The 52,804-nt window shown below is 34.2% G+C and overlaps 4 protein-coding genes across 5 annotated transcripts; 3 read left to right on the top strand and 1 right to left on the bottom strand.

Moving 5' to 3' along the window:
- The first annotated feature begins 2,288 nt into the window (after window positions 1-2,288).
- On the top strand, window positions 2,289-9,330 carry LOC105320330 (meteorin-like protein). Its single transcript, XM_066066205.1, has 4 exons — window positions 2,289-2,575; window positions 4,849-5,261; window positions 8,030-8,086; window positions 8,419-9,330. Exons 1-4 carry the CDS (start codon window positions 2,466-2,468, stop codon window positions 8,733-8,735), a joined length of 897 nt encoding a protein of 298 aa, XP_065922277.1. The 5' UTR covers window positions 2,289-2,465; the 3' UTR covers window positions 8,736-9,330.
- Window positions 9,331-21,396: 12,066 nt separating this feature from the next.
- On the bottom strand, window positions 21,397-34,187 carry LOC105320328 (diacylglycerol kinase epsilon). Of its 2 annotated transcripts, none has more exons than XM_011418239.4 (10): window positions 33,925-34,187; window positions 32,174-32,848; window positions 31,785-31,928; window positions 30,811-30,959; window positions 30,557-30,608; window positions 29,941-30,051; window positions 26,445-26,516; window positions 26,165-26,298; window positions 23,812-23,923; window positions 21,397-23,408 (listed from the first exon to the last, which is right to left on the bottom strand). In XM_011418239.4, the coding sequence occupies exons 2-10, from the start codon at window positions 32,843-32,845 to the stop codon at window positions 23,289-23,291; spliced, it is 1,566 nt and encodes a 521-aa protein (XP_011416541.3). In that variant the 5' UTR covers window positions 32,846-32,848; window positions 33,925-34,187; the 3' UTR covers window positions 21,397-23,288. The 2 variants fall into 2 exon arrangements, with proteins under 2 accessions (XP_011416541.3, XP_065922267.1); XM_066066195.1 differs by lacking the exon at window positions 33,925-34,187 and adding an exon at window positions 33,873-33,897.
- A 6,047-nt stretch (window positions 34,188-40,234) lies between these two features.
- On the top strand, window positions 40,235-43,089 carry LOC105323656 (tRNA wybutosine-synthesizing protein 3 homolog). The gene is made up of 7 exons (XM_011422726.4): window positions 40,235-40,439; window positions 41,398-41,481; window positions 41,806-41,904; window positions 41,991-42,062; window positions 42,408-42,476; window positions 42,563-42,627; window positions 42,793-43,089. Exons 1-7 carry the CDS (start codon window positions 40,272-40,274, stop codon window positions 43,022-43,024), a joined length of 789 nt encoding a protein of 262 aa, XP_011421028.3. The 5' UTR covers window positions 40,235-40,271; the 3' UTR covers window positions 43,025-43,089.
- A 7,342-nt stretch (window positions 43,090-50,431) lies between these two features.
- LOC105320326 (glutathione peroxidase) lies at window positions 50,432-51,922 on the top strand. Its single transcript, XM_011418236.3, has 3 exons — window positions 50,432-50,803; window positions 50,964-51,107; window positions 51,364-51,922. The coding sequence occupies exons 1-3, from the start codon at window positions 50,492-50,494 to the stop codon at window positions 51,589-51,591; spliced, it is 684 nt and encodes a 227-aa protein (XP_011416538.4). The 5' UTR covers window positions 50,432-50,491; the 3' UTR covers window positions 51,592-51,922.
- Window positions 51,923-52,804: the final 882 nt, after the last annotated feature.

Below are 52,804 nucleotides of genomic sequence, written 5' to 3'. Positions count from 1 at the left end.
CACAGCTGACCCGATTTATTTATAAAGGAAATATACCGAACCCATTGAATTTTCAATTTTTCGTAGCATAAAATCGATAAAGAGGACTTGATCGGAACAATGATTTAAATCAAAGGCAAAATATGACCACTTGCATTCGTTTGCTGGACTTATTAGAGGGAAAACTTGTGTGTTATTGTTAACAACGCGTTTTACTTGCGGTTGACCAGAGTTTATTTTAAAATCAATCTCTCTCTCTCTCTCTCTCTCTCTCTCTCTCTCTCTCTCTCTCTCTCTCTCTCTCTCTCTCTCTCTCTCTCTCACACACACACACACACACAGAACCTTTTCACACTCTGTACATTATTTTATAATGCCATATGTTTAGAGACAATTTTAAATCGATGTTAATCCGATTTTCCGATTCACGGAAAAATAAAACAGACATTAATTTGGCATAAAATCTTTCTATTTCCCTATTCTTCCACGGTATGACGGAGAGAGATCATTAGGGGTTAAAAGCACCAAGTTCTGGCCAGTAGGTAATAGAGAAATCTCCGTGAGAAGAAATGATCGTATATAAAATGCCTGTGTTTCGTCTCGATTTTATTAAGCAGAAGATGGCCAGATTCAAAAGACTTATATTGACCATCTACCGAGACTTCACACGATATAATCACCTACCACATCTAGCTTGAGAAAATTGTCGAACTCATTTTTTTGGTCGTGTTTTGTCGGTGGCAATTATCGTCTGTTTCTTGTTCTTTGTGGAGTTTAGAATGTCGTACATTTTTTAGATAATATTTGGCGGGAAATGTTTTTTTGCGCGAAACTAAATAGTAAAGCAAACGTTTCTCGTCAAATCTCTCTCTCTCGTTCTCTCTGCGAACCTCAAAATTACATCAATAACACACGATTCATTAAGTCGAATAGGGAAATAGGGCAATTTATTTTTGTACAAATTTCATTTTAATTCCGATACATAAGATTGCTTGCTTTCTACCCAACCCCCCTTTTAATAGTACACCTTTATAATGGCCAAAAAATCACGTGCACTTTCCTCAGTTTACATGCAGAATATCATTTACTACGTGATCAGTGTATATAGAAGTATCTATCCGCAGATGTTACTAACATGTATTACCTACATATATATACAGAGTGTAGATAGTGAATAACGTATATATATATATATATAGAAGAAAAAAAATATGATACACTATTTCTTCCTCTTTTTGTAAAAGGAAACCAGCGGTATGGATCGACAAACTGCACGGTTATATAGGTATCAAATTCAGGGCGTAAAATCTGCGTTTAGGAAATTAACGACAGGTGCAAAATGTTTAGTGGTAAATGTATGATACAAAAAAAAAAAGAGAGAAAGAAATTAAAAAAAAAAAAAAAGAGGTGGAAAAAAGGAATGAAAACCATGTGATGTACAATGATCTTTAGAAATTTTGAAGGTCAAAATATATAGTCTCGCCAGTAAAAAATGGAGGACAAAACCACCAGATGGAGCAACCTGTATGTTGTAATAAGTAATTACAAATGGCATGGCAATATTAATTTTGTTTATTTTTTGTAGATATATACACAAGATCTTTATTTCCAGTCACGCCCTGCTGATTTGCGTTTAAGGAGGGAAGGTTTGGATGACATTAGGCGCGACGATTTAGAGAACACGCGAGCAATGGCGACTAAAGAATTATGTCATATGAACCGAAAATATCACAGTACAAAATACACAGAAACACCCATCCGCACGAAACGCACCCTAGCTTTTTAATTAAATTTTAACTTCGTCCACTGTAGATGAAAAACCACAGGTCCTCCGGAAAATAAAAAAAAAAAACACACCCGAAATTACCAAAAAGAAACGACAAACAACACTATGATGATGAATGTTTATATACGTAACGTATGTATTCTAGTTCTTGCTTTTTGCATAACATATTTAAAGAAATAATTCATTAGCCAGTGTATCACATTTATCATATATGAATTGATAGAAAAAATATGTGTAATAAATTAAATTTTTGTTTCGACAAAACTGCTGAAGCTCGTAATTTCTAAAGCGTTTTACACCTGCAGTTCTGTGTATTGCCCAAATTGTTTGTGTGAGTGATTACATTTTCTAATATTCTTGACAGGGAATAATATTATTCACTCAAAATGCCAAAGACATGTCACTCAGGTAAGTGCGCATCAGGTGAAGCGGGCGTATCTAAACTCGTTAACTCCGCCCACTTCAGTGATTGCGCGTGTCAAGCCGCGCTACGATTGGCTGTCATCACTATAGTAGTAAGTATTGAAAAACCACTTGTCGGATTTTAGGTAAATAAGCCTGAATGCGTACACCGTCTTTCACAGATCTGGATCTACACCAATATACAAGAGTACAAAATTGTTTTGTTTTCATGAAAATGTGCAGAATCTTCAGTGGATAATGGTGCCTTGTTAATAAAAAGTGTGATTTGGATTTCACGATGCGGTTGTTCTCGGTTTACGAGTTCCAACGTTACTTACTGTGTACAGTGATTGTATATCTTCACGGATGTCTTGCTAAAGTGTGTGACCTGTGTGACTGTTCTATCAGGTAATTCATCCCAATTTGACAAAATTCATTTTCACGCCTCTCATTACTTCTCATTTGCACGCTCGAATCCCGACCTTTTGGTTACTAGTAATTTGGGTAATTTTGTTGCCGCAATTTTTTTGCATACAACTTCCCTTTAATGTCATTATTGAATTAAAAAAAAATACATGTGGAAAAGGCAGTTCTCGAATGGAATGTACATATAAACCAAAATATGTTAATTTGTATGTAAATTAAGTAGGTAAATTACGAAAAAAAATTAAATTTTTCTTCGTTTGGTCTCGCTGACAATACGCTGGGCAGTTCGCCAAACTTCAGACAGGCGGGCACGCATGTAGAATACTTATTTGTTATTTCATTTTAATGGCGAGATGTATATTGGCAATTCTAATTAAATCCTCTCAGGTGCTTGCAAAGGGTTCGCGGCGCATGACGATCGTTAGAGCATTACATATTTATTTCGGTTTTAAATCTTGATCTGATTTACATAACGCATATTGCTAAAACACCAAGTCCTTTGATCCTTCAGATATTATTAATGTGTTGAGTCTACACAGTTATGACATTTAAAATATTCTATCAAAGTGCAGGACATAGAGCCAAATTTTGTAGAGTTTTAAGATAATTATAACCCATATATTTTAAATCAAATCATATAAGTCATCGTCATAATTTTACCTTAGTAGTTGTTTAATTATCTGCCACGAGCATTGACAATTGCAGGGAGAAATGCGAGCGGATTTTGCGATAACATTGTAATATTAAAATACCCTTACAACAGGTACTCCTAAGGTTCGGCGGAGAATTTATATCTTTCTTGCAAGAAAGGGAAATGAAATCGATTTCAGTCCAATGATTCACACACTAGATTTGAATCTTTTGAACGTCATATTGTAAATTGTGTAAGCTCCTCTGAGCAAACAATGAGTTCAAACTTGATAAATCATGAGCTTGTTGATAAAACAAGAGGCCTATAGAAACACAAATTGTAGCCGGACATATTAAACAACACGTCTTGATGGGAGTTCTGTTCTCATGTCAACACAAAACCCTATTGAAGTGACAGCCAATCTTAGGAAACCCTGGATATGAAGGCAACAAATTACTCTCCCAGATTCATGCACGTAACAACCCTAACATCTCGATATCACGGCAACCCTTCCTCCCTTATCCCCCTTATGCTATGTAGCATAATAGAATTTCAATTTTTCACATTTCAAATGAAAAGTTTCGAGTCCAAATCGCAAATCCTCTTGCGGCCCGCAAAGCCGGTGCCTTAGGTATGCATCGAGTCTTGTCAATAGGAGAGATTTGCAGTTTAATCGGCATTGCTGTGTGCTGATGATTTTATTGTCATTAATCTCTAGGGGACGGTATTATTAAGGTCTCTTATCACGGGAAGAGCCCCCCTTTCGTAATGTACCTACTTATCATCGGCAGCATTTGTGTGGTCGACCTTTTACATACGGGTACATCCAAATCCCGCCGCGCCTGGTAATCAGACATGGCAACTTAAGTGTTCTCTGCAATTTGAAAAGAAAGAATTTACCACCTTAATGAGGGAGTAAACCAATGTAACTCTCCCATCTAATTGAGTTTTATCTCGTTTTAACGTTTTCTAGAGGTAAGCATCAGGTTAGGATGACGAGAAAGAAAAACCCCGTGACAGACGGGACATTTCTGGGGGCCATATATAAATTCCTATTATCGGTACGTGTAGGAAGTCTAAGGAAGATGTGGCGATTACACAAAGAACATGCAAATTAGGCTAAATCAGGAACCCGTCAGACAAACCACAATATATCATATGGATTCAAAAAGTGAAAAGAGGAATGCGAGAAGTATATCATTATATATACCTTAGATGTATATATTCAAGATTTGACGGCCCAACGCACCTAGGGATATTGATGGTATATAGCACAAAGAAAAAGGAAGATGCGACACTGATTTCCATACGCCTTTTCATTTTTTGATGCATCGTCTACAATTTCAAACGTCAGAATATCTAGTCACATTCTGTCTGCAAAACATAAACACCTAAAAACCTGGGTTTTTTTTTTCAAAAGAACAAAACTCGGGTTCAGCGTGCATGAATTTTGTATAGATATTAAGCATTCGTTTCGTTACCAAATCATGTTTTTGTACATTTACATTTGATTTGTAACCGTTATATAAAATGTTGTGCATTATAGATTTTCTAAATATAATTCTATTGAATATATGTTAGATGTAAAGAATAGATCTAAACATTCCTTTTCTTTCTTTTTCAGTGACTTGGATACAGAAGTACCAGGAGTGCGGAATATCAACACTCTGTGCAACGCAGGGAGCATCGAATGGATCAGCCCTTATGGAGCTTTACGTGTTGAACTAAGTTATACGACTGGCGGACTATATGAAGCCTGCTTCAAAATACAGACAGAAAATGTGAAAATTAAAGTGTCTCAAGAGTCGTGGAAGAACACTAAATCTCATTTTGCAGGCAGTCTGCCTCAGTCATCATTGCTCAAGCCATTATTTAGTGTCAATGGCAGGACTAACGAGCATTGCATGTATTCGAACACTCCCGTCCTGCTATATTTAGAACCAGAGAGAACACATGACATGTCTGGATTTCCTAGAATGAAGTTAGAGTATGTGTTAGAGAGAAAGACTCCGCAGCATTTACAAAATAGCTTGGAAGGTAAGGATTACTTTTAGATGTATCTCAAAGGATCACTATTGTAAATTCGGTGTCAAATGTGGAATTCTTTGACCCCGTGAGTCATCATCATAATCCTGGCCCTAAAACTCAATTCCGGGTAACTTGAATACATCCAGTCTCGTATTTACAAGTATCCTAGTATCGGCGTTTCTTTTATTAGCAAACAAAAAGATAAAAACCTAGCATACCGTTCGTTACAAAGTTTGATAAAGTGGATTACAGTAGACAGTCTAATCAGTAGGACTTCTATAAAGCATCAGTAGAGGGGGTCCAGACCCGTGTGACGCGATAAATATAACCTAGGGACGAGTACCTGTGTCTCTCTCCTCTCTAGCTCGGGCCTTGACTTGTTGCTGTATAGGTAAAAAGGAAGGGAGCGAGGTCTTATTGATCATTTGTTGACAAAAAGATGAATAGGGATAGAAAAATCGACCCTTTTCTTTGTATATTATGAAAAGTGTTTCAGGTCTTGACACGCAAGTAGGGGGAAGAGATACCCAGTGGTCCACTTTATTGTCCGACTTCCTCCGCGCTCAGGTGTATAAGCAACCTTGTAAGAAACACAAATCAAGAAGTTATCAGCGCGAGAGGTGCGACCTGCCATACGCAGCCGTGTATAGGACAATACAAAGGTTTACTCTGATGGACAATAAATCGACCTGCGCCCAGTCAGATTAGATTTCCTCTATGGACCTTTCTTCATACAAATGACCAATTTTGTGTTTGGAAAGTCGACACCTTATTCACTTTTGCCGGTTTTTTACCATTGCTAAAGTCGATCATTTTAGCACAGAATTTGGCTCATTTCGAGCAAAAGCGAAGATACTCAAACAGAATCAAATTTCATCCAATTTTCTGATTGTGTGTACATTTTTCAATAGAATTTGCGGCGAATTAATCGAGTAAAAGAAACATTATGCCATTATACAGAAAATTGTGAAACCTTTGGCGTAACAACCTATGCTAATGGGATAAGCATGTAACAAAGTCAATACATTAGCAAATCATTCTTTTGGGATGAAGGGGATCTTGTTTCGGCTTTGCTAGAGCTAATCTTACATGAGTATTTAATCAGCAATTGTGAATCTGTGCTCTGGGGGGCTACGTATTGCGAACTTTGTCAAGTCAGTGTGCAAATATTGTCACACGGCGATCAAACAGACAACAAAAACAGTGTCAGGGGCTGCAATAGAAAATCATCAAACAAGCAAGCGGATTTTTGGGGGGAGTTGAATTTAAAATTCATGATACTGATAGTCCTTAAGCTGAAAGGAAACACTCTGGGAGATTCAAAAGTACCAATATTTATTTTTTGCAGAGTGATTTCTTTGGCTGTATTACACAGTTCCGTTATGAAGAATTTCTTGTTGCCACACGTCTTTAGGTACCGTCTAAAAGAGCTTTTGGGCTGTGCAACATTAAACAAACACCGTTGCATTTGGTAACCTTGATAACTCCAGCTTATTTTTATGTCTTCTTTGGCACAACCATACTGGCTATTTGATACCTTTTTAATGATGGAGAGAATTCGTTTATCGAAAAGGCGTCTTTGTGTGTAAGGACCAACAACACACAGTTTTTGCGCTTGAGCAGTTTTAACGAGACTAGATAGATCTTTTTTAATTACGTAATTTTCCCCTATCTGGTAACACTTGTAGTTCAGGCATATGTTTCGTCCAACACAAGATAGCTAATAATTGATATGTACCTTGGTTGAGCAATATGGCCGCTTAAACCTTTAACCCGGGTGATATCCACTTTAAAAAGAAAATGGAAAAAGTACAGAAATCATTATCTTCTTTCGCGCAAAAAACTTATGAAGACGGGTATAGCCCCAGACATGGAATGCAAATTATGTTAAGTGATACACGGCTTTTAAACAACTTAACAAAGCAAAGTATCAATTCGCAGACAGAAGTAAAACTGGGTGTCCGAAAATCTCTTGTGAGCTGAAAAGGAGTTTTCATAATTAATGCATAAGTTGAACCAGAAAACTCAGTAAAATGATACTTGTTTTGAGTAAAAAAAAAAAAACTGATAGCAACGAGACAGGAACGTAAACAAATAGAGGCACGAAAACAACTTCATTGTGGGTAGAAAATTGTTATGTGTCCTCATCTGATAATTAAAGCAAAACATGACACATGACAGCGAAAGAAAAAGTGATTTCCCCCTTGGCTTCTGTTTGTTTGAACTCGACAAGCCTCCAACTGTGCTTTGTGGAAAGTCCAGGAGAACAAAACAGACCTCTTATCGCCTAAAACAAATCAAATTGGGTTTTTTTCTGTTTCTTTTTTGTTCAACAACATTTGACGACTTTCTGACGGTGCTTGCACGTAATCCCAAGCTAGTGAAGCAGGACAAGGGGAAATCAAGAAAAAAGGACTTTGAAAACAAAACCGAGATTATAAAGCGATGTCCCCGCTGATAAGCCCTTCTGCCCTCTTATCCGTCTAATCTCGAACACCTTTCAATATAACAGTGAATAAGAAAGTTTGTAACGAACGGCCTTGGTTTGTTTAAGTACCTTCAAATCTTTAAAAAGGATCTTTAAAAAACGAGATTTTGTTCCTATGCTAGTCAAACACACCCGCTTGTCCAGATCTCAATAAGTTTGCTCAATTTTGCAGACAAAGATAACGTTCCACAATACTTACAATCACGGGGTCATCTTTGAACCAGACCCTTCTATCATGTTTTCCGCCTGTTAAACTCTTTCATAATTCGACTTTTTTTTTCTTTCACAGACTGTAGACCATGTGATACTGAAGAGCTAATCAGGTCCTACTGCACCAGTGATTTTGGTAAGCGCATATATCCAGTTTTGAAAACTATTACATTAAAATTTTCATTTGAGTTTACATTTCATGAAATACTATAAACAAATACGTACAATATGATACTAGCAAACAGTTCATATAGAAACACTGTCATTTTCACATGTTTGCAAGATTTAATCACCCTGAATATCATCTAACCATCAAAGTTCTGAAATTGTACAATTATTTATAAATTCACTCGCATCAAGCGGAACTACATATGTAATATACACAGTTTAATTCCATTCTACTTGAGTTGATTTGTTTTTGTATAAAATACATCTTTCATATAATAATGGATTCTTTATTAATTGTAGTCTTCATTGGTGAAATGGGACAAGTCAGAAACAGAGACGAGGATGAAAAATCGGAAGTAGAATTTAAGGTGACACGCGTTGTCCGGAAGTTGGGCGCACTACACTTCCGGACCAATACTGACATTCAGCAGCAATATGGCAAAATAGTAGTCCCGAAGAAGTGTCAAGTGAGAAATGGACGAGGAATTTTCCTCATTACCGGCAGTGTCAGGTTTGGCGAACTGGCTAAGACCTGTTCTCCATATTTATCAGATTGGGAAAATATCGCAAATATTGCTCTTCGCGAAGGCAGAATGGAATGCCCGCTAGTCCTGTGACGTTGTCATATGGACTCCATACATACATTATGCTATAATGATCTCAGACAATACAAATGGCATTGTGCAATGCATAGGAGTGAAATATAGTTCAAAAAGACATTCGTGAAGAATGCAAAGTCAAAATATACAAGGCAAAAAGGGACCACATTTTGATTCATACCATATAAGGCTTCTGACTGTGATACTGCGTATTGGTGCAATGGACCAACTACAACCTGTTTACTGCTTAATGTAAACATGTACATGACTTAACAAAGAGAAAAGAAAAACCGACTTGGAACCGTCTAAGAGACAACTGAAAAAATCCCAATTTCACTTCACAAAATGACGATCTCTTTTTTTTTTTGTAATGTGTTCAAATCATTGTCTATAAATGCTTAATTCATCCATAAAACAGTGGCTTCTCGTTCAAATATGAAAATTACACGTATGGACTGAGAATTCAGTGTTGTTTGCTTATGACATTTTCAGTATTATACATGAACTTTGAAAAAAAGGTTAATTGTTTACATTCCACATTGTGCTGATATCTATTGTTAAAATTTTGTTATATTGTTTAAAAGGTGAAATAAAATCATTAAAAATATCATAATGTTTGTGATCATTAAACATTGTAATTTTCTTTCTTTGTCATTTGAAAAAAAAAACATTTGCAGATCTATGATAATTTTATACTGATGATATTGAGATATAAAGTTCCACATTTGTAAGGAGCAAAATATGCATTCTTGAAAGTTAATGACAAAGAAAAAAAAACCCACCAACGGTTGAAAGTATTAAACCGTTATGAATTTTAATGTATCCAAAAGATTCAATGATTTGGGACACAACCACTGGGATTCTTTAGGCATTGAATACAAAGCAAGGCAAACAACGTGCAAGAAATGACCAAGTGATATTAAATAAATAATCCTTTTTTTTTTTAATTTTGTTACAATAATAGTTGATTGTAAATAGTATGTTGACAATCCTTTCAGTTCATAGATATAAAGGGCTTACAGTGTTTTTGGTTGTCCGTGAAACTGGCAATAATAAACAAACACCGATCAGTTCTAAAGAACTATTCTACTAGTTTTGCACTCTAACCAAAACAGAAATGTTTGTAAAAACAGATATCAAAATATACATGCATTGCCGCAGGGAATTCATTTGTACGCGCAGAACCACGTGAACTTTCGTGTGTGCGTTTGTCTGGTTGAAACAGGGATTTTTTTAAACGCCCCGGGACTTTACACACGTATTATTAAAGAACAGTAAAATTTTCATTGGCGTATTATAGAGAGCCGAGTGAAAAAATAAAGGTTTATAAATCTACATATTAATATAGATCTTCTACCGGTTTAAATTCTATCTATATATAAGCAATTCTTTTCATCTGGAGAATAAATACTAATTCAATACGAAATAGGTAACTAAAAAAGAGGGAAAAATCAAATCTAGCGAGAAATATATGCCTTTTATTCGTAAAATTGAGTATTTTTCAAGTGATTATAAAATGAAATTCTAAGGAATATATGGTTGAGGTATATGTAGAGAAAAGCAGCTGACACATTTCGCTGACCCTTCAATATAGTTTCCGATGAAACGATAGTCACCCGAGTGAAAAATGAAGTCAGGGTGAATGAAAGTCAAACGAGCCATACGTATTCTCGGTCCACATGAAGAAACGAATATAAATGTAGATAGAATTTTATATCTTGTCTCTAATAACATTGAAGGCGTCCAACTAGAAAGCTTAAGATTCATAACGAATTCCTCCTCATCCAGTAAAAACCAAAATCAAGGTAGGAGTCTCTTCAGAAAAGTGATCTTTATTTGACAATAAAAACATTTCATAGATACACAATCTCTCCACTTCAAGAAACAAGAGTTTAGCCGTCGAATTTTATTAAAAACACATGCAAATGGCGTTTTCATTATTGTTCTCTATATTTTTCAAGTGCAGAACTCTTCAGCCTGGAGGAAAGTGATACGATACCGAATTTTTGCCGCATTATTTTAATTTGCCTAGCTCTTGAGTCCGTCTCATCGCCGTAGTTTTAGTGCTGACAAAACGCAAAATTCTGCCAGAACCGGGGCGAATTTACATCCGAACCGATCGAAAGGTTAGAAACCCATAGGGATGGCAAAGCCCTTTTTGTCATGTTTTGAAAACATGAATACCAAAAGACAGTAAAAAGACACCCTAGCAGTGCAAGTTTTGAAAAGTTCATGCATAGAGAAGAAATATCCTTTTCGCCACTTTATTTTTTGAATTAATTTTCGAGATTTCAAAATGAAAAAAACCCCAGAACAAATGTTACGGGATATTAATCATTGTCATGTTTGTTGACATCAAAAACTCAGATAGACTTGAAATTCAACGTGTAAAATAAACATCAGAAGCCCTTCAATGTCAATAACCAAATCTTCAGAAATCTCCTCGAAACCTCGCTGTCAAGAGAATCATAGAAAGGGTTTTTTGTGTGCATGATATCCAGATTTCCTTTAATCTTGCTTGTACAAACACTAGGCGCATTCATTCCCGACACTTTCAGAGATTTCAGTTCGCCGAGTAATCTATGTCTTTTCAATTCTCTGTATTGACATTTTATGTCTGAAATTAGAATGCTTTTTAAATCTTGCCCGAGTTAAGAGAGAAAAGGAAAAGAATTGGAAAATCGATAATTTCACTCAAGAAAATGACCCGTAATTGGGTTACTACAAAATTACAGAGTATCTACTTTTATTTTTCCGTGACTCATTTGTGTCAGATCAGCACAAACAATCTATGTATCGAATTCCCTTCGTGTTTGGTATAATTTCGATCTTACTATTTGAATCTTTCTAATTGAAAATAAACACGAGTTATTAAGACTGACTCATAAAGAGGCCGTGTTCCGCATAGCAATTCCACATTTTACGATTACATTTACAAGTAATTCGAAGAAATTGTGAAACCTTTATTCTTGGCAGTTCCAATTTTCAATTACGAATTCGCGCATTATCTCGTATTTTTGAACCGAAATGCAATGACGATGACGTAACGTTTCATATCTATGTTCAGATTGCTCATTATGTATTGCATGCTATTTACATCTGTTTGACCTTGAGAGATGTTGAATTGGATCTGGAGGTATCTGAAAGTTGATACCTTCAAATTCTTCCCCAAGTGTTTGCTTTTTTGTTGTTGCCAGTGACACCCATAGAAGCATATTAAGAATAAGTTGCTAGTACAAGTTTTATAAAATAGTCAATGATCGGTATTCGCAAAGCAAAATAAAGGACATGAAATAGTTATTAAAAGAGGGAAATAAAAACTAGCATCATAAACAACAAAAAGCCGGGTACTGATTGGTCGAGTATGGTATCAAGTAGCTCATTGAATTATGAAACAGTCGAATCTTGACCTCTTTCTTAAAAACTGGGGGACATTATGCTCCTACAAGTGAGAGCATCGGTTACCGACTCTAGACTCCTTTGGACCTCGGAAAATTTTAACAATGGATGCTATAGTTTGCGCGGCGCCAAGTCAAAAGTATTTCGCGCTGAGTCTCAAGCATGCTAAAGAAGGGAACATTATAGACATGCACACTATAAATTGTTGCTTTCCAGTGAAATTTTAATCGATGCATATAGTATAGTCAAATAGAGAAGAAGTGACAGTACTCATGATGTAAGAGTACTGAATTCAACAAGGGAGACAGTAAAGAGAGAGTGGGGAGGTGTATGCCACGTTTTTTGAGACGCCAAACGGACGGACACAGGAAACTCGACTCCAGAGGGGTAATGAAAGTCTTGCTGTATCCTGGAATAAAAAGGTTACTTAGACGTCCAACGTTCCTTTTACCTATATGTTAACAAAACAAGTCAACCACGGCGAATTCATTCTCCAGAGCAAAATATAAAATTTAGAAGGAAAGTTAAAGTTAACACGCCACACGACAATGCTCGCGGGAAAACGATCTTCTGACAAGATAGTTCCAGTGACTTCATCTCACATCAAGATGATACGATTCTCGTCCGACCCGATTCGAACTATTTCCTTTTCCACCCTCCTGACGATGTCACCAATTACTGGGGCCACTGTACGGTTCAGAGCTCCAGCCATCCTTATCTTATCATGGCGTTGTCGGATACCAGCATGGCCGTCTGATGAATTGACTTGTTAGGGTAGTAATTAGCTGAAGGCTTCACCTTTGATATCTGTAAAAAGTCGTTTCGTAAAGCCTTTATATTTGTTTTTGAAGAGCTCTGTATGATGATAACAAGATAGCAGAGAAGTAATCTAGGTCTGTTTGTACACACTTACACGTATATACCGATATATCTGTGGCCACCGTATTGTCTAAACAAATTATGTGGGTTTTCAGAGGGTAAACCTTGACCAAATATTGTTTTTGTGATTTGGACGAGGGTCTAACAAACTTGTCAAAAGTTCATGTTTGTTTTCTTTTAACTAATCTAACTTGCTTAGAGCCCCGGCTTATGTTCTACTATCATTGCATACCTATCTGCAATACAAAAACGAAAAAAAATTGTCCTTTTATTTCAGAAAATTGTTTCAAATTTGTGCAATTATTGCCATTTAATGATAATTGTAACAAAAATGACTGCACATCAAATACGTAACATTTTCAAAGCAATTTCAAAATTGTGTTTGAATTTGTCAAAATGTTAGTATATGGTTTGAAGGTAGCGTTTCTAGTTATTGTTGTGTAGAAAAATAATCTGTTATCAGAGAAGCTAATAAATTATATTGCTTTTAAAATGATATAAAATTAAATTTTCCTCAGCCAGAGAAGATTAAACACGCCAAAGGTGTAATTGCATGCCTGTTTTAATAGCTTGAACGATTTGTAATTCGCCGTTTCAGTTTAAGAATCTTTTTGATATTATGCGGATTATATATAAAGATATGGATCTTTATATTTCCTGGGATGTTTTAGAAGTACAATGTATCGACTTAAAATTTCTTTTTTTATTAATCAAGAAATCGTTTTTCTTTTCTTTTTTTTTTTTGCTTTTGAAATAATCAAAGGTTTTTCAACAAATACCATCGATTTAGTTTCTTTTAAACTCTCTGTAGTACCTCTTTTAAAAATAATTTCTGTAAAATACAAACTTTAAAATTCAGAGAGAGAGAGAGAGAGAGAGAGAGAGAGAGAGAGAGAGAGAGAGAGAGAGAGAGAGAGAGAGAGAGAGAAAGATGGGTGGAATAATTTATCAATTATTCTGAATTCCGGTTTCAAGTTTCCATACAATTTTGTAAATTTTGCCTACATAAATTTCTTCTCGTATTCTTATCCAAAGTACTACTCGGTCACCTTCAGAAGTCCCCCAGCCACAGTCATTAAGGGACGCTCGCTGGTGTGATAATATGTACAATGCACCTAGCTAGATAGTACTATGAACAGTTACTCCAGTGTTAGTTTTCGTAAGGTTATCACAAGTTTGAGTGAGGTAGGATCGACAAGATCAGGCTCTATTTCTGAAATTAGCCTTATGTTTCAAATCCCCAAAAAAGTTACATGAACCATGAAAGTTGGTCAGGAAAGCAATTTTCCCAACTTTCAAACCTGCATTTTACTACTAAAAAACTTACACCTCCCCTATGGTATCAAGATAATCGAGATCAAACTCTGTATCTGAAGCTACCTCTAATCATACATTCATAGTTATATCAACTGTCAAATTTATGGTGTTTTTCTTTAATTTTTTTTTTTTAAATTTACATAAATTTTGAAATTGTACTTGCATGTGTAGCACAAGCACAGTTTAAATGTATATGTACATGTATATGCAAGTAATAGGATGATTGGCGTCAATTTAGTCTCATTTCACACTGTGGTCATTACAACGTACATGTACCTACTATTGATTGTTTTCATTTAATTTTAAACAACGTGAGTGCAAGTTCTGTGATACCACTTCATAAAATTATGACAATGAACTTTATTATTATAACTGAAATTACAGTGTAGAGAATTGAAAATACTTATTTACAGTATGTACAAACTACAGTACAATAGATGAAAATCCTGGGTACATTGTCATAAAATTATGATGTACATATGAATGTACAGTTTAATAATCTAATCAAATGAAATTCGGTAAAATGTCTCTTCATTGAACAGGCAAGTGGAGATATTTTGATGGTTCTTTTGCAAGCAAGGTACCCCCCTCTCTGCAGGCTCAACAAAAACCTTCAACGACAGCAAATGAAATGTCATAACAACGGACTTGGGTAGACCAAAAACAAGAGGCCCAGGGGCCACATCGCTCACCTGAGCAACAATTGCCTTAACTCTGATCAAATTAGCATTACAGTATCAAAATATCTTGACAACTAAGTACAGTAGATCTTGCTAAAAAAAAATTGAAAATCTGCCAATTTTTATCCACCTCTTTCTTTTGGTAAATACCAAGCCCCTTTTGTTGTTGTACCTGTAAGAAGATTTTTCTCTATTCCTATATACCCCCACCGCCCCATTTTGTGGCCCCACTTTTCTCTAGGGTATCATGGTTACATCAAACTCAGATTTGGGCTTTCCTGGCCTAATAGTTTTGAGAAGAAGATTTTTTAGAGATTTTCTCTATGTATAAAAATGTATCCCCCATTGTGGCCCCGCCCTACCCCCAGGGACCATGATTTGAACAAACTTGAATCAACACTACCTGAGGATGCTTCCATTTTAATTTGATCTTTTCTGGCCAAATTGTTTTTGAGAAGAAGATTTTTATAGATTTTCTCTATATATTCCGATGTAAAACTTGATCCCCCCATTTTGGCCCCACCCTACCCCCGGGGACCATGATTTGAACGAGCTTGAATCTACACTACCTGAAGATGATTCCATTATAATTTGAGCTTTTTCTGGTTTAATAGTTTTTGAGAAGAAGATTTTTTAAGATTTTCTCTATATATTCCTATGTAAAAATTCATCCCCCTATTGTGGCCCCACCCTACCCCCGGGCACCATGATTTGCACGAACTTGAATTAACACTATCTGAGGATGCTTCCACTCAAATTTGAGCTTTCCTGGCCTAATAGTTTTTGAGGAGAAGATTTTTAAAAATTTTCTCTATATATTCCTATGTAAAACTTGATCCCCCAATTGTGGCCCCACCCTACCCCGGGGACCATGATTTGAACAAATTTGAATCTACACTACGTGTGGATGCTCCCATTTTAATTTGAGCTTTTTTGGTCCAATAGTTTTTGAGAAGAAGATTTTTAAAGATTTTCTCTATATATTCCTATGTAAAACTTGATTCCCCAATTGTGGCCCCACCCTACCCCCGGGGACCATGATTTGAACAAATTTAAATCTACACTACCTGTGGATGCTCCCATTTTAATTTGAGCTTTTCTGGCCCAATAGTTTTTGAGAAAAAGATTTTTAAATATTTTCTCTATATATTCCTATGTAAAACTTGATCCCCCAATTGTGGCCCCTCCCTACCCTCGGGGACCATGATTTGAATAAACTTGAATCTACACTACCTGAGGATGCCTCCACACAAGTTTTAGCTTTTCAGGCCAAATAGTTTTTGAGAAGAAGATTTTTGAAAAATACCAACAAATTTTCAATAATTCTCAATTATCTCCCCTTTAAAGAGGGGGGGACCTTCATTTGAACAAACTTGAATCCCCTTTACCTAGTGGTGCTTTGTGCCAAATTTGGTTGAAATCTGCCCAGTGGTTCTTGAGAAGAAGATGAAAATGTGAAAAGTTAACAACGACAACGACGACAACGACAACGACGACAACGACAGACAACGGACAAATTGTGATCAGAAAAGCTCACTTGAGCCTTTGGCTCAGGTGAGCTAAAAAACAAACCAAACAACAACCCAGCATCCAAATTTTCTCTCTGAAAATTTAGATTTTATCTTCTTTCAATAAAAAAGTTCAACAGAATTTTCAGCAAGGTAAGGGAACGGAATGTTATGATAAGGCAGTGGCCGAGAAAATCATATAATAACCCAGAAGTCGATTATGGTTAAACCCCCTAGCAAATATAAGCAGCTCACGGGTAGATACAAGTACACTTACGATGGTAATGTACCTAAATATTAAAAGGAAAAATAATAACTTGATCATATCAAAACACGCTAACACCTTCTCAGGGCTTTTGTCACAAAATAAAAAAACTATTGAACAGCATCGAACAGTTCAAAATGGAGCAATATCATATTTCACGGCCCTCTATTGATACGAGCCGACGAGTAACTAACAAATTAGACACATTAACATTTGTGACATTTTCCCCCATTAAGACACGTTTTAAAAGTGATCTAAGGAACGTTAAATGGTTTCTCAAAATTAATTCCACCTGAACGAATTCTTATTTCTTAAAAGTATTTCTTTTTAAGCCTATGATTTATATGTATTTTTGACATGAGAAAGAAAAATTAATCATAGAAATTTGAGGGCAAGACCAATTTTTAAAAAACATTGAGAAGGATTTGGGAATTTATCGGGTTGTTGAAATTACGTGTGAAATAAGTACGGGTATTAGTTTATGTAAAAAAAAAAAAAAGTGGCATATTATACTTATAAAATGGTACGATGTCAGCGAAGAAAAGCATGCAAACAAAAATTAGTTGCATAATACAAGCATATATTTACAATGTTGGCATGCACAGATAGATATATGGTTAGCGTTTATAGGATATGATGAAAATTTGAACAAAAATATTAGGACAGAAGAATCGTATACAGAAGTATTGTATACCTTGCGAATGACGTAAAACTGGAAAACACCTTTACAACTGAACAAGAAATAGAAGCTCTGAACATATAAAGCAATGTTGGTCAGGACATGTGTATGACGCCTGCCCAGCTAGTAGCAAAGGAACAAGCATAAGTGATCAAAATTGTACTAAATGTTTGTGTGCTGTTTTAGATCTCATCGAGATTTTATTTTTTTCTATACTGAGAGTCATTTGACTGAATTAGACGAACTGACGTCTAATTCTAGTGTTACTTAAAATTACAATATGAAGTCTAATTCAGTCAATTGACTCTCAGTATAGAAAGAATAGAATCTCGATGAGATGTAAAACAGCACTTAAACATTTAATACAATTTTGATCATTTGTGCATGTACCTTTGCTACTAGCTGGGCAGGCGTCATATAATGAACTTACAAAGTAAGACTGAGATCAGAATTAAGTTAATCCAAGATATATGGCCCAGTTTTCATACCGTGATGCTCGTAAGGGGTTCAAACTTAGAGCTATGAATGGCTCTCAGAGCCATCAAGCAATAAAAACACTTAGTGTGATACCTATTTGAAAGTCCCATCTTATGGTATACATGAAAACTTTCATAATTGTTGAAAAATTTAAATTTACTGGATGGGCGTAAATATAGAATATACAATATGACAACTACAACTCTCCCTAATTGTCTCATTATATAATAAGCACTTCAGGGAGGAATATCATACGACGGGGACCTGCCGCGGCGGTGAATCACGGAGAAAGCGCTAGGACACCGCGGCTGTTCGCATGTATCTGATTTATGTATTTAGCAATAGCATGCTAACGTTTTTGATTTTCGCATGTTCGTACTTATCGATGTCAGTTCGTGAACATATTTAAAAGTAAAACAAATCATAAAAAGGAAAGAAAAAAGAAATAAAGAAGAGTAGTATTTTTAAATTTGATAATCTTAAAAATTTCGTTTTATGAATTAATATTAAACAGTTTCTCGTTCAATACATTTTGCAAATAGACGACTAATTGCATGTAAAGTTTAACGTTAAAGTTTTAACGCAACCTTAAAACAACATAAACGCATGAAAAGGCTTGAAAAATTTGCTGGCGATGCCGTTTGTTGAAGATCACAAAGCACAATTTGGCAACAATTTATTCAACGTTGATTCATTAGCGAGTATTATCTTAACCAAAGCAAACTTTTCCTTCAAGATCCAATTATAGTTCAAATCAAAATGGACAAATCTTTCATTGAATATCTTTTGCCAAGTTTTGTTCCGTTGGGATTTAATTAAATTGGATTATCTTCATTAATTCATACTACAGTGAATAAAAATCTCTGCCCGACATCAAATCAGAGAGACATTAAACCGAGTCACCACCGTTCAGAGACCGTGAAAATCCCTTAATGCGCAGCAATTTTATTCCGAAATTCATATGACAAATGGTCTGAAAATGACATATTATTTCATTGTATATGTCAGAACAGATACAATGACCGGTCCCTCAGATTAATGCATCTCTTACAAAAGTTCTCCCTCCCCTTCCATCTCATATAATACAGTGTATCATCATACTTTCATATTTTATTTATTATAGCGTGCATATCGACCTAGGATAATTACTTGCTTGAAGTCAAGAAGATAGGGGTATACTAGCCAATTTCATAGAACCATATTAACAGGAGCTTGGACTTTGGGTAGTTGAGTCAAACAGCATTATGACGTATGCTTGTCTATTTCATTGCTGGCCACATAACCATGGCTCTTTGTCTGGCTTTCTAGCTAAGACTACGCAATCTGTGTATATTTCGCTTGAAACCAGCGTCATTTCAACTTGTTTTGATGCAAGAAATAGATACTTACATCCTACAGAAAGTCCAAGGTCTTTTTAAAATGGTTCTTATTAGTCAAAATACCCTGGAAATTAAAAGTTGGAAGAAGATGGTGGTAGTGTTGGTTGATGAATATTAAATCACACTATTGACACCAATAACATGACTTTATATACAAAGAGAGGTGGCGCTGAACCGGATATAAAAAATGGATGCAGAATTCATAATTGTAGAATAGAGATAATTCACTTTCAGAATGCACCACTTTGTTGTTTTCAATTCACATTCTAATATCGTTATAAATCATACGTAGTTCAATACAAAAACAATATTCTATTTACATAAAAATACCATCAAATAAAATGAGAATTAAAAGCAACAACGAACCTTATTTTTATATGATCAAATTTTCCTTTGATTTTGGAAGGAGATTTGTAACATTTCCGTTACAAGCAAATTCAAAACAATACAAAAAGGTAATAAATATTGATACATAATGACATTGCAAATTTCACAGGAATATTTTAAACTGTATGGTAATAAAAGCATTATTGGTAATTCAAAATGGAGAACATGTAGAAGTTATCTTTATTTCTACCCTCTTATAGCTTAAAACAATATCACTTAAAGTAAGTTCTACATTTTTCTCACATGTAAATCTTCAATAAATACATTTTCAATTATTGATGGTTTTTATCGAAGTACAATCAAAAGAATATTGTTGACAAACCAAAGAGAGATGAATGGACATCCAGCTTTAATATGACACAAGTATGAAGACATTCAAACAATTTTATTTTTGGTGGAAAATATCAAAAAATATATAAAGACTGCAATTCTTGGTAGTTTCTCTTACTTTTATTTTCTAATTCACGCAGCTATAACGTATGGAACATAACAATTTCACAATCAACATTTACATACATGTCATGACAACGTATTATAGCATGATAATTACATAGATACATGTATATAAATCTGACAAGGTATCATGGTAGTATACTAGTATCCAAGTTAACTATGACCCCATCTCCAAAAAAGTCGGTTTTTAATTCAAAGTCAAAGTTCAAAGTCAATTTTCAACGTGAACAAAGAGTTTTGAAGAGGAAAATTAAAGTACCGGTATCTCGATCAAAAAGATAACATAAAAAATTGAGAACATTTTTTTTCTTGACCATAATTCTTCTATCTTTAGCAGCCCACTTAAAGCAATAAGAGCATAACCATGACAGTATAGCCTTTAGCCTTTCCATCCTAACGCCAGTAAACTGTCAGAAAGTGTAACAGAGAACATAGGAGGAGAGAAGAGGAGAGAAGATGAATTACTGTAATAAGTCAACCCCAACGACCAGATTAACTTTCGAAATGTGTTCATTTGCAAATAAAAAATACATATAAAAAGAAAGGCCAATTGCTAGCAGATTTGTTATCTCTTCTATAACTTTGCTTCCGTCATTTTGAAAGATAATCAAATGCAGTTCGAGATAAAAACTGATAAAACAGAGCTCGTCGGAAACCCGCCGTAGAGAATTCCAATTGAAATAAATTTAAAATGGATAAAAAGGTTAAAGAGGGAAAAATTGAAGTTGAAATATCCGTGAATAAAAGTACAAAATCAATTACATGTTGAATTAACAACTAGAAGATTCTACATATATGGGAACAAAGGCTGGATTTAACATGAACAATTATAGACAAAACACAGTTGTTTAAGAGTATCAATTATGAATGCATGATATATGAATGCCACAAGTACTTCCATTACGTATATACGACAGTAAGTATCAAAACTTTAAGACGTTATACAGAAAATGTTATACTACAGGATTGGACACTCAATGTTATATTAATCAGGAGATCAATCGTGCGAGACTAGAGTAGAATACATTGTGACATAAGTATAATATACATAATTATATTAATTAATAAGTAAGGTAGACAAGTGTTACGCAGTTTTGTCTTTTCAATTGTGAAAGCCTTCAAACGTCCATGAAACTATGTGTGGCTGTTTAAAACATTTGCCATTTCTTGGATATATGGTTTGTGATTATCACGTGCACATTGTGCCTTATATAAAAAGGTCCTGATTCACTGAAAGTCTACACGAAACGAAACTGTTCGCATTAACCAATACTATAAAACATGGTTTATTTTAAATGACGAAAAACCCAAGAGTATTATAACAGCAATGGCAGGCAATTGTAATGATATTTTATTGAAATACAAAACAAATAAAAGTGAACTAATTTCCCATTGCCAATGAGGAATATTGGATAGAGCCATTGATTTATCGTCTCAACAAGGACAAACAGTGAACGTGTACATATTGCAAATACCAAAAATAAAAGATAAATATAATAAAAGAGAAAAATAAAACCATAAAATAGGAATGTGTTAAATAAATAATGATTAAATAAATATACAAAATATAAAACAAGGAATAACGGTATCCATGGGACACATCAACAATGCAATTAAATACACTATAACATAAATAATAATACTGCTCTATCAAACAGAGACTGTGCAGTTCATAGTCCTATTGTGGGTGTCTGTGGAGATATCAATAAAACAATATACATTCTTTAAAAAAAATAAAATTGAGACAAAAAATGTTATGGAAAAAGAAAATTGTTAAGAACAATTTTATTTACGTACATGAAGTAACTATTTCGATTTAAAATACAAAAACATCAGACAATAAAATGTCGATTACATAAACACGAAGTAAACAGTGTCAACGAGAGACAGTAAGAGAGGGGCATCTTCGCTAGCCAAGCGTTTTCGGCCACTGTGTTCACCGTTTGTGAGGAGAGTGCGGATCAGAAACCCTTGACTTGGGAAGATGGAGAGGGGGGAGTTTTTTGTATTGAAATATGAAAGTTTTAAATTTTAAGATGGTGTCAAAAAATGCGACAAAACTTACTAGTATTTTTTTCAATTCAGGGAAAATCAAGATATCATCAAGATAGAGACTACATGTATACGGAAAAATTAAATACCTTTGAATTCAAAGTGCAGGAATCTAAAAACTATCGTTTTTATTGGTTGACAACTAAAACTGCCTTACAAGAGCACTGTGAACATTAAAAACGGATAAATTAATTTTGACCATAATCGTGACCTTGCCGTTTCAATGTCCAATCTGAGAATATTTCATTTATTGTTAAAGTACATCTATAAAAGTAAGGTAAAAATTGTCTAGTCATTTTAACACACAGAGGATGCTCCATTTCATGCCATATAATTACACGACAGAGGGCTATATTGATAAATGGCATCTTCTCGTTCGCCTTTTCATGTAAAAAGAAGACATTTCTCCATTGAGGACAGACAACACATTAAGTAATACGAGATCAACAATGAAAGGCTTTTTGCTCCTGCTGTACTAGTATTTCATTAAAAAGAAAATAAAATACGTGGACATATTTCTTTTTAAGTGACGGAATCTTATACATTTTTACTCCTTACGAACATTTATTTTTTATTTATATTAATTTAATACTTTATTGTGCTTTTAAAAGAAAAAAAATGTACGCATCTTTTTACTCTACTAAGAGGGCTGGACGGTTGTGGCTATTTTTAAGACTACATTGATCTCCTTAAAAAGAAGAGCTCTATTTAAAGATAAAAAGTATTCAAAACTTCAAATTTCAAAGCGAAAGTATATGGAATTTTTCTTTACCAAATAACAGTTTACAGCTTAAAAATTTCTTTAGAAAAATTTAAGGAAGATTTGATGGTTAAATTATTGACTAACCGGCCTCCTTAAAAGACAGACCAGTCATTCTGCCGTTGGTCAACGTAGCTGGAACTTCCTAAGGGAAATAACCCAAAAAATTGTTCCATATCCTTTAACATGAGTCACCTGGTCGTAATCATCACCTGCGTTTTATCACGGTAATCGTTATTACAACCAAAAAAAGCCACGAATGATTTGTCTTACACAGTACATGCTAATAAATTAACAATTAACATCAAATGGGACTTATCACTGTGAGTATTATTCCTAGGCAGTTGACAGCATGGTGGCCTGGCTATGGGAGGTCAGGATTAACTCGGCGGGGTGGGGCTGCTCCCACGGCTCTCCATCCACCTGCATCGGTACCTTACCCCCGCTCAAACTAATCTACAGGTAAAAATACACAAACTTGTCATTTTCTAACCTAATAAAACAGAAATCATACATGAAATAATACTAATTTTTATTTTAATATGTCTTTCAACCCCCTATCCACCTAAACATAGGGATTGCAAAACCAAAAACTTAACATAAATTTGTTCATTGCTATTTTTTTTTGTGTGGAATATTTAATTTACGAGGCGCCCTTGTGGGAAATTTCTATAAAACAAACCAAAATATATCCAAACAAAAACACACAGGTCCTGGTGGACAAGTAGGTTTACGGGGGTGTGACTAACACCTGGATAAAAATATCACACCTGTTTTCTTTTTACCTGTAATACCTTTGCACTTTCCCACAACGCTGCCTTGCAGATATATTTAATAAGCTTGCACTGTGTGCTCTCACCTTGACAATCTTGGCCTGACCGAGTCTGATAGGGTCAGCTAGGCCCACCTGAAGCTGGGCGATGTGAAAGGACGAGTATATGCCCATCACCTCCAGCATACCATCGTTGAAACTGTAGAACAAGCAGACGAGGTTGTTAGACATTATGACTGAACGATTTTTTTAACGTCATATCAAGATTCAGATTAGCGGAAACGCTTAATAATACACCACGTTTGGTAATATTGAACACTAACAATGACAACTATGATGATTTGACCTTGAACTTACTTGATAACTGACCTTGAGTAATGCAAAATGACCTAGAATATTACATTGCTTCTTATAAATGACCTTGAACATTACAAATATCATTCCTTTGACCTTGAACTTTGAGGTCACAAACCGGTCTTCATCTCGTTTTCCTCACAAGTCAAAGGGAATACTTTTTAAAAGTTTATAAAAAAGGACAGAAAATTAACACCCTTCTTGATTTTATTAGGCTTAAACTGCAACTTTTAAGACGTGAATAGTACAATTCACTACAACATGAACAAAAGGTTAGGCCACTAAATCTTAAGTTTATGAAAAAAATTCGTCGTACAATATAATTCATGCACAATTTATTCTATTTTTCATTTATTACTTATTTTATATAATTTGTTGTGCAAAAAGCGGGACTTCTCTTTGAGTGCACTCCATTATATTGTATTCAATTGAAAGTTTTCTTATTCTTTTTAATGCTAAATCTCTTACTGAATGACACCTTTTGAAATAAAAAAAAAAATGCAAAACTAGTAAACCTGCTCTAGGAAATCTTTGGAAAATAAAACACAATTTCCGTAATCTACGTGTTCAATTATATTTTTAAAAGTCCATAAAAACTGGATAAACTTTGCATTTTGTAAAAATTGGCAAAATTAGAGACATGCAAATTCGCACCGGGTGTTTTCCTAACCCCGTTTTCCTCATGACCCAGTATACATACACTGTATATTACTTTTCCGTCGAGTGTTATGACAGGCCCCGGGGGTCCGACTTAAGGACCCGAATCTCACTGACTTATAGAAATGACATAAATAAGAATCAAGAGTATATATCAGGTCGGCATGACACGTGAAAGTTTCCCACCGTCTTTACGTTCTCTCTGGGTCTGGGAAAATCTTGTTCAAATGCCATTCAAAAGTCAAAAGTATTTACGCTCGCAAAAAAATATGGCTACTTCTGCACAATATCTAAAGATTTATATAACAAACCGTCAGAATCTAGGACTATAAACTAACTCCCGCCATGATTTAACACTTTACGTGCTACGAGACCCGAATCTTATATAGTGCAGTTCGCGTGTCACGGACATGTACAATCTTCCAGTGTTATTATTTTAAGGGTCCCTTGCAAGGGGCTGCACTTTATTCCCTAGTGTTCTTATATTGCCGACATACATGCAGCATTATCCGTAGAATCCTGATTGCGACAGATTATCAAATAAACCCGTTTCCTTGCAGCAGATTATCAAATAAGTTAAAGCTCTGACGTCTCCACCATTTCCAGTAATGTCACTTTTGAGCAGCTTTAACAAATCGTCTTTTTCCCCCAAATCCTATTACTATTGTCAAATATCATTACTCATGTTGAAATTTCTCAAGGATTTGTAGTAAAGAAAAAAAGAAGGCTAGCTAAAGGAGACAAAGAGCTTTGAGATGCAGTGCAGTTGCAGTCTCAAGATAAAGCCATTTATCTGTTTATCAGATAGAGAGAAAAGTATTATTTGATACCAGTGAGAATCGCAACCCCGACACGCCGAGGTTGACAGGGATGGGAATTTCCCTTCTATCAGCGAAGGACATATGGTGTAGATATTTCAGTTTGGGACATAAATTAAGTGCCCCGACACAGATGTTGCATAAACTGTTTATTCTACATCAATGTGGCAATTGTTTATGTAGTCAAATTTATGGTCTCTGTGCAAAAAGAAAAAAACCCGGACTAAATACCTCGGAATAATGCTTCCTGATTAATTTCAAGGTCAATATGCAAATATGAGACATTTCTTGTAATCAGAGTCGAAGTTATAGCATTTTTTTCTTTTTATATGTCGTATATAATCCCAATCATTTAGAACATGTTCATTCATTCTGCTGTTTTGTTTTCGTGTTTTTTCCCTGTGGTTCCGCTGTCCAGTCTAGTCCTATCACAAATAACTAGTAATTTTTCTTGATAGAAGTCGCGATTATTCTCTCTCTCTCTCTCTCTCTCTCTCTCTCCTCTCTCTCTCTCGTTTAATAAAAAACATTAAGGTACAAAAGCCAATGGTTTCAAAGACCTCATCACTTGCATAAGGTCTGCCCACAGAGCATACACTTATTTTCCATACCTTGCCGGTTTTAATTGTTTGTTTTCGTCATGGCCCGCCCCCCAGGGCTGGCATCCCCCGCCCCAGCTACTGATGTTCAGGATGACTATAGCTTCAATCTCTGGCAGCTCAATCAGTTGTCCGTCCAGTTCCACCTTATCAACAAAATACAAATCATATCCATGGTGAATATCTTAAGTATCTACATGTACATATATAAAATTATAATAAAGAACATTTGAATTTCAAATTATTATCTTTATGATGTAGTACAAAAAAATATATATCAGGCAGTAGTTACCTTAATTTTCTTATGCAAGTTTTTACACTCATTTTCTAAAACGTCCTTGGTCCCATAGTAAAAGTAGCACAGCTATAAGAGAGAAAATGTTATAGTAATAACATTGAAAAAGACAGTTAAGTTAGTTGATAGTGCAGTTTGTATCATTTCCCCCCCCCCCCCCAAAAACTACTTGTATCGACAAAACGTCCATTCAGGATCTCGTAATACATGTATAAGGAATAAGACACGTGCTGTATAATAATCTCTGATATTCTATAAAATAATAAACATTTACATGCATTTGAATGAGAGAGCATACCATTTCTAAAATTATGATTTTTTTCTTTCAAAAAATTATGTTTAGTTCAATGAATCTCTTAGAAATGTTCTAATTTTTATTTGGTCGCTGATAAATTTCTTGAAATGCAAACAAGAACAGATGCTATACGTCCTTCAGAAATATCACCAAGATCAAGAATTCGCGAGATCTGATTCCCTCGCACGTACACTATAGTGACAAAGTCATATTTCTTGTGGGAAAAAAATCACTCATTTTTTTCAGCAAACCCTTCATCGAAGTATATACAAGATTATTGGAATCTTATCTCCCCTTGAAACCACTTTCATTTACACGAAGTCGCTTCGACAGCATAGATAGCAACGAGGGAAGCAGCGAGTTTTTGTTTGATTCTGTGGGGTGAGAGATATAGATCTATGGGATGGGGGGTCACATCAAAGACATGGTCTAATTATTGATAAAATTAAAGAAATAAACAAAAGCAGTAATTGTCATTATGGATTCGTGCGGTCCAAGGGCTGCTCTGTTTCACACAGGTGACGGTGTTTGTGCATGTACATGTATCTCTTTTATGTAGTCAGTCAAAGAATATTAGCTTTGCTGTAAATAACGTTCCATTACGCTCAATCATAGTCCATTACGCTCAATCATATTTTAAGGAGCGCTTAACTTTATTTGCAAATCAAAAGAAAAAAAATATAATAAAAAAGATGAAAAATTATTCTAAAATAAAAATCAACCAAAAGTAGATTACTGTAATTTTTCTTTTCATTTGTGCTTTTCTGTGGTTTTTTAAAAATATGTGGTAGAACGTGCAAAAAAAAAAGTAGTTCTCTGCAAATCGCATCAAAATTGAAACCCCCCACCGGCTTCTTAATAAGTGAAATTTGCCAGCTTCTAACGACGGGCAACTCCCCCCGAAACCCATCCATCTGTCACCAGCCTCTCCCAGCCGTCTCTCGCCGGGGCCTTGAAGTTCTAGATCTGAGCACAGTAAAAAAAAATGACAACCCACAATCACCGATGGAACAGTTTTTCTTCAAAACCCCTCATTTTCGTGTCATCTTCCTTGAGAACTTGCAGTGAGGGTTGTCGGTGTCATCGAAAACATGCGCCTGATGTTTACGCTTGTGCTAACCGTTATATAAACCATATGTATATACAAACGCAGGCCGAAAAAATGCACAGGAACGGTGCAGAAATATTCAAATCCAAATTTAATTGAAATAATATGAAAATGGGTTATTAGGCTTGCCTTTGATATATTAGTTATAAGGTCAGTTTCCAGTATTTCGCGATCCGGACGACGCGAACTTTGTGTATCTGTTTCATATCACGAATGTGTTACGGCTGGATTTTTTCTGGATTTTAATGATGTACTCCGAATCCAAATTACGGCGATTAATAGGAAAATATGGAAACATGGCTTGAAATATCGTCCGATTAAAATCTCAGCTGTAAACCAATTCAAACTTTCTCAGCCTGTTTTGTATCATGGAAATAAGTGAGACGAGAAAGAAAGACTTCCGTACTTTTTTGCGGCAGGGTATATAAAAACAAAAGAAAAACCCACCACCCACCCCCTCCTTCGAAAAAAAAATCAATTGAATTATGTCATTATTTACACTTCAAGTACAATTCTCCAACCAAAATATAAAATTTAACACAAAAACCCCTCCAAAAACAAAGAAAACTCTTAAACCAATTTGTAAAATGGGTGCAAAACAGTACTTTCTACAGCGGAAGAATCTGATAATGGGAATAAAATCGTCACTCCACCCCCAACATTAAGAGTTCAAATATTTTTTATTTGTTTGTTTGCAGGACGAATCCGCCCCCTTTTTAATACACATCACATCATAAAACGCTACTTCATTTTTTATTCTGTCATAATGTGGTACAATTTCCCACCGAGAGGGTTATGCTTTCAATTAAGAACGGTAAATAAACAGTAAGTATCGATGGCTAAGTGAGAGTTCACAGAGTTCCGTTCGAACGTTCCACTCCGGATTTTGGCGGGAGATGACAATGGTGGTCCGATGTTTAACCGACTTTACTCGCGTTATAACTGTCATCTCCATACTACGCCACTGTGAGAACTTTTTCTCTTTAGTTTCAACAGACCTTATCGTTACAAGTAACAGGGTTTATTATGTTTGAAAGATATTCATTAGAGTTTCAAGACGGAACATAAACAGCGAAATGGATATTCTTTTGAAGAATCGAACTGAAAATAACTGTAAACTATAGTGTGTGTGTGTATGCAAAACATTTGTCCTCAAAATCTTTAGTATATACACATCTGCAACGTATTTATTGGTTGATAAAAAAAATGATCAAAACAATACCATTAAATGTCAAAGATTTATTTAAAAGTTTGGATATCTAACAAACATTATTATGTTTTTTTAACTGAAGAAATTAAGTAAATGTACTAGTATCTATTTTAAGACAGGGCTATTCTTTGTTCTTTGTCCAATTTGGAGATCATTATAATAACAATATGACTGACAAAAAGATATTATTTCAACGCACATACTATTCTAATTACTTATCTAATCAATTACTACATGTACATATATAATCAAGAACTGATTTTACCTCGTGTCTGAAAAATCATAAAATTCAATCGGGTTCATTATGTAGAAACAATACATGATTCCATGTGTACTTGAAAGTATTCAAGAATCTTAGCTTTTTAAATAATGATTGAAATGCTTATCAATTTTTTCCTCTGAAAATTATCTAATATTTAATATTTCTAGAAAAATGTTAGCCTATACATGTTGAAAAGTACCCAGAGACAGTCGTATGAGTTGAAATGGGTATTAAACAAAGAGAGATAACTCGAATTGGTAAATTTAACAATGGGCTTTCACTACAATATATGACAACTCCATGTTTATAGTAAACAATTAAATAAACTATAATCTAATACAATTTATTTTTCATGATAATGTTGTGTAACAGCATGATACAACAGAAAAAAGTGACTGATTCTGGTCTGCAATTTTTCTTAATGGTAATTATTTTTTTAATAAGAAGTACTTTCATCTACATTAAATTATTATCTGAGGAATGTCCCTTATCACAATTTTAAAGAAATGAATTATATGGAAATTCATTTCAAAAGTTAGTATGTCATTAAATACAGAGAGAGAGAGAGAGAGAGAGAGAGAGAGAGAGAGAGAGAGAGAGAGAGAGAGATGTAGGTACCTTATTAATGAGTCTGTGTGCAAATAGCCACGGTTTGGATTCCCTCTGTCTGTGAAAGTTCAAAGTCACTAGTGCATCCACACCCATAGAGCAATAGTTATTCATTATCATCTACAAAGTGATTCAGGAAATGTCAATCAAAATCGGCATTTTAATATATGTCGCTGACAATCAAGATGTGTTGTGCATTTCTAAATAACATACATGTATATAGTAAACACATCCACAAAACACATCTATTAATCCTAATTAATCTTAATTATCTATCAAATCAATGAATTGGATTAATCAAAACATATCATTGCATTTCACAGAAAAACTACTGGTTTGTACTGATGCTTCATCGTCTGATCTTAAATTAAGTGGAAAGTGTAGATAACTTCCTTTTACGTGTAAGTATCAACACCTTCATAACATGTTGTAAGATCACCAACATTTATGCTTCTATATTCCTTAAGGCTATCACCATATTCTCTGTTAAGGGTATCATATACGAGTAATATTTGTCATGGTTACTTTTGAGTAAATTTTCACCTTGAATATGTTCTATGCTTTGATTAATACCAATAATATAAAGTCAATGAGCAAAAACATGGCACACAAATTAAACACATACTTTCTTTGTTTTTCCTATCACTTTCTTTGTATTGATAACTCGAACAGCCCATCTGAAATAAAAGAAAAAAATCTCAATTAATAAATACCCCATTACAATCTTATTCTAAACTAACAACAGAAGATCTTGATTTTTTACTCATACTTAAGTTACAGCAGAGTTAAGACATTTTTATGGTTGAAGTTAGAATTCATTTCTTTGTAAACACTTAGAGATATGAAATTTTATAAAATTGTGTTTCATAAATGATTTACCTATCCAGTTTCACAGGCTTTGCCTGCTGTAGTTGCCTCATGAAATCATTGACATCTAGATCTTCATGAGTGTATCCCTCCCCCCAACCCAACACACGTGACAGATCGTTTCCAGTCCCAAGTGGCAAGATGGCGACTTGTGGTGGAATCTGCAAATCAAACAATTCAAATATCATTTCATATTTGCTTGAAATTATCAATTATCATTCCACTAAAATGAATCTTCATGTTCTGAAACCTTCTAATCAAAATTTACATCAATCAATCTATAAAATGAAATAATAACTGTTGGTGATATACAGATAAATCTTTAATTTGTTGTATGCTGTATAAATATGTATTCTGAACTATTAACTGCTTAAATAAAATAAAATCAGTTGAATAACTGATGAATATTTGAGAAATTTTCTTCAAATTGTTTGAATTAAAGTTCAACTCCAAGGACTTAAATCTGGTATTGTTTGCTATTAGGAACTTTTAAAATCACAAAAAATGACTGATGCAAATAAAAAAGTTACACTTTTTTTTCTATTTTCACAATTTTGTGACACGGTCCCCCCCCCCCCCCCCCCCCCCAACAAAAAAAAAATGAATATACAGTATTCTGTAACTTGATTTTATATGTTACATATTTGATCTTTTTTGACACATCATTTTAAGGGTGAATTTAAAATACTGTATCTTCATCGATATCAACTGAATACCAATTTGTGTATTTTGTGGTTGAGTTTTTGTTGCAATTTTTATTAATACATAGTACTGATTTTATTAATACATAGTATTGATAGGATCAATGTCCATAAATTTATGTATCCTTGAAACTGCAATTTTCATTAAATCCACAAAAACGGATGTCGACCGACAAATATTGATGAAACCACAGAACAACAATACGTGAGAAATCAAATATGACACAGGGGGAAATAAACCTGCATACAGTACCTTAAACTAATACCAATGACATGAAGCATTACCTGTAATTTTAAGGATTCTATTGCATTCAGCACCCAGCCAATGGTCCCATCTCCACCACAGACCAACACCCTGAATGTGACGGTCGGGAGTAGTCGACACCATTCTAATGCATTTTCTGGGGAATCGTCATTCAGATCTATCACCTGTAGGATAGCACATCAAATCAAAGTCATCACATTTTCTCAATACATAATATCTCATACTAACAAGATTCATGTAACAGTTGTAAACTTTCTAAATTTTAACTACAGTATTATAATGTAGTATATTTATATAGTGATTACACTTTTTGAAAAGTTAGTACATGTACTGGTAAATATCTAGGTTTTTCAATGCACTAGTTGGCATAATTCTATTTTTCAATCAAAATACATTTGTATATATTCACCTGGGTGGGATTCAAAAGAGTCTTGAAAGAACGTAGTATGTAATCTCCATCATTATTGCCACTTTTTCTATTGCCTATCACAATAAGAGGACTCCAGTTCTCAATATCAGGAATGGAGGCTTCTTTGATGACTAGATGTTTCCTTACTTTTATTCCCACACTCTTCAACTTGATACAGGTTGGGGGGATGATGGCAGTTTTGTTTGGTCCTAAATCACAAAAGTCTGACTTAGGAGAGCACCCTTCATGGATAGTTTGTTGGCACCAAGCACATTTTTTATCACAGATATGAGGCATTGTCCCACAGTCTTCCCCACACGTTGCACATTTGCTGTACAAAGGGAGATTACCTTGCACCCAGTGATGTTCAAGCTTAGAACCTGCAACGGCCACTGGTTTGCAAGGGATCTTTTTATTGGCCTCCTTCATGTTGTGATCGTCGACACAAATACCACAACTGTCACAGCAAGCACCGTGTTTGATTTTATTGTGATCCACATTGCAATAGGTCTGCTCTGGAAACTGGTCCACCATGAAGAACTTGTGTCCCTTTGTGATGTCTCTTGCTGGAACCTCATAGTGCTGTAGCCGGTAGTGTCGGTACATTTGCATCAGAAGAAATATTATGACCAATATTGCAACTAAAATTCCAAGTAAGAGTAAGGAATCCATTTCCTGAGGAAGACGTAAAAAAATAAAATCATAAAATTCAAACACTTACAACATGTACAATAACAGAAAAAACATCAAAATCAAACAACAAATCATCAAATTCACCATGTCCCTTAAGGTAACTCCGTACTTATAAAATGATGGGTTCAAAGTTAAAAACTTAACTTGTTTTTAACTTATTGGACTTAAATTTCATCAAAAAATAAATAAAATATATATGTATCCATACTATTTAAGATGTATGGTAATAAAAACCAAAGACTGAAATTATCAACTGAAAATCACACTTTTTTTGTTTAAAAATTAAATATAAGTGGATGGATACTTGTTTGTCTATTTAAATTTTATTGCTTACTATGCCAGAAAACTGAAATTAATTTTAAAAAAAGAATAAATTGTTTACATTAGAAAAATTATAGCATTTAGATCTATCACTTAGAGAAAAGTAGAAAAGAGTTATTTCCCTTTGTCATTATTGAATTATGTCGAATATAAGGATGAAAAACGCTTATTAAATATATCAAAGTAAACAATGATTTGAGTTTTTGATGTGCACCTATAATAAAATAGAAATTACAAATCTACTTGCAAGAAATTTAATGAATTAATGGTTTATGTAAAATGTATGACGTCACAGGAGGGTGGATTTACTTTAAGTTGTGAAAGGTGTTCCACAAAACTCTGAATGGTCCTAAGAAGTCAATTTAAATCTTTCAAGTTTAATCCAGGTAAGAAATTAGTTGCAATGCTTGTCAAATTCTTTTCCAGGACTAGGTATGAAGAAATTCATTCATTTTCCCTAAATCAATGTATTGTTCTTCAATCATACATATTTATGAATATCAAGACATACAAAAATGAATACAAATATAAACTGGGACGGTCACATGTTTACCACTCCTTATCCATACTCTGTGAAAAAGTATGGATCTAGTGGTAAACATATCATATGCAATGCATGCCTGTTTGAATAGAAACATCCAACTACAATAATGATATTCAGTACATAATAAATAATTTTACGTACAGCATTTTAAACCCAACTCTTTCATTAATCATGTATACACGTGTACAATTACCTGACTTCATTACACTCCCTCGGCCTCCAGGTCAGAATAATTTACGTCACTGTCGGTAAGATGATGTCGTCTGCTATGGACTTCGATTGCTAAAAGTTTCAGTGGCAATATTCGTAAGTTCATCTGTTTAAAAAACAATCTGATCAATTCAAATTAAAGACATTCTTGCGAAATACACTGATTATTTACAATATTTGTGAAATCATCGCTAATATTTTTGAGCGCCTATATACCGGATCATTCAATGCGGAGTGTAAACAAAGTAGTTGTCGGAAGAATTTTTTCCGTAAAAACTGCATACGTTATGAACAATATTAAAAATAACGTTAGGAAAATAACAAAATCACACATAATCAAAAGCATCTGATTTCATACATTTTTCTCATAATTTAAAAAAATTACTCCGCTTACCTAATAATATACGTGTTTTATTTATCGGATATAGGTGAGTGGAGTATTTTTTTATCAATGACATGAGAAAAATGTATGACGTCAGGTGCTAGTGCACATAATGTACATTAAAAACGTTTAAATTTTTCAAATAAAGTTTACAGATTTCCAAAAGCAGTCGCAAACGTAGCTTCTAACCCAACCCAGTCCCAATCTCCACAAGCTCCTACAAGTTGAGGGAAATGAAAAGGCGCCCCTCCACTTTCCCCGTGAGCCGACTTTGTTCAACCCTTAAACATGTTAAAAGGAAATTTTCTGTTAGAATTTCCAATAAATACAAATTGACGCCCAGATTGAAATTTGAAAAGTAATAGTGGATGAATTTTATTTAACATGTACATAATTTGTACATGTTGAATAAAATTCATCCTACATGTAATTCGTCGAGCGAATAAATCAGTGATAATTACATCCTTATAAGAACTTGCCAGCTTCTGCAATAAACAGAGTAGTCTTACCAATATGGTAAATTCTTTAGAGATTTGATGAATATTGACAGTGTTTCCAGAACAAGTCAAATACGTTAATTAACAAATGCATGGACATTGCATGCCCCCCCCCCCTTAACCGACACCAAAAGAAGCAGCTCAATGGTTGAGAATAGGAGAAGAGAAAAGGGTATGTTTAAAAAGAATTGTTGTCGTTTCCTCACAAAAAAGCCCCCCCCCCTCTCTCTCTCTCTCTCTCTCTCTCTCTCTCTCTCTCTCTCTCTCTCTCTCAATCATTGCTATATGTGATACCGTTGTTCAAAGATCTGCGTTCAATCTTAATCACGGTCAGTTGGACCCTCTCCCAAACTCAATCAAAATCGCCTTCATACAGACTCATATGTGTAGACATATATATATTAAAAAGCTACAAGAAAAATATGCATTCCCGATATTCACTAATCTCATATGAAAAGATATAACGTAACATAAATATAAAGATCTAGAAGATATATGAAAGTTGTTTTAGAGACACTGTCACTATAGCTAAAAATGTATATTAATTTCAATACCAAAATGATTCATAGCCTTTACATATATTTGTATGCATGCACGATTTACATATATGTGTTGCCAAAATGTTAGTAGATGCACGTCCAACAGCCACACGTCCGCCATAATAACTAGGTAGGGAAACAAAAGGAGAAAAAAGCAAGCTCATTTCATTCTTTTTCTCTCCTGGAACAATATTGACAAACCTCGAAATACCATTAATGATATGAAAGAGTGAATGGGTTTTTTTCTGTTTTTGATAATAGTGGCGCGCAACAATTGCGACACGCTTTCAATAAGTAAATTTAAATCTCCAATAATAAGAGTAGACATAATACTAGAAATAAAAATTTAAAGAATAAATTCAATTCAAAGCTATTTTTTTGGTCAGGGTTTAGTATCTTTGGATAGTGATCTATGTGTTTTGGAGAGCCCGTTAGACGTTTTGGATATATTAATGAAAGTGTTAGTATCTCTTCTCGCCTATCGATATTTCTTATTTAACTCGCTGTATTGTTCGGATTGTAAGAGTTGTTCTTTATTCCGACAGGATTAATTGTTAGTGATTTTCGTCTGTTGAATTTCATTGCACCAGTTTTTGAGGTCAGGGGATTAGGATTAGAGGGCCATACACAAACGAATCGTCTTGGCGCAGAGCAGCCAAAAACAGCATGGAAACAGCGAGAATTTCTAGACAATCCTCGCCCAAGAATTCAGTTTTGTTAAATTCTTACACCTCGTTTCACAGTTTTTAAAGTCAACGAAAATGTACGGCTTTGAGCCAATGGATTTTTATATTTAACAAGAAACTTTCGTGGTAAAAAAAAATGACCTCTGTTTTAGATCTGACTACGTGTATACCACTGCGGACTCCAAGGAATTGGGACATTTTACAAAAACGACCACAGAACAGTGAATTCCGGAAGGGTATTACCAAGGAGAAGCGGCTTCTTCCGTTGTCGATATTGGTTAAAATCAAAGGTCCTCCGAAGCTTGTGGACTCTTACACGAAGAACATGGGGCCAACCCCACGGCCAGAAACCAGGGATTCAACCTTCAACGCGTCATGCACCCCAGTGAACATCACAGTATTTTCCGACGGAAGGACAACCTTAACTAGAGATAAGGACAAAAAAGGATCCTTGGTACTCCGCCCCGCACTGCAACAGAGCAAGCAAGTTCCAGGAAGATATTTCCCCAAACCGACTTTAACCGAAGAACAACAGAAATTCATTGTTGGAAAAGATCGCGAAATCGAAAAAGATCGCCCGGAGCAGAATTCAGCAACTAGTTTAGTGTCAACCAAGAGTAAGGGTATATCACGCGCAACTTCCGATGTAACAAGTCGCCACTCTCGTCGTAATTTTACAAACTCGGTAAATCCAAGAATTCTGCATACTAGAAGGACACTTTTTGACCGAGAAGACCGAAGTAATACTATGTTTTCCTATAGCTTCAAAAGCACCTCCGTAGCTGGTCATGTTCTTGGCGATTCGCAAGAAGCAGACGGCATGAAAAAAGCGTCAAGTGTCAACAGACACGTGACGTTTCCCGAGAAGACGCTGACATTCCACGAGATGTTGACGGGAACAACTAAAACGTTGCATGACCGGAAGGAGGTGCAGTCCGCACCCTCTGGTGACCAACTAGTCCCCCAAACCGACAGTGCCAAAGCAGAACCACTTCAGGTTTCGATATAAAGTTTCGACATGAAGTATAAACTCTTTTGAAACTCATAACACGCGTTACTTCTAGCAATTTGAAATCATGTGTTCCAAAAGAAGTGGTTAAACAGAACTGGTAACAATGCATTTCAGTATTACAGTTAACGACTCCCAGTAGCTACAATGGCTACAATGCTACTTGGCTTTGATCTCTTCAGTTGTGTATACTAGCTCTGTATAAGTGAAAAAAATGGACTAAGTCTTGTAGATTATATACATTAGAAGTAACATGTGTATGTATTACGCGATGCTTTTATCCATTGTACGTTTTATAAGTGTATATATCTTGTTATGGATTAAACTAAATCACACAGGTTCGATTTGATCATTGTGTTTCCAATAGCCCAGTAGACTGCAACGGGTTACCGACACTGAACAAACCAGTCTGGATTATATTAATTAAATGACATTTAACTAGCGTTTCCTTCGTGGCTGAATTGCATATATTGTCTTATAAGAGCGTTCGTTATTGAACGGGTGCATTTAAATTTTCAATTTATTGTATTCAAAAGTATCAAATGCCAACTCTCTCTCTCTCTCTCTCTCTCTCTCTCTCTCTCTCTCTCTCTCTCTCTCTCTCTCTCTCTCTCTCTCTCTCTCTCTCTCTCTCTCTCTCTCTCTGTGTGTTCAGTAACCCCAGTAACCTTCTCCTTAATCCTTTCGTCAGTTAAAAGAAGTAAAGAATGTAAGAATTTTAGACGTACATGCATCTCAAAATAGTGTAATTTTTATATGAACATACAAACGAATTTGCATAATGAAGAGTAAATTGTACTTTTCTCTATGTACATGTAAAAAAAAATAAGGATTGAATTAAAGACATGTCTGAAAGTTGATAGTGAACAGATAGATATTAAAAGAAACGAATTGAATAAAGGTTTTTAAAAAAGTAACAGTTAGATAAGAAACCCAGGGAGCTGAGGCTATACGTGTAGGTACCGGTATTTGAGGCAGTAAATCTGCAGATGATCGGGACAGACAGAACGAACTGGGGGTATAGACAATTACTTCATTACATCAGAGAGCCATTACGTGTTCCCATTGATTTAAGGGTTTACCAAAATAGACAGAAATTAATATACTATGAATATGATTCATCATAAACGCAGGCAGAGTTAAAGAAAAATTGATTTATAAATAAATACGCATACCAAACAGCATATGAATGTTGCCCGGGAATACTTCAGAAGTCTAGTCTAGAGACGTTTCTATAACAAACGGAAAGTACAAAATATTTAACTCATCTAGCATACTCTAAACCACCTGGCTGAAATTGTTGCATGACTAGCACTGTCGAACTTCGAAAGCGGCTAGATTATCACCATGCAATGTCATTGTAGACATTTACATGTCGGATTAGTTCGACGTTGTAGCTGAAATTTGGAACATAATTTATATTTTCCTTTCCATAAGGATGGTTTATGCTATATTACTTTAAGAAGATTTTTTTTTAAAATGCACCCCCGTATATACAAAGGTCCGCCTCACCTTCGATGAACTTTAACATCCGGACATAATTCTGTAGAACCAAAACTAATAGTGTTTCTTATGGGTATTAACTGTTACGGATGCCTACATGTGTTACAATATTTCGCGGTTTATATACTTGTCAGTGGCGTAGCGTAGGGTAGAATAATATGGAAGCACTGTGCCACAGCAGGGCAGGGGTTTTGGGGGCCGCCCTGAGGCCCCCAATGGTCCAGGGTAGAAGCTGACGCATTTTTCACAATTAATATCAATAGGTTTTTTAAATTTCTCCAATATACATTTCTTCAATTGTAAATATATTTTTTGTGCAAAATTAAAGCTTTTCATGCGATATTTTTCTTTATAAATTATGCAGCGTATATGTAATTTGGTATTGTTAATTTCTTTAGACTTATGCCAATAAATTTTTTTTTTTCATTTCACGAAACAAACAAATAAAAAAACATTTGTACATGACAAAATTTATTTTATAACTTTAATTATCTTTATCAAAGAGGAAGCCCAGTCTTCGTGTTTTCTTTAAGGCAAAAGAGTCAATGACTTTGTGTCTATAGACCACTGTTTGTACGCATGTAGTAACGAGAGACTTGAAAGTCTCGTGGAAAGCATGGTTGACCTGTCATGAGTTTTCAATCGTCACATTACACTCAACTAACTGCGTTTTGAAATTATTCAAAATTTTTACCAATTTTATTTATATTGATTTATTTCTGTTCAATTTATAATATTTTAAGTACGTAATTTTTTTATTTGCTTTTAATTTTTTTTTTTACAAAACAATGTGGAAGCACGTGCTTCCGTGCTTCAATGAAAGCTATACCCCACTGCATGTACATGTATAAATGTATTTTATTCTGAAATGATCGCAACCTCTAAATTCCTATGCATCTACTTGCATTAAGAATGATGAGTGGATATATGGTAAGAACGATTACAAAAAGAAAATTTAACCAGTTGTAAAAGGGAAAATCAAGATTTGCAAAATTTAAGTTATTAAACGTTGCCTTCTTTAGAGAGAAAACAACCGTTTGACCATTAAAAGAGGGTTATATACACGTAGTTAAAATAAAATAGAAAATTTAAGTGTATACCAAAATAAAGAAAAATTTAGGTATGAATCATCTTCATATACTCAAGTTAAAAGAATCTATTATTTTTTTTTGGGGGGGGGGGGGTATGACATACTACAATGTAGTAACTACAGCTATCTCTAGACATTGAACCCAACTTTATGTCAAAACACGCATGCATAAAAAATACATACAAATAATCATTGTCTCGCCGTTAACTTTTACCCACTGATTTCCCTTCCTCTTTGCATGGCGAATACAAATCCACACCAAAGGTTATATAATAAACCTATTTGTAATTCATAAAAATTTCATGGACTGGCTTCCTGATGAAGATCTCAATGAACTGAAAAAACCCCAGCAACACAACAGAAAACATGCAAGTTTTGTCAAAACCAGATGAAAGTCAACAGCTTACAAATTTGTTTCAATATACTTAACGTTGATGATTATGTTGATATGATTATTTACAAACCGTAGTTATTTGGAGATTAAGAATCCATTGCACTGAGATATTTTCCCGGATTTAATAGTCCTGAATCCGATCTGCATTTTATATTTGATCAGTAAAACTCTTTAGTTCACTATATTTAATATTGGATTTTAAAACAGTGTATTGACATTGATAGAAGAACATGAACAATTTCGATCGTGACAAGGAGAGAGCATTGAGTGGGGTAGATTTGAGCAGGAAGGGTTCAATTGATGAAAAGATACATGCTCTAGTCGCTCTTTTAAACACATCGACTGATTTCTTCACCACGAGCTCCTGTTCTGGTAGAATAATCATTTTTGATGACAGTGTAAGTTTATGTATGCACAGCTGATGCCCTCACGAACTTTTTGACTTCTTAATAACAATGTCGCCACCCTTTTACTATGAATGTATATTTTATAGTTTGGGGGGGGGGGGTCACATAGTAAGAAGACAAAAAGTGCGTGACAAGTTCCTGTGACTGATCAATGCAATGAAATGATTTTAATTATCTAAAAGAAATAAAAAATAGTCATATGATCGTTCCACTATGTTAAAAGAAGTTGCAACTTCTGATGAAATCATCAATGGTAGCCAAGGGTTTTCAGTCCACTGGCACTCCACTCCCCTTAAACCCTTGGTTTATCTCAATACGAAAACTCGGTAGTGCGGTTGTGCTATCTAATTATAATTACAAGAGCTACACCCCTTGCAACACACCTTATGGGCTATAGCATTACAACACAATGGAAAATGTTGAATAACAAATCTTAATTGTGTCAAGACCGTAGCCCTCTCCCATTTTTTTTCTTACTCCAGTAAACATCGAATATACAAAAATTTGGAGAGGTCTACATTATTGCAGCTAGGGATATTTCGAAAAAATTTAAAACACATTTATTTGTCAAATGTTGTAATATTTAAAAATATTAAATGGGTAAAAGTATTTTGATTATATAAACTATCTTTTATCCACATTAATATTGACAGGTATCCCATACCACCTTATTGTGACCTTAAGAAATTAAACAGTAACACTGTATATTGAGCTTCTTACAGTGAAATCTATAAGCATATTTTGAAGGAGATTTGTTTTGGGAGGCACGTACTGTACCGGTAGTTCAAGTGGCTGTATTTGATTCCAAGTCTGTAGTCTTAGCTATTTCTCAGAGGCGATATTAAATCATGTTGATATATATATTTATTCGTCGCATTTTTTTTAAATAAAAAGTTACAGTATATATTTTTCTTCCTTTTTTATTTATTATCCCTGTAACTTATTTTAGAAAAAAGGAGGTGACACATCTGTGAAGAAGAAAGGTTGCAAATGGTTGTATACAACACATGACAAAGCAGAGTATGATGCAGCTGTGAGTATTTATTGTTGAAGAGAAAGTATATTTATTGTCTTTACATGTAATTTGTAGAGATGATGTTATAATAAAGGAAATACATGTATTGTGAAATTAAAGAATACTAGTGAATGGATCTGTTTTGCCTACAGAAGCAATTACCCATCAATTTATTTCCATTACAGCAGTCACTACCAATTTTATCTTTTTAATAAATATATATGTATCTATATTCAAAGATAATCCTTGATTTGAAAAAAATAATTATCGGTAGCAGTAATTCAGTTATAATAATTTGATTTTTTGCAATTTTCACCACAATTTTGTTTATTCCATTTCCAGATTGCAGGACTTCAGTTCTTGAATGGAGATTCGGTATTCAAGTTTGAGCCCTTTGTTTTACATGTTCAGTGCAAGTCTCTAAGTAGTGCCCAGTCTATGGTAAGTGTAGGCAACAGAAACATATTTTGTCCATTTAGAATTTATCTTGAGTTGCTTTACATATCATTTCACTTTTTAAATTGCAGCTAAGTTGTGCTGTGGCATCAGGATTTCGAAATTCTGGCATCAGTCTTGGAAATAAAGGAAAGATAATTGTGGTAATTATTAGTATACAGGTAGTTAAGCTCTTGTAATGTTGATCAGCAAAGAACAATAATCAAGAATTCTCTTTTCTGAAATGTATTTATAAAATTCACCAGTTTTCTGTATCAGCTTGAATTTTGAAAAGTTGAGAGAATTAGAGTTCCAACCCCTGTTCCAACCAAATTCAATTCACAACCAGCATGCTGATATTGATATTGATCAATTAAAACTGACTGTTAAGCTTTACACAAAGATTTGGTGATGTGGGGTAAAGATGTTTATGTAATTTACACTGTAAATTGGCCTGTGTACCTGGTAATTATAACAGTCACTTGACACGTATACATACATCTTTCCAGGCTGTAAGAAGTACCCATGGTTTGGAGGTCCCTTTATCACTGGATGGAGAACTCCTGGTAACATATAAGGTAAAAATGACATTTGTTAACCTATTGCATAAATTTTCTAAATCCAAACTGCCCATTCTTTAATATTTGTGTATACTTTATTTCAGTACATTGAAAAACTTGTTCAAATTGCGAATAAAAAGATGCAGGAAAATTTTCTACGAATTGACAGGTAAGTTTTGTGATAAGAATATAAATACACGTACATTGATTTTTATATACTGGTAGTAAGATAAAAATATTTGTGAAATGAAAAGTAAGCATATGTGATTTTCTTTACAAAAAGGAATGAATAGAGTTTCTTCTGTATTTTTAATTCTTTTTTTTTGGATTGCAGATTTTTTGCAAATGTCACATCAACGTTAGAGACATTAAATAGTGCTGATGTTTGTGATAGCAACTTGGCAGTAAATAATTCGAATGTGACTAAACACAAAAGAAAAAAGCATGAAAAAGTGAAAGTGAAGCACTCTGCTGGGACTTCCATAGAAAAACACAGAACAATATCCAGTGACGCAATCATCATTGACGATTTATCAGAATGTTCATTATTTGACAATGTGACCTGACTATGTTCATCTTTTGAAATAGATGTTTTAAACATTTTTCAATAAGAAGTCAGCTTATATATGTATGTATTATTTTTGATGCCTTTTTAATGACCGTTCTTAAATTATCAGTACTGAATATTTAAAGCTGAACATGATTTATAAAAGACATTGTCCACCATCTCTCTCTCTCTCTCTCTCTCTCTCTCTCTCTCTCTCTCTCTCTCCACGCCTCTTTCCTATTCTCTATGCTTACAGCCCCTATTTAAGCTGACTTTTTAACATATTGAAGTATTTCTCTGTATATATGTAGATCCCACTGGTATGAACGTTTTTCTACATCACCATATTACTAAGTGGCAATGAAATTATCAAATTTATGTGCATATTTCATGCCAGAAAAAGTGACATCAAATACAGGTCAATGTATTACGAACAAAGAGTAACTGCACTTCAAAAAAGGAAATAAAGCGCAGATTCAAAAATACTGTAAGGAAGACTACACGTTTGCTATGGTTTCCAGGTGTTAAACAAGGGTATTACGAGTATGAAGGGTTTATTTAAACTATAAAATGCTATCTTTGGTTATTCTTTCGGAATATGAAGGTAGCGACATTGCAGAAAAACGCGGGTTATGTTAATATTTTCTGCAATGATCGCTACCTTCATAACCCGAATGAATCGCCAAAGATAGCATTTTATTGTTTATATTAACATCTTTCTTTTAATTCATTAATAAATTGATCGTAAAAAGTAAGTAAAAATCAGTAAATTACTGTTAACGTACATAGGTACGTGAGCTAAAAGAAACAGACATATCGTCTCCTGTGAGACTGAGTCTGACATCATCAGGATTTATTAATTTCATGCAGTCTGTGATTTTTCTTGGGTAGTTGTAGAATCCGACCAATCGATAAACACGGCGTGTAGATTTCAGTCTGGATGTTTCTATAGAGCTATGAATTTACTATAAGTTTCCTAAGAAATAGAGGGAATAATACTTGGTAGATGTAAATATATAATACCTATTAGCTGGTATTATTGGAATCATAGAATCGTGAGTGGGTGCCTATGTATAAGTCTGTTCAGCTTTAATTTGTGTTTTGGTTATTTGTCCAGGCTGGACATAATTTGGAAAGATTACATATTTTTTATGTAGCAGTTTAGCCACACACCATGATGTAATTTTCGAATTCACTTGGTGTAAATGCATTTTATCATTTTTGTACGTTTTGGATTTATAAACACGCCTGACCCCCCCCCCCCCCTAAAATTATACACACGTTTAAAGTACATATCTCATTTCCATGCAGGACTGTTACTAGTTTACTAGTATCTGTCTTTTTATTTTATATAGCCGTCCCCCTTGACACTAGACATCTAGGCACTTCACTGCTTATCTAACTTGGACTACAGTCGTTATTTGCATACTCTAATGGCATGATTTTATTTAAAAAAACCAAAAAACCATCTAATTGTGATTTATAAAAAAAAAGGTAAAACTAAACAATTTCATACTTATCGGCACTTGGACGAGGAAAGGACTAGGGTGGATGGCTGTTGAATTGCTCTTATAGGTTATGTGAAATACATCATACATTTTATTTAAATTTTGTAAAACAGGTTTTTTGTGCTCTTGAGTTTTTCCACAAGCTAGATTCTAAAAGAAAATTGAATAATATTTTCACTTTCAAAATTGAATATTGTCTGAGAACCAACATTTATGTACCATCTATAGTCGTAATATTTTGAGTGGAAATACATAATTTCGATTTAAGCTTTAGGAGAAATTAATTAATAATAATGGTTTTGTTAATATATATATATATATATATATATATATATATATATATATATATATATATATATATATATATATATATATATATATATATACACACACACACCAGTCATACGTATTCCAATATTCCAATACTAATAATGTTTTTATCTTTTACACCCATGCCATGTTTTTTAATGATATTCTACAAGAAAATAAAGATCATAATTATGCCAACAATATATCAGCAACAAATGGACCGGAAGTCCATTACTTATACATCTTTGCATGTTGAGCGTAGCTTGGCTTCTAATAAGTACATGTATATAAGCACTGCTCGCTGAATCTTTCCTATGTGTATTTAGTTAAACAATATAAATCTTGAATAGGGAAAATAATGAGAAAGAATTCCTACACATACTTACATGTAGTTACATAGTTTAAACCTTGAATACGGAAAATAATGCCTTAATAAGAATGTATAATTGTGTATTTTGTATAATTATGAAATGTATTGTAAAGGGTGGAATGATTAGATTTTATTTGTGACTGGCTCAAAACTGTCAATCAAAAAGTTAAGGCATTTCTTTCTGTTAAACCAATAGAGCCCTGTGAATTTACTTGGCCTGATTTAGATGTGTCCATTATGTATATGTGAGCCGATTGTAGCAAACAACGCAGAACTTGTAAAGACACTGCATGTCAGAACCTAGTAAGAAGTCATACCATAGCACTGGGAAACACTTGTCTTGGACTCAGATGGTGGCATTTTATGGAGCCATGACAACCTTCCGGCTGAGAAACCAGATTAAAAAGTAAATAAACTGACCTTACAAGGACGACAAAGCTTAGTCACACATTGAAAGTAAACGCTGATAACGCTGGCACTTTACTCATTCACCACAAACAGTTTGGAACAGAAACATACATCACCCACCCTTTTCTGTTGGCAGTTTGAGGTTGAGTACAGAAGGAAAAGAGAAGCAACATCCACTAAAAGCAATCTTATGGCAATAGAGGAAAGATCGTGACATAGTTTTAAGGTACAATAGGGAAAAAGATCTTGGAGAGATGCAGATAATTTGTAGGACGACGTCAACAGTTTAAGGACTGCGGAAATGGCATGTAGAGCAAATGAAAGACACAAATGGCTAAGAAAGGGAATAATTTCGCCGAAGACACATATATTAGTGAACTTCTCAAATGAGAGCGATTTGGTACGATGATATACAACAAACGAGATAGAAAAACACTTAATAAAAGTCTATGTAGACATCTTAAAGGGATATTTCAATGAATTGCAATGGATTGATTGCCGTGGGTAAACCATTACTTACGTTGTAGGAAGAAGAAAGAACGAGGAAAAAAGTCAGTGAGGACCAACACAAAGTATCTGCGCAATCCCATATAGTACCTTGTATGTACATGTACAAGAAACCCCTTACGCTACTCATGATACTGTTGCAGTTGATTCAAGGAATGGAAGAAAAGGATCGAGTAGTACCTAAATGAGAAGAGAGCAGAAGAAATCCTGTTATACCCTCTGACTGCCGTCTGAGTGTGGGTGGGGAGATCTTTTTGCAGTAAAGATGACAGCAAAGAACTTCGTTGATACATCTACACACAGAAATAATTGAGGAACAACTCTTCACTCATCAGTTGCCAGATAGCAGTGAAGCAACTGCACAAAACCCAGGTTTGTACCAGACCTCGATCAGACAATGCCACTAGTAAGCATAAAAAATAAGTCAGAACATACACGTCTTTGGTTTTAATACAAGTCTTTTCATGAATCTTCTTATTGTTGTTGTTTTCTGTAACTATGTGCAAAAAAAAAATGTATAAATAGATAGAGTTGCTCAAACTATTTTCTTGCCGATTTGTAGTATACCATAATGTACGTAAAATGTCTATAACTTTTCATATAATGGTTCAAACTCATTGAAAATTGATACATTTGTAATTCATTCTACATCCTGGCGAAATTAACTCCCGAAATTTTGAGTCAATTTTGCCAAGATTTATAAGCTCCCGGTGTTAATGTCGTGCGTACACCTCCCCTCCCTACTCAACAAAATTAATACAACAAAAACATAATATGCATCATTAAAATAGAAAAAAAAATACGATATTTCTTTTTATCATTTTTTTGACGAAATTAAAAGCTCTTCAATCGAGTTCCCTTTCGATCTTTAGAGACAGCACTGGCAGACAAAGCAATCAATATATGCATCAAATATAGACTCTGTGTTTACACTGTAAAGGCAAAATATTCAACAACATGCATTTACATTGGGATTAATTCTAGACTGAGTTTTTTTTAGGTTATTTCAACATTGATGGATATTGAGCGTTTATTTCTAAGGAGACTGAATATAGATCCAAAACTGGTATATTTTCACTCAAATAACTCAAAAAAAGATATAAGATCGTCACAATCATATTGCTTTTAAGCTTTGAAAAATCTTAAAAGAAATAAAAAAAAAAATCTCTAACAACTATACATGTACTAATAAATTCTACGCTAAACCGGACACAAGATTTCCAATCAAAGGAAATATATGGGATATGGGATTCCTGGGAAATCAATTGTAGACTATTGAAACAAATAAGAATTCGATGGTGTCCCGAGATGCTTTTAGAGTCTTCAGATTGAATCAGGAATCAATTCCGGAAAACTTTGATGATGCCAAGCGTGGTTTACAGTCGAGTTGTGTGTCTATTGATCCGGGTATTGTCTGTTTAATAGTCCCTAGCGCTTAGAAGTCGTCTCCTCCGATTGCAGTAAGACCCCTCCAGGTATTTTATTGATTGTAAAATCGTCATTTATTCCAATAAGGGTTGCGGGCCATTCAAACATATTAAACAAATTAGCCTTTGTACCTTCAGTTGTTTCGCAGGTTTTGGTGAAACGTGTAATGATTTTCAATATCGAGTTTTCACACAGTTTGCGTCATCTCTGTCCAATAAGTATTTTTAAAAATCTTCTCCATTGTGAATAATATACCGATTATCTGGGTCTCCTTGGCTAGCTCATCAGTCTCATTAATGACAAGGGTCTGTTTGTTGTTTGTCTCTTTTGTGTATCTTGGGATGTTTTCAAGGATTCCACGCATAGCCTCCCAAAGAATTCCAATATAACTCCCGGAAAACATCTTTTGAAAACCTTTTCAATAAGCACATTCAGATAGAACAAAGCTTGATTCAGACAAAGAGCACGAAGGTAGGGGGGGGGGATAATGTACAGAAAAGTTTTGGCCTAATTCATTTTTATTAGGTAAGTTGGGTGTCCCAAAATAAAAGCTATATTCATCATTGCTAATCGATTAAAGGTCGGTCAAATATACACAAGAACATTACTTAAGTGCGTGAATTTCGCTTACCAAAATGTTATATGGAAGTCACTTATTCAGTTCAGTTGCACATGTCCCTTAGTTAGTTTGAAAGAAGAAAAAAAAACCGCAGCATTAATAAGGAAGTTGATTTACTAGACTTTAAAAACAGTTAGTGCAAAACTAAATGATGATGATTTTATAGAGTTTTTCATGATATGATTGACACAAGTATGTCCTTCTTTACTTGTATCTTGTTCAAAATATGACGAGGCATACTTTTTTTCTTTGACCCATTGTCAGTTTAATTAAACATTCCATGTATAAGTTAATTAAGTATATGACAAACTAAAGTTGACTATGCCCTCTTGTTATGTAATTGATTGTTTAAGCGTATTTCTAAAAATCAAACTTAATATATTAATTCTTATACTGTACTATATATATAGTTCTTAACACAATCCCCGTTTTATAAGGATTAATTAAGTCGTGCAATAAAATACTAGTATAATATAACAAAGTCATATATGATATAAATTATACATTTACTTATATTTCAAAATAGTAAATTATTAATAAGGAAAGGAAACAAATAAGTGGCATAACTTGTTTTCGAATCTTCTCGTGAGATTCAATTCACTCTGCTGAGCACTTAATTATGTTCTGTATAATAAATGTATATTTCTTGCATTTAATTATTTTTTCAATAAAGTTACAAACATGTTATCCTTCTAAATCTATACAAAAGAATTATAAACACTTTTTTCTGTTGAAAATCAAAGTTGCAACAGAATATAATCTTATTTTAGACTTGAGTAAAAAAGCCGACGATATATAGCTATTTTTTGTTATATCTCGCGTAACGTTTTAAAGTTTATACTCGATGCATATGAAACATTTCCTTTACATTAGAACTACCAGGAAAAGAAATTAATATTTATGAAAGGGAATAAGGAAAAAATATACAGACGTTAATTACTTTAGAAGTTGGAAAGTCTTTTTAAACTGAATGAAAGTACTAAAAATTGCTGTATCGACAATTATTAGAACTAAATAGCTACATGGACACGATTTCAAATTTTAATTTTTCCATTTTCAATGTTTATACAGAAGTTTTTAATGCTATGTCAAAATTTGAAAGTCAAATATCAAGTTAAAAGCAAGACACAGAGTTCATAATTCTTTGTTTTGTAAACAAAGCTCGAATATTGTCATTTTTTACATATGTTGTATTGGTGTAAGTTTCAATCAAATGTATCTTTCTTTTGTTGATACTAGTATTTATGAAGATATTGAGTTAGTTTAAATTGATTTTATATGTCATTTTGTCTAAGAAATGGTAAATCTCTATATTACATATTTTGTAAACAATTATAAGACTCGAGCTTTGTTTACATAACAACCAATTCTTACCTCTGCATCTCGCTTGTATCTTGACCTTAACATTCAATATTCTGGTCAATCATTTAAAATGCACCATTAAACCATTTTATACATAAAAAATAAATATAAAATTTTTGATCTTAAATCGTGTCCAAATCCTTTTGATAGTCCATATAGTTATTTATTGTCACCGGTTTGTAATACAAGTCTGTCCAATGAATTCTAGAATTCTAGCGCGAAGACGCTAACTTCATTTAATCAATCAATTGGCAACCTAGCTGTCAATCAATTTTACCTGCCAAGTGAAGATATCACGTTAAAAGTTTAAAATGTTTCAGATGAATCATATTTTTACAAGTTTACTCGTTAATTTATGAAACTAGAAGATTGAGATGTTAATATTATACTGTATTCTCTGACTAAAGAATACGTTATGATTGTGCATGTTCTTTGTGAATTAATTTTTCAATGATAGTCGAGAGATAAATAAATTAAATTTTTTAAACATTTTAAGGAAAAGAACTCGTACTTGTAGGTTGTACAATCTTTATTCTGATCTTATTTGTATTTTAAAAAAAAAATTATACGATAAAATATTGACTCCCGTAGATGAAGACTTTTTAGTCGAACCGTGAGAGTAACGGTCGCTATCAGTGTCCGAGTGTGTGTAAGGGGGAAGGGAATGTTCAATGTTTCTTTTTATTTATGTTGCACCAGGATTTAAAATCAAAGTGAATTTTTTTTGTATTTGAACTCATTCAAAATTCCATCTGCATATGTAATTTTTTTTTTTGCTTTTTTTTTTCAATGTAAACATTATTTAATTGGAAAAAGACAATGCTTGTGCACCCTACTTTATTGTACTATTAATAATCTCCTGATAAAACCGCCCCGTGACACCTACAACTTGTCCCATGATTGCCGGAAAGATAGATGACAGTATAAATTAGGGTATAACAAGATAGAGCGCTATTTCTTAACCTTGATTCACTAATGGCGGGGGCCCGTTGCTCCCTCGCCTTTTTGGCGTTTCTGGGCGTGATCTGTCGGGTCTCGGGTACGGAAGTGGAGTGCAATCAGCCGCCATCTTCTGCCGAATCCGTGTACAGTTTCACGGCTCCGGACATTTACCAGACGAAGAACGTTTCCCTCTCCGAGTACCGGGGGAAAGTGTTGGTCATCACCAACTTGGCCTCCTTCTGAGGTCTAACCCCCATGCACTACTTGGGATACAATGCACTGAAACAGAAGTTTGCAGGGAAACAGTTCGAGGTCTTGGGATTTCCTTGCAATCAGTTCAACTTGGTACGTTGGTTTTTAATAATGTTTCTAAATTTTCAGCAAATTTGTATACACATGCGGTTTAGCATGCACGAAATTGTGCCCCGTGATTAAGAATGCTGAAACTTATTTTTAGTTAACGCTTTTTTTTAATGATAAATATGCTTCTGTTGTCTGATTACAGCAAGAACCAGGCGATACAGCGACAGAAATCTTGAATACCATCAAGTATGTGCGCCCTGGAAATGGCTACGTGCCGAATTTTCCGATGTTTGCCAAAGTTGGTGTCAATGGAGAAGATGAACACCCTCTTTTTACTTATTTGAAGGTGAGTCAATGACATGTTAAATGCAAGTCATAAAAAGTTACAAACATACTTGAGATATTTCATTTCAGAAGTTCATCATCTCGTAGACGACAACCCAAATTTACGGACCGTAATATAGCATCTGAATTTAAGTGAAAACTTCAAATTGACAATAAAATTGTTCTCAAAACAAAGAACAATTAAAAGTTTTATTCCACCAGTTGAGGGTGGAAATAAATTAATATTAATAGCAAACATGTATCAATCCTTCTTGCAGAAATATTGTGGCCCAACAGCGGATGAGTTCCAGGACGATCTACATTACAAACCCCTCCGCGTGAGTGACGTCAGATGGAACTTTGAGCAATTTGTCATCAACCAGCAGGGTAAACCGGTCGTTCGTTTCTCACCGGATGTTAATCCACTCAATCTCACAATGGTGATTTCTTCATTATTGCCTCACTCTGCCGTGGATAACATGAGTAACGAAATACCTATGGTATAGACTACAACGAACTCGGTTAACCGTAAAATCTATCGCATTATACCGATGAAGATCATGGTTGACTTATCAATTTTGTACTATTTGACTACTGTAACATCAGATGAGAAAATCTTTGATAAATGACTTGATGTAATTTCGGGAAATTGTTCATAGAAATCGTTACTTGATGATTTCACCTCCGGAAACAGTGAAATCTGTTGGAAGTGAATAATGGTTAAGTGACGTATATCACTTTGTGCATTGTGTGAAATACGTTCACTTATACGTGACGATTTCTAGGAATTAACTCGATAATTTATGTGTCAAATAAAAGATTTTTTTATCCATTCAACTTATTTTCACGACTCTTACTTGTAAGTAACTATGAGACTAAATTACATGAGAATTTTGATTCAATCATATCAGTAAAACTAAGCTGCAAAAGGTTACTGGGCATTGTTTTTAATATCGGTTGAAAATGTAATTCGTTACTTGTTTTAGCAAATTTCTTCAAAATTATTAATAACAAATTCCATTTAATGCAGGGAAACATTCCTTCCCAACATAAATTGATATACATATTAATATATATATATATATATATATATATATATATATATATATATATGATGTTAAATTTTCATCTTTAAAATATTAATGCTTACTTCATTCTGGCTGCACTGGGGTATTCTATAGGAAAGGTATATCAAGAGAGAGCACATGCCTTTGATTAACGAATAAATTGGATAAAACGTTATTTATTCAAAGAGTAAAGAATTATTCTTTGAGTATAAAGGGATGATCATTATTGGTCAAGCGTGATCAAATCCAATAAAGCTCCAACGATGGCTCTATGATAGATTGGTTACACCTCGACCGTGATATTCACCTCAAAATATTCAAAACAATTCTTTATTACTTATATAATTTTCAGCAACTGTACGATTAATCGAATATTAATTTATTGATATTTTTATATTATTTCTTTTTCATATTATGAAAACCCCGCTTGCACCCCAAAAGTACGTCATTTGCGTCACTGATGAAATGTTTTGATATTTATATGCGTTACAAATTTGATGCGTATTGTTATCACAGACAAAGACATGGGGAAATGTAAATGTGAAATTTATTCTTTTTTCCTAATATCTAGTTATCTATTTCAATCTAGCAATCATTTTAAACTCTTCTCGGTATTATGACGTATTTTGACTAAACATTTTTAAAAATGAAT

The sequence above is a fragment of the Magallana gigas genome, chromosome 7, assembly GCF_963853765.1.
Source record: "Magallana gigas chromosome 7, xbMagGiga1.1, whole genome shotgun sequence".
Classification (NCBI taxonomy): domain Eukaryota; kingdom Metazoa; phylum Mollusca; class Bivalvia; order Ostreida; family Ostreidae; genus Magallana; species Magallana gigas.
Note: the sequence above shows the minus strand (reverse complement) of the source record. Positions and strands in the feature narration are given on the sequence as shown.

What these genes read in the sequence shown, in the direction of transcription:
- LOC105320328 (XM_011418239.4), bottom strand. Translation starts at nt 32,845, where the DNA reads ATGGATTCCTTACTCTTACTTGGAATTTTAGTTGCAATATTGGTCATA. An exon ending in AAGCCTGTGAAACTGGATAG is followed by an intron (nt 30,609 to 30,810) that starts GTAAATCATTTA and finishes CTTTTATTTCAG; the next exon opens with ATGGGCTGTTCGAGTTATCA. An exon ending in ACTTGCATAAGAAAATTAAG is followed by an intron (nt 26,299 to 26,444) that starts GTAACTACTGCC and finishes TTTGTTGATAAG; the next exon opens with GTGGAACTGGACGGACAACT.
- LOC105320330 (XM_066066205.1), top strand. Translation starts at nt 2,466, where the DNA reads ATGCGGTTGTTCTCGGTTTACGAGTTCCAACGTTACTTACTGTGTACA. An exon ending in CTGTGTGACTGTTCTATCAG is followed by an intron (nt 2,576 to 4,848) that starts GTAATTCATCCC and finishes TTTCTTTTTCAG; the next exon opens with TGACTTGGATACAGAAGTAC. An exon ending in TTTACAAAATAGCTTGGAAG is followed by an intron (nt 5,262 to 8,029) that starts GTAAGGATTACT and finishes TTTCTTTCACAG; the next exon opens with ACTGTAGACCATGTGATACT.
- LOC105323656 (XM_011422726.4), top strand. Translation starts at nt 40,272, where the DNA reads ATGAACAATTTCGATCGTGACAAGGAGAGAGCATTGAGTGGGGTAGAT. An exon ending in TAAGTAGTGCCCAGTCTATG is followed by an intron (nt 41,905 to 41,990) that starts GTAAGTGTAGGC and finishes TTTAAATTGCAG; the next exon opens with CTAAGTTGTGCTGTGGCATC. An exon ending in ATAAAGGAAAGATAATTGTG is followed by an intron (nt 42,063 to 42,407) that starts GTAATTATTAGT and finishes ACATCTTTCCAG; the next exon opens with GCTGTAAGAAGTACCCATGG.